General features: G+C 44.4%; 3 protein-coding genes across 6 annotated transcripts; 1 reads left to right on the plus strand and 2 right to left on the minus strand.

Annotated features, from left to right (window-relative positions):
- Positions 1–791: 791 nt before the first annotated feature.
- On the minus strand, positions 792–44,199 carry NRIP3 (nuclear receptor interacting protein 3). Of its 3 annotated transcripts, none has more exons than XM_019477211.2 (7): positions 43,815–44,198; positions 15,367–15,534; positions 14,460–14,542; positions 8,997–9,136; positions 7,428–7,480; positions 7,248–7,345; positions 792–3,487 (listed from the first exon to the last, which is right to left on the minus strand). In XM_019477211.2, the coding sequence occupies exons 1-7, from the start codon at positions 43,986–43,988 to the stop codon at positions 3,472–3,474; spliced, it is 732 nt and encodes a 243-aa protein (XP_019332756.1). In that variant the 5' UTR covers positions 43,989–44,198; the 3' UTR covers positions 792–3,471. The 3 variants fall into 3 exon arrangements, with proteins under 3 accessions (XP_019332756.1, XP_006268283.1, XP_059578650.1); XM_006268221.4 differs by having other exon boundaries at positions 15,355–15,534; positions 43,815–44,196; XM_059722667.1 differs by lacking the exon at positions 7,248–7,345 and having other exon boundaries at positions 15,355–15,534; positions 43,815–44,199.
- LOC132248696 (uncharacterized) lies at positions 19,154–27,829 on the plus strand. Of its 2 annotated transcripts, none has more exons than XM_059722665.1 (2): positions 19,154–19,940; positions 25,238–27,829. In XM_059722665.1, exon 2 carries the CDS (start codon positions 25,585–25,587, stop codon positions 26,515–26,517), a length of 933 nt encoding a protein of 310 aa, XP_059578648.1. In that variant the 5' UTR covers positions 19,154–19,940; positions 25,238–25,584; the 3' UTR covers positions 26,518–27,829. The 2 variants fall into 2 exon arrangements, with proteins under 2 accessions (XP_059578648.1, XP_059578649.1); XM_059722666.1 differs by having other exon boundaries at positions 25,261–27,829.
- On the minus strand, positions 40,306–41,770 carry LOC102566777 (cilia- and flagella-associated protein 77-like). The gene has a single exon (XM_059721382.1). It carries the CDS (start codon positions 41,692–41,694, stop codon positions 40,861–40,863), a length of 834 nt encoding a protein of 277 aa, XP_059577365.1. The 5' UTR covers positions 41,695–41,770; the 3' UTR covers positions 40,306–40,860.
- Positions 44,200–64,456: the final 20,257 nt, after the last annotated feature.

A 64,456-nucleotide genomic window follows, 5' to 3' on the forward strand; every position in this document is an offset into this window, starting at 1 on the left:
CCCTGCAGGCTGTCTTGGAAAGAGCTCTGCACTGAGGGGACTATGGATGAAAGGCTGCCTGGGATCTGCCTACCCTTATGGCTGGTAAAGAGTTCAGCTATAGTATGTAGCTTAGTAGTTTTATTTATAAGCTTGGGGGCTTCCTTTTAGTTATGGTCCATACTGGTGAACTGATTGGGACCAGTAAGGGGTGGCAGAGATTCTAGTAGTGCCAGGAAGCCACAAGGAGGCTTGAGCCTGTCCAGACAGGCACAAGCTACTGTTTTATCCCATGAGATACAGAGGCTGAAGAGGGCCACATGCTGAACAGGGTCTGTGAGCCCACTAGAGCTCTTCAAGACAGAGGCTGGAGAGGACCATACACTAGATTGGCGCCAAGAGCCTACTGAGATGCTTAAAGACACAGAGGCCAAAGATGGACATATATTGACTCAGGGCCCATTGAACTGTAACAGTTAACACCTACAAGGCATGGGCCTGGTAAGAGGGGAGGTCAGAGGCCAAGAAATTGACCCACAAGGCTAACATTGCTAGCGCACTGACTAACACAGGACCAGAAGTCCTGGGGGCCTGGGCAACCTCCCTTGTCCCAAGCTAAATAATTCCAGCAAGATGTGGCAAGCGAGAGAGCAGAGGGAGATTAAGGAAACAGAGGAACCGGAGCCACTTGGTTGACAAGGGGCACCATCACCATGCCTGAGGACATAGCCTGTTACAGAACTCTGTTCTCAATAGGTGCAAATTCAAAGTTTATAAAAACATATCACCAGAGTACTTGGAACTTAAACAAATAGATTGTAACAGGAGATAACCTTTATTTAGACTTTAATAGAACATCCAGCACAGTAATAAGCACAGAGAGAAGTACCAAAATACCAAACTCAGGGCATATAAATTTAATCAAATATATTTTGTATTTAATGAAGTACATTTCTACAACACACTGGCAGGATTACACAGTGCAGTCCACCCTGAATATACACAGAGCTGTGTTGTATAAAATACTGTCTACAGGAGAGAACTGATCCATAGAAACTATCCCAAAACACTGATACTCCCAACTTGATGGCAATATCCAATAATAAAAACTGAGTGTTTCAAATCCACTGCAAGAGACAAAGCTCTAAGCTGTTAAAATACAGGCACACATTTGGTAAGTCTAGATCTGCAATTGTAATCCTGACAGCCATGAAATATAGCTATCAATCCTATTGTACACAAATCAGAAAAAATCAGGAAGAGCCCTTAACCAGGATCACACACTGTGGGCCATATTCTGGACCACATCTCCCTTTGAAGTCAATGAGAATTATTGGTAAAATTCCCACTGAGTCAATTCCTGAGGCCCATTAACTTCAATGGAAGGTATAGGTGCTAAGCCTATCAGAATCTCACCAAATGAAGCCCTAATCCAGCAGCACATGTAAGCACATACATATCTTTAAGTACAGAAGCAGTCCTGTTGATTTCAAGAGGAATACATGTGCTTAAGTGCACTGCTAAATTTAGGACCTAAAAGCACTTTTGCTGCAGGGTTAGCACTCAAGGTTATACAGCATAAGATGCAAGACAGAGAGACTCTGTGAAAATCTGGCTTTGTTGCTAGCCGTGATGGCTGGATAATCAGGTACAAGAATGTAGAAAGGATACTAGCTTACATGCCTGATTTTCAAATTTCTTAGACTTGAAATTGGCCTCCCAGCTGGTGATTGTCAATAATTCCTATTGGCCTTTAGAAACATGGAGAACAGCTTTTGTGAAATGTCAGACTCCCAAGCGGTACAATGAATTTGTTCTGCCAGTATGTGAGGCAGTAATATTGTTTCTAAAAGAGGCTTGTGAGGAAGAACCAAATGTTGGTCCCCATGAAAACTCTCAAGTGATTGCAGGGGGATCAGGGTTAGTGTTGTACTTGAGGTCCTGAGGAATTTGTAAATAGATATAAAAATAGTGCATTGAAGGGAGTGATGGTTAAGTTCAGGAGTTCAAATCCAACCTAGTCAGTTAGCTTTCTGGCTGTTCCAGGTGTAGTTGGTTTTGAGCTGTGGTGTTGGCAGAGGCTGAGGAAGTAGTCCCCGTGCTGAGAGAAAAGTCAGGGTTTGGTTCACAGCTGAGTCTAGTTGGCCAAGTAGTCTCTAAACACCACTGCTGCTCTTTGGATGGTAAAAGTCTGTCCCTGTTTTTTCCCTTTTGGACTCAGCCTGGTGGTGAATTTTCCTGAACTGCTATTCTTGATCAGTGAATATAATACAGTGTTGCCAAATCCCATTATTTTTGGTATGGATTTTGAAGTCTAGACTTCAGGAATGTGGAAAAAAATGTAGCTCTTTCATCTATATTTATATATAGAGATAAAAGAAAGAGCTGTTTTTCACATTCCTGAAGTGTAGACTTTAAGAAAAATACCAAAAATCTTGAGGGTTGGCAATACAATGATAGTTCCGAAGACAAATGTGATTAGTAACTAGTTATATAACTATTCTCATAGATTCAGCAGTTGCATCCCTAATTACATAGCAACAATATTATGGGTAATAATATCTCTCACCGCTTGGTGAGAGGGCAGCAGGACAGGCCCTACGAGGAGAGACTGAAGGACCTGAACCTGTTCAGCCTCAGCAAGAAGAGGCTGAGGGGGGACCTGGTGGCTGCCTACAAGCTCATCAGGGGGGATCAACAGCAAATAGGCAGAGCTCTTTTCTCCCCAGCACCACCTGGGGTGACGAGGAATAATGGTCATAAGCTGCTGGAGAATAGGTTTAGGTTGGAGATCAGAAGGCAATATTTTACAGTTAGGGTGGCCAAAATCTGGAACCAACTTCCCAGGGAAGTGGTCCTCGCCCCTACCTTGGGCAAATTCAGGAGGAGGTTGGACGATCACCTGTCTGGGGTCTTGTGAACCCAGCATTCATTCCTGTCTGTGGCAGGGGGTCAGGCTAGATGATCTGTTCAGGTCCCTCCTGACCCTAGCTACTATGAAACTACTATTAGGATGACCTTTGACCAATGTATAAGATTTAGGTTGATATTTCAATATGACTAGTGTCCTGGTTTGAACCTGGTGATGTCAATTTATTGTATATAAATACTTAACAGCTGAAAAAATCATTGTTAAAAAAAATCTAATTCTGGCAGCCTATACTCAGCATGAAAGAAAATTATTTCATATGAGGCTTCTATAAAAATGACTCTTCTCATCATTAGAATAAATTCATAAGGTTTGTCTTACCAGTCAAAAGTAAGTGGGGCACAGTAGGAAAGTCCAGAAAAAAGCACGTTTGTATCTCAAAAAACATAGATCTACAAGACAAGATCTCAAAAGTTACTGGCTATACAGATTAAGTGTACTTAAATGAAGCCTAGTTTAGGTGTTACCAATGTATTATGTTGCTATTTCATCTAGAAAAGCTGCACAGTTTTTCTTTGATGTTAGGGTTTCCTGTCAGGGGAAGGGGAGGTTTCAGTCTTTCTTCATGCCTCAGATGTGCTGAAACAGGAAAGGAAAGGTATTTAGTTCAATAAGAAATTGAACCTTACAATCTCCTTACAATTACACCTTACAATTTATAAGGTGTAAATGTTACAAAAGAAAATTGCAAGTCTGGGCTTCAGATGTGGCAGTAAAAAGTGACTATTCAGCAGTGGAAGCACCTCCTACAGTTTCCTATTCTAGTAGACTACAGCATTAACTTGTTACAGACAGATCTACCTGTAAGGAAATGGGAAAGGAACACTGTATTTTCACTTGCAGGTTGATGATGTTACCAACCTCCAGTTTCCATCCTAGCCCAGCTATGGCATGAGGCAGCAGAATATACCCTCAGCGAAGCCACTGCTAATAAATTTCTTTCAATCAACAGGAGGGTTGAATTTGCAAGGGATGTAGTACCAGTCAGTCTGTCTGGTACCATCCTGGTAAAACACATGGTAATGCAACCAATCATCTCATATTTTCAAGGACAGTCCCCAATTTCAGGGCTGTTTCCTGGTATCTTCAAAAAGTCCCTGAAATGGGCCTTTTATTCTGCATTTGGAAAATCAGCCCTGCATTGACAACCTCATTCCTGAAGTTTCTCATAACACTGACTAACCTTCTGCTTCATGCCAAGCACCCAGTGTCATAACAATGCAGATATATTGCTTCTAGCTTGAGTGGTGGCCAGGCTACTCCCTGCATCCCTCTTTCCCTAGCACTGTACTCAGGTGGCTACAACAAAGAATGGAAAGTATACTGAAATAGAAGTGAACTAAATAGAAGAATTGAAGTGAACTAAAAATTCTTCCTAAGTAGACTACTTCCTGTTCCAGAAGTCTGTGGAGAGTCAAGGACCATGGCACAGATTTTACTACCCAAAAGCTGGTCAACAAGGAATGGTCATGAAGGATCTCTAAGAAATGTTACAGATAGAGATGTTGCTATTCAGAAGTCAGCAAGTACCAACAGTCACCACACGCTTGGTTCTGGGAAACCTCAGTATTTCCCTTTTCCTGGAGTGGGCTGTCATTTTGACATCTGCAAGGGTGTTGCATGGCAGCTGCTGGTAAGTACTGGCTTTCAAGGGTGACCGCTGTACTTGTGGCCTGACTCCTTAATCTATTTGTCAGCCCATGTGCCTACCTACATTCCATACATTCCCTTATGAAAGTAACAAAAGTAGTCCAGGGTCTATTTATTTCCCATATGACTCAGAAAGGATCCAGTGTGTTTAGATGGTACAATCCCAATCCTACTAGGGTCTTGAACTGATGGGAGGCACTGGTGTAAACAAATAATGAGCCACAATGATAATAGGCTACCAGAGCAATACCTGCACAAATCTATAAAAACCTGTAGTACTAACATGGCAGGGGTTAGCACAGGGGTGGGCAAAATGCGGCCTGCAGGCTGGATGCAGCCTGCCAGGCCATTCTATCTGGCCCACGGGTCCCCTAAAAAATTTAGAAAATTAATATTTATCTGCCCTGGGCTGCCTGTCATGCGGCACTCAATGGCTTGCCAAAATTCAGTAAGCGACCCTCCGCCCAAAATAATTGCCTGCCCCTGGGTTAGCAGGTGACACAGTTACATACAGAATATGTCTACACCAGGGGCGGGCAATTATTTTGGGCAGAGGGCTGCTTACCCAGTTCTGGCAGGCTGTTGAGGGCCGCATGGGTAGCCCTACCCCTTGATAGGCGCCCCACCCCTTGACAGGTGCCCCACCCCCTGGTCACCATCTTGGGACCAATGTCCTAATGTCTTGGGACCAATGTCCCTGGGCCAGCACCAGTGGGGCCCAAAGCGGGGCGCAGGCTGACAGTGGTCTGTGGAGCTGGGCTGGGCTGCACCAGCAGGGAGAGGGGGGAGCTGGCCCAGCTCCATAGAGCCCCTGCCAGCTGGGACCCCGCGCTCCTGCCACCCTGCTCTGGGCCCCGCCGGCACTGGCCCTGGGACACCGGTGTGGGCCCCGTTCTCCCGCTGGCTCCCCGCCCCCTCACTCCAAGTGCTCCCTAGCCCTGTGGTACAGGCGGGAAACAGCACACAGCCCTGACCCCCTGCTCATTGGCAGGGAAGAAGCTGGTGCTGAGCGTGGGGAAAAGCGGCCCCTCGGCCACCCCATGGCCAGCGCTCCCTGCTGCAGTTGCTTGCAGCCCACACAGGGCTGTCTGGAGCAGGCAGCCCCACGTGGACAGCAAGCAGCTACAGTGCGGGATGCTGGCCATGGGGTGAGTGAGGGAGGGGCCACTTTTCCCTGTGCTCAGCACCAGCTTGTAACCTGCCCCTGCTGCCAGCCTGGGCTCTGCGCCGGCTCCAAGCTCACCCATTGGGCTGTGTGCAGCAGCAGCCACTGAGGCCCCCCCATGTGCTGCACTGGGCAGTGTTGGCTGCTGCTGCCTGCCTGGAGTGCATGCTGGGCAGCCCACAGGTGGTGGTGGCAAACACTGCCCGGTGCGGCAGGAGGGGGACCACAGCTGCTGTCACCACAGGCAGCCCCAACAGGCGAGCCCAGAGCTGTGCAGGGCCCAGGCTGGCATTGGGGCTGGGTTACAAGGTGGTGCTGAACGCAGCAGTGGAAAAGTGGCCCCTTGCCCACCCCGTGCTCAATGCCCTGCACTGTATACACTCACAGCCTGTGCGGGGCTGTCCGGAGCAGGCACAGGCAACCCCAGGCGGGCTGTAAGTGGCTGCAGCAGGGAGCGCCAGCCATGGGGTGGGGGAGGGGCTGCTTCCCCCCACCTCTCCCCCATACTCAGCTTTTCCCCAGGCCACTTTTTCCCAGGCCCCTTCCCTGCCCTTCCCCGCCCCTCTTCCTCCTTACCTGCGGTTCTGGCACAGGGAAGCCATGTGGTCCCAGGCCAGAAGCCCCCACTGGGGCTTCCAGCTGGGGGGGCAGGGCCAGGCAGGCCCTGCTGTTGTGGGAGCCTGCTGGGGCTTCCCCTGGGTCCTACTGCCCTTGGTTCCTGTCATTTTTGACAGGAACCAAGGGCAAAGAAATGTTAATTTTCTAAATTTTTTAGGGGCCCCGCGGGCTGGATAGAATGGCCTTGTGGGCCAAATCCGGCCTGCAGGCCCTATTTTCCCCACCCCTGGTCTACACCATGGCCCTGGTGAATGCCAGTAGACCTGTCCTGCCCACCTGTTTCAGCTTGCATGTGCCAAACCCAGACATGCAGCACAGAGGCCACTCTGGAGGTATCCCTAAAGGCTGCTCTCAAGCATACCAGAGACAGTAGTCTTATGAGTTAATCTATACATACATAAAACAAGTTACAGTTAGAACATACCTAGAATCCCTATTACTGATCTCTCTTTAAAATGTCAGGACCCAGACATCAGCTATGGTTGTCAGAGGGGCAACAGTACTGTCGGTACAAGAAAAAGGGGTAACCCCAATCTTTTGAAGGGTATCCCATAATACTGCTGCTCTATGGTGCACTCTTGCAGCAGGGTGGGAGGAGTCAGCCAGACTGCTGCTCCGTTCATCTCCAAAAGGATCAAGTGGGTCAAAACTCTCCCCTTTCTTTGAAAATGTCCCTTCTACCATTTGATGGTTGCTAGGAAAAAACATGGCCAGCATCTGCCAAAAAGCAATCCAGGAGTCCTGTTGCAAAGCTCCCTGATGTCAATGAAAATATTTTCTTCTATTATCCAAGAGCTCTGGTTCAGGCCCAGGGATTCTATGACTTTCTGTTTGATCACTGTTTTAGCAAGGTCTGCCTATGAGCGCACACACAATTTCAGACCAATTTGAGAACAACACACTTACTTTCCTCCATTTGCAGAGATATTATTATCAACAAATGGGATTTCTTCCCTGTCTGCCTTCCCCAGTACAAGATGATGCTTTTCCATATTTATGACACACTGAAAGAATAATAAAAACTGCTGTGATCATCTCCTTCAACAACAGCAATAGGATAAGACAGCTCATACAGAAAACTCCTACCTTCAGAGATTTCAAAGTCTGCAGCCCAAGGGAGAAGGTTTTCTCATTGTCTTCTGTAAAAAATAAATATTTGGATTCAAAATTCATAGTGGACTACTGTGTTGTTAGCAAATAACTTAGCCAGATATTGGATTGTGTTCAACTAAGTACAGATCAGTCTCTAGAGGGACTGAATGATTCTAGATGGATTGGTAATAGACTGCATAGATTTCAATGCCGGGTCATCATTCAGACCTTCAGGAGACCAGAGTCTGTCATCTGGTGTAAAATTGGGTTAATTGAGTTTAGACCAGATGAACAGATTCCCACATTGCCTCCCTCCGCTCCCCCTCACAAAAAAACCCAACGTATTTCTTGGCAGACTGGACAGAACAGCCAAGGATAGAACATGCCATGGAAATCTGACATGACCACTGTTTTAAACGGCTGCTGAGCAGATGTAGGTTAAACTTGAGGAAAAACCTTTTAATTGCAAGAGTAGAAATAGCAGTGAGACAAGGAAATGCTCTTCCTCAAGAAGCTGTGAAATCACCTTCATTGGTGGTTTTCATGGAAAGGCTGGACAGGCATCTGGATTGATTAAGGTATAGCAAATCCTACATTTGTGCAGGGGACCAGACTAGATGACCTATGAGCTCCCTGAGACTCAAAGACCAGGTCCAGATCAGCAGGGGTGTGCCCTCACATAGCAGTGGCACAAATCTGTGCTGCTACTTTGTGCTGCAGTGCATGCCCCTGCCCGTGTACTTTGCAGCAGGACCCATTGGCCTGCTGCCCCACATGCTGCAGGGGGAAGGAGGAGGAGGGGGGTTGGTTTCCTATCTGTTGAGACAAATATAAGATGGTTTAAGTTAGTGGAGACATGGTAAATTTTATGCTCTAAAATAATGATACACCTGGAAGTAAATACTGGGCATGGCTACATGAGACAGGGCTGCCTGCTCCCCTCGAGGCACCCTGAGCCCCAGCCAGCCACAAGGTGCCTCAACACGGGGGCTCCAGCCCTGGGCAGTCTACTCCCCCATCTCGGCATTCATCCCAGCACTTGCCACTTTGGCATGGTTGCACTTCTTTTTTTCCAGGATTTTTTTTTGCTACGGGAAAATCCTAGTGCAGCACTGCTAATACAAATTAGCAGCACTGCAAACTGATTAATGTGCAACTTGTGTGTTTTGTGGCACTGCAAAGAGTTTTGCAGCGCCACAAACCACACGTGCCTGCACATCTGGATCCAGGCTAGGATTCTACTGAACCCTATATTTTTGTGAACTGCTCAAGATCAGGAGTGAGGCAGTATCATAGGTGGGACAGCACATCAAATCTGACATGTTGGTGCCTTGGCTGTACCCAGATAAAGTGATGAGTTGAACTGCTGACCTAGCAATACATTCGCTTTGAAACAATAGTAGGAAAAATGAATTTCCCCACTCTTATATTAAAGGCCTCTGTGTTTAAAATGCTCAAACCTTTCAGATTTGTTGATGATTTAACAAACTGTCTACCTGTTACCACACTTCACTAGACTGACTTACATTAGATATGCTGGACATGAAATACTAAACAACTTACCTATGACGACTGCAAAACAGTCCACATGGATGGTTCCCATTGTTACTGTTAAATGTTCAACCTGACCAATCACCCTTACGTTCCATGGTAGCAAAATTTTCTCATCTTCATTATTGTACATTTTGATATGCTGCTTCATCCTACACATTGAAAACAATTCTCACATTCAATGGAGGTTTATTCATGTGGGATACAAATACATTAAGTACTCCAGAGTCTAAGAATTTTTAGTTCACTTCTATTAAGTTAATATTATCTGAAGTGCTTTCTTATCAGCCTATCTATGATGATCTTGTATATGTCTAATACCCAAATGCTATTTAATTTAATGACAGAAGTCCCAATGGCTTCAGTGGAGTAGGATCAAGCCCTATGTGAAGCAATTATGTTGGGCTGTACTCCCCAAGCTGTTTTTTCTGTTGGAAACTGTTTCTTGGAGTTCTTTCTATGTTTCCTCAGGACAGAAATATCTGCTCTGCTGAGGCTGTTATTTAGGAAAAATGACCTAAATCTAGTTCCAGTGCAAGTACATGCTACTACTCCACTCTGAATTCCATCAATTGAACTCTACCATTACAGATTTCATTTGGCTCCTAACTTCTCCTGGATACCTTACAAGTAGCAAAGCATGTTTATTTGCAGTTAGTACCACAGAAAGTGGGGATATATAAATAAACTACCCCCTGGAGAAAAAAAAAAGGTTGTAAAGTATGTATCTGCCACACAGTGCTTTCTCCTATCTGACTATGTTACATAGTCTATTCTGGTAATGTTTATAGATGATTTAAATCTAATTTATTCATGTTTTAATGTAAACTGGAATTAAAGGACACCAATAATTTCTCCTTGGAGAAAAGCTTATCTTTTACCATTCTTTTCTACATACTGTAAGAGTAATATTCCTGTGAAGAAACAACTGGGAGTAAGCACTTGGAAACTAGATTTATTAGCCATTTTCCTGGCCCTTCAAAATGCTGTCCAGCTCAGCTATGGAACCAACGAGTTTTAATTTTTAAATGCTGCTGACTTTCATTATTTTTATTGGTCTTTCCACTTGTTCGTGTTTACATTCAAGATAGGAAAATAGAATCTCTTCTCCTTTAGCTTCCCATTACAGTAGTTAACCTGAAAGGAAGGTCAAGACCTCTTCAGCTGATTTCATTGCTTTCTAACATTTTGATTAATTACTTTCATTATTTAGAGGAAGCAAATGAGTTCCAGCATTATTGCTAACAAATGAGCATGGCTGAGCACCATAGCATAATGACCTCACAATCTAAATTGAAAATCACTCCAGAGAAATATATAAAAATATAACACACACACTTTTTTCCCATTAATACTCACTTGATGGAAAACATGTTCTGCCTGGCTGCAGCAGGAAACAGTAGAGAATGTAGCACATTCAGCAGTGAAAGAATTACCTTCAAAGAAGAGTACTGTCCAGGTTCCATCATTAAGTATAATCTTATGTGTTAATTGGCATTTCATCAACTTGTTCACCCCTGGGATGCTTTGTGCGAGGTATCGGCATTCAGGTACTAACTAAAAAGTGTAGTGTAAAAATCTAGACAGAAAGTTTTTGTCAAATCTGAGGCAAACTGATGCATTGAGAGTTACCCTATGATCTTGGCTGTGGATGCAGAGTTCTTTTTTCTAGGAGTTGGGAAACTCCATGCTTCTCCAGTGTATAATTACCTTGCCTGGCTGAATTAGGACCAAATGATTCATCACCACCTGGTCAGCACTGTAGTGTGGGAGTGATGTTGTAGCTGTGAAACCTGGAGAAGGGTACACTGATATCCCAAAGCTCATCTAAGTCTATCCCAATCATGAAGTTGGTTCAATAAAAGATATCAACCACAAAAATTCTTGACTTAGAGGAATTCAGTAGACTCAGTGGGCTGACCCTGCCAGGCCCACTGCTAGCCTGGGCTTGCTCCACCCAGGCTCAAATTGTTGCTGTCCCAGGCACACGTGTAGATGCTGCTCCTGGGAGCAATTTACTGTGGCTCAAACTGCTGCGGAGTTTATTGCTTCACATTAACTGCATGTGTATTAGATGCACCATCTAAGCTCATTTACACTTGCATATTAATGCAAAGGAATAAACTTAATTGTATATTGCTGAATATGCCACATTTATGTGTGTGGCTGGGACCACAGCACGTTGAGCTAGGTTGGAGCAGCCATGGCTGGGAGGAGACCCAGGGGATCAGCCTGCCAGTCTGGGGCTGCTCTGGCCCAGCTCAGCATGCTGCAGAGGGGCTGGCTGGGGCACAAAGGTGCTTCTGTGTGGGGCTAGCTGGCAGGCAGCCCCTCACTAAAGCACCCTTGTGTCCCACCCAGCTGCATCAGTGTCTATACTTGTGTTGCTGCACTCAAATTCCACAGCAGGATGGTACTTGTATTTACAGCTAACCTGCAGTGGAGTTTATTAGTTTTTTGCAGCCTAATAGGGTCACACATGTAGACATCAAGACATTTACTGAGGAGCTAATTAGGTAACTGCAGTATACGTCTCGTGTAGGTGTGCCCACTGAGTCTACTTTAAACTGCGTCGCTGTAAATAACACTCCAGAACCTAGCTACCAGCAGAGAGTAAGAGGAATGCAGCCCTGGTTAGCCACACTCGCTATATTCTCCTTCCTGCCCCTGAAATGCCCTTTACTTTGGGGTTTACAAAAGGGGAAGGCTGTAGTTATGCTGGGTCTATATCTACAGGAGAGATGCAATGGGTTTATGTTCCCTAGAACAGCATATGGGGAGCAGAGCAGGAGCCAAGGTCTGGTCTAGTGTGTCAAATTTATCCCTGTTTTAGCACCAGGTCCTAGAAGATCTGGATGACCTTTTCCTCCCCTTAACTTCAGCAGGGTTCCCAGGGCAGAACATGGTCCTTTTCATGTAGGGCAGAGGAGGAGAGAGGAGAGCATGGGGACTTTGGCCTGCTGTGAATTGCTTTTTTTTTTTTTTATTTTGCAAGTCAAAACTGAACTCCATCAAGAAAAGCAAAGATGTGAATGGAGCGTGCCAGGCAGCCAGGAGCAAGATGGATGTCAGGTGACAGCTGCTTGAAGAGCTGGATTCAGCAATGTGTAATCAAGTGGAATGTCACCTTCAAGCCAAGCAAGAAAAATGGAAACTGTCCCAACAGTTACGCAGTAATAAGAGCTGCTTAAACAGTGATGATGTATCACCCTTATCATTCTCTCTGCAGCGCCATCTCACTAAGATCCATCACCCCTATGCCTGCAGAGTTTGTCTGCACTGAGCTCAGGCTTCTAATCGCTATCCTCCCAAAAACATAAGACTGGCACACAGTCTAGGTGTGCAAGAATGACAAAAAGAAAAAGAAGTCAGTCTGTACACCAACAACATCCTAATGGTGAAGTCTCAGGAGCAGTAAAGGAGTTACCTGGCAGAAGGAGGAGATCCATACCTCCAGTGGGGACCCAGTAATGCTAGACAATGTACTGTAAGGACCTGCCTGTGCCAACAAAAAGGTGGCAAACTTCTCTTATTAGGCCTCCTTCCCATCCAATGTCAATGGCTGCAATGGAATTCAAAGCCTGTATTTAAAAACTAGTGAGTCTTCCACGTTGATTCATGTACCAGGCATGTTGTTCTGGAGTGAAAGGCATAGCTGCTCTTTGTTGCAACCCAGGAGCTTCCAGGAAGGTCAAAAGAAAAGGGTTCAAATGGCTGATTTAATTTAACCAAAAACCACACTGTTGGTCTCCTGGGATGACAGCCTGACCTTTTTTTTTGTCTCGGAAAACAGCACTGAAATGGGCTCCAGAGGCTGACAAAAAGAAGAAATAGCCTTTGGTTCAGGCCCTAGCATGGAGCTCAAATTCAGGCCCAATTCCCAGCTTTTCCACCAACTCCCCAGATAACCACAGCCCCATCCTTCAACTCCTCTGTGCCTCAGTTTCCCACCTGTAAAATGGAGATGATAATAGTCTAACAGTTTTATCTACTCTCTATCCTGTCAGTGGTTCAGGCAGGGATTATTGTTCATCATGTGCCACAGAGTCTAGCACAACAGGGCCCATTTACTCTCTCAAGGGACACTGCAGTACACGTGATAAACAGCAGCATGTAAGTCTGTTCTTTAAGCAATCTCTTTGAAGTGAAGGGTTTTTTGAAGGGGCCTGGGGAACAAAAACTGGACAAGAATCAAGACATGGACAAGAAAACCAGGAAACATTAAGTTCCATTGCGTACAGACTCATTGCTGAGATAAGCCAACCACCCACAACCAGTGCTGGCTTCAGCGGGAACTAAGAAGTTGAGAGTGCTCCTTTCTTCTTCAGAGAGTTCAATACTTCACAGGATCGGACCCTACCCATGCAATTTTGGTTGGTAAACATCAAAGGCACCTGATTTGCTTAGCAGTTTGTAGCAGGTACAGCTACTTTGCAGCTACTAAAGGCTATTATGTAAATTAGTAATTGCAGGCTTCACAGAAAATAGGCATTATTTGTCCAGTGGCATGTAATGGGACTTGGGGTGCAACTGTAATTGTTTGCATAATCATTGTAAAGCTGGTGCTGAAACTGATATTTCTAGAGAAAAACTGCAAACAGACATTTGCAGTATTATGAACCACTCTCCTGCTCCACTGAAGTCAGGGGGAGCTTTGCCATACACACTGGTTAAATCAGTTCTCAAACATTTATGTAAATACACTTCGTTTCTCCTTAAGGGGGAGAAATGTGTTATTGATGTCAATGGGAGTAACAGCAGGCCCTTAATCACCATATTAGAGTACAAGCCTACAAATACTCAGGACTGGCCTGTACCTACTACTCCAACTACCTCCTGCTGGGGTAATCTACCTTTGCTGTCAGGAGGATTGCTCACATAGTCAGCACTTTGCATACTCTGCAGTGATATTTGGAGGGTTGAGTGCTTAATTGGAGATTATTTTTAACTTCTTTTATACAGCATGGCCCCATAGGGTGTCAAAGCTCCCTTCACCACTGAGAACGTACAAATGAAGAGAGATTTCATTTAAATGTAATTGCAAACATATGAAAACAAAGACAAACATCTACAGTAAAAAAAATATGAATGAGTCTATTGGGGGCTTATTTGGATGTTAAGTTCTGTGTAGGGTGACTCCTTTTTACTTCTGTTTCTGATAAGCCTATTAAAAAAAGTAATTTTCTTGTTTAATAGATTTCAATATGAGGTTGGCCTGAGTGTGTCCTAAAATAACTTTCTTTTTCAGAATTATTTTTGCTGAAGCCTCAGACCTCTTGAGAGAATGACTGCACTTAGTGACGTCGCTGTTCCCTACATGACCATGGGTTCTGCTCTAAAGCTCTCAAGGGAACTCAGTGAAATATGTTCAGCTGTTTCCCATCACATGCGCACACACTCCGTCCAACCATTCATTTGAGGGGGAAAAAAAAAGAAAAGAAAAATGTCCATCCAAATGCAGCAGATATTATTTACCCGAGTCTATCCAAACAAGCAGATGATATGAGATTATGTTGACAACCGGTGTCAACCACAGCTCGCAAGTCCTTTCCAGCACACTGCAAAAAGAAAGCAGAGTTTGAAAAGGAGCAACCAAACATAAGAAAGAAATGCTGTATTAGAAGCATCTTTGCTAGGGTACCATGTTAATAGCCCTCCTACAGTTGCTTTGCACAACAGCTACTTTGCTACTGAAGGGCCAGTGTTCTCTTTCTGTTTTCACTGACATTTCCACCAAGATACGCTTGTTCCTGCCTAGAAAGGGAGAGTTGCCTCTAAGTGACAGGTCAGCAAAGTTGTCCAGTGACAGGCTAAAAAGATCCATTTTGGGCTGAAGGCAGGCCAGTGCTACAGCCCAGCTGCCACTGCCGCTTCTCCCTACTGCCCAGCTGTGGCAGCATGGTTGAAGTGCCCGCCATGGCATGGTGTGATGCAGGTGAAGCCTAAACACCACAACCCAGATCTGCAATGTCTCTGTAGTACAGATCCAGACCACAGGCAGTAGGTTGCCCACTGCTGCTGTAAATGCAGTAGCCAAAGGGAAGAAAACATGACAATGGGGGAAAAAAGAATAAGCTGGGCACACACTGGAACTCCAAAGCCCACAAAGACTTAGATTTGGGTCATCATTCAGAACAGCTGTGGGTTTTAAACTACTGTAGTCTTTATATTTCTATTATATTCATTGCATTAAGGGAGTAGCTGGCAAGCAACACTGCATTTTTATAGGGCCATTAAAATTGACCTTTTCCTTGTCTGAAGGAAAGCAGACACTTCTCAAAAATAATATCCTATGAAAGAAACATCAGGTTTCTTTTATGCCTTTGCTACAAGAGTGGATTGGCTTTAGGAAAAGACAAGGAAGCATTACCTGGCAGCTCACCAATATAAGTTCTTCTTCCTCTGTTTTCTTTGGGGTATCTGGTTTGGCTTGATTCAGCTTATTGGTCTGTGCTGAAATGTCATTCTTGGGAGTCCATGTGCCATGGTAGTTTCGTAATTTGGATAAGTTTGTCTCCATTAAGCGTCTTTGCAGAATGTTATGTGGTTGCTTTAAAACAAAAAATGAAGAGAGAAAAATACAGATCTACTAGCAGAAAACTGCAAAGCTTCTTATGTACATGCTTATATACATATATACATCCATTGGTCAGCGGTTTGCAGCCTTCAAAACAAATGGTCATTCACATAGAGAGCAAATGCCCAGGATAAAGACTGGAAGGGAATTCCTGGGTCACCACGCTCTGCCCAGTGATATCATAGGCAATCATGTGTGTTAAACCTTTTTCTTATAAATATATCAAGCTCTGTCTAAAACTACTTCTATTGGAAGGCTACTCCAGAACCTCACGCCGATGGTAAGAAACTTCAATTACATACCGTAGCAAGTTCTAGACCAGAAGTAGATAGGATGGTTTAGCTGGGGAAAGAAATGATATCCAGACAGCATTTGGAGGGAAGTGTTTCCTCTTCCAAAAGGGTAACCAACTGGAGAGGGTGACTTCAATGGAAAATAGAAAGGGCTTAAGGTGATCTTTCAGCTGGAATTGTCCCAGTTTGCTAACCAAAGTATCCGAATCTGCAACTGTTTGGAAGTTTAACTGCACCCAATTCATCCCTTTTTTACTAACTGCCTTATTTCATGTATGGAAGACTATTTGACCTTTGGAATTAAAGAGATGCTTTATCTCAAGTTTGGTATAGGTCACAGATGCAACATATGTAGTACTGTTATAGCAGCCTTCTGGATTTTTTTTTTCACATGGCACATTTTTCACATTTTTTTCAATTTTTATTGGTCTACTTAAGCCCAATGTCCTGTGCCTCTTTCTTCTGATTCTTCCTTCCTCCCTTTGTGCTGTTCCTTGCCTCCCACAAACTTTAAACAGTTTTCTATTTCCTGTGCAGCAAGCGTCCTTCCTCTCTTAGTGTGATAGTCCACTGACTTCACAAAGCCTTTGTTTAATTCAACAGGTGTTTTGGGCACCTACCACCCTTCACCTTGGACTATCTCAATTTGCAGTGTTTTGGGCCAGCCTATACATGCTGTCAAGCAGGGTCTCAAACCTGGTAGGTATTCTCTGCAGCACACCAGATAACAGCAGCTGCAAGAAATTAATGTGGCATGGCAGAGGGGAAATGGTCTCCTTAAAATAAACTAACACTTGCCATTTCAAATTCTGTTATGGGCATAACATTTATGGTGGAACTGACACTACATTAGACTGATCAGAATCCCATAGACACAGTAAATACCAGTTATCACTGAAATATGTTATCTCCCTCCTTCCTCCAGTCTTTCTTATTTTTGTATGTGTAGTTTAGGTTAAATTGTCACTTCAAAGTAAAATAAAATTTCATAATTATAATCTGTTGCAGATGTTCTGTTTGATTGGCAGTCATAATGGCATATACTATATAATTAGACAGCATATGTGATTCTGCCACAGACAATTGGTAACAGTGAAAGATTAGAATTCTAATTATTCAGCCTACATTATAGTCAGAAAAGGAATAGGGCTAATTCTGCCACCCTTATTTGTGTTGAAATCTACTTTACTCTCAATATAATCTGTAGGGCTAATTACAGGGGAATTTATTACTCAGCATGACTAAAACTGGCAGAGCTGATTTCCCTATTAACTGTACAGATATTCCAGTGTGCCATGAAGAAACCAATTAAGAAGCCAGTCTTCTTTCACTGAAGCCAGAAGTGTTAGGTACAGAACTGCCACAATGATCACAATGAAGGCAAAACATTTTTTTTTTTATAATAATGGAAGCAGAAGAGAAGAATGTGCTATTCCTCACACAGGCAGAGAGAAGTGGTTCACTGCAGTCTACATGACTTCTTATTTGACTTTTGCTAAAGTTGAAATGCTTAATTTTTATGAGAATTGAATTTTCACTTGAGTCAGTAAAAAAAATTAAAAATGAGGCATTAGATAGTTTATGCTACAGGTGCCAGAATAGGGAGCCAATCACCTTCAGGACATCAGCTCACAGCTGGTGTGTCTGCACTTGCGCTTTAATGCACATTAGCCTATTTTAATGCACATTAAAGTGTCACTAAAAAAGTGCTACTTAGTTAGTGCTCATTGAAATAGGCTAACGCACATTAAGCGTCACTTAAAAACTATGGTGCCTGCACATGAGCACGGAGGCTGCTCCAATGCACTGTAATTACAGCACATCAGAGTAGACTTGATTAAGTAATTACCACGGTCTTTCAATGAGCTTTTGTTCAAGAGCCCCCACTGCCATTTTTAAGTGTGGGGACACTGATACATGAGATGATGTGGCACTTTAATTAGAGCAGCTCTCAGAGCCATTCTAATTAAAGTATCACCTAACCCACTCCCAGAGAATGTGTAAAATTGCCCTGTGCTCTTTAGTTAATGTGCATTAAGACAGGCTAATACACAGTTTCCTAGTACCTCACAGTGGAGGTACTAGATTTAACATGCATTAATTAAAGCACATTAATGCATGTGTAGATGCGCCCATCAAGTCTAGATCACTAGTGCTGAAACGTTATAAATAAATTACAAAAGGTCAGATCTTATTTCATCTCTTAGCTGCCTGCACAAGATGGCTAAGTAGCTAAATGCAATCCTCTTCTCTGCTTCTCAAATTCCTTGAAAGCCATTAGCACAAAAGGTGGGTGGGGTCCTCCTTCCCATTCATTTGTTGAGACTTAGTCTTAAGGCTAAGAGGGAGGCCTCCTACAAAAGTGGTTTGTCAAGGAGTTGAGCAGGGTGGAATAGGATCTGCTCAACCCATTAAAAGTTTGGAATCAATCTGAGTGCCTTTCCCATATCTCAGGTCCCAAATACACTTACCAGCACTAGGGAACCCTTCTGTCACTGCAGCCTCGACAGACACCCAACCTAACATATCTAACTACAAGCTTCATTGCAGATCAGTATCAGAGCCCAAACCTGGGGCATCTCAAAATAAAAACACAAGCTTCTATTATGTGTCTGGCAAACTAATCTCCCTGACTGGCAGCTGTATCAGACACATGAATCTCTTGTAGAAATCAAGCACTAGAGGAACAAAGACATGGCTAGTGCTGAACTATGTTGCAAGAGCTAACGGAACCATCTTTTATTGATGTGAGTTCTTCTGAAGTCTGAGGTTAATACTAGCTTCAGTGGGCCAAGCAGAGCTTACTGTATGCTCCAGTGTATAAAATATCTAACACAACAACATTAAAAAAGCTCCTTTTGGCATCATTTTGTCAGAGGCTATTACTAACTTATTATTAGTTTAAACATTTATTCCCCTTGCCTTTCCTGGGGAACACAGAGCAAAGAGCATTAGTCACAGGATTGATTCAAATGACGGAAAGAGGAATTGGAAATAAAATTAACGATTTAGGGAAGTTGCAAAAATCCTGATGGAAATGGCAGCCAGACCATTTAAGGAATGAAAAGAAGGAAAGATCTTATCCAGCACTGAGTTATCCTCAGCAGTGTCCTCCTTTTAGTACAACTCTGGCAGTTCATCCAGGTCAAACATATAAAAGACTTCAGCCTAAAAAAAGGCTTGATTATGCATGTTGCCTCCCCACCCATCATACAAAACTACAGAGGATTTCAGTCTGGACTGAAACATTATGTTGTGAAACAAATACATTGTTTCCTAATGTGGTCCTATGTGTAGTAAAAAGACGTTAGCCCCCATAATTTTGCAGTAATGCTTGAGCAACAACCATATGATAGAAGTGTCTTATGACCATCTTATGACCCTTTTGTGTAAAGATCAGGAGGTCTAAAGTCCAAGCTGTGGTTCTTACTGCTTGCCTTGCATTTTGAAATCATCTCTGTCCAGTGCCTTAAGGTTACGTTAAGATAAGAAGTTACTAAAGTTTAACTAACTTTGTTGAAATTGCTCTTTTCTTCTGAGCATGCTGCAATTCTACCTTTGAGTGCACACGTACTAACCCTGATAAGTCACATTAACCAATAACTAGTTAAGTACAGCCTACAAGATAAGACGTCACAATTAGGAACTGGTACTGCAGCCAATAAACTTCTAGTACGTCAAGACTCTGTTGAATGTAAGCTATAAAAATGTGATTCCAGGCCGGACTCATCGTCGGCCCTGATTTGAGCTCTCTGCTCCTCGGTCGAACTGTTTGCAAACAATAAACCTAGATGGACCCAGCCTGTATGTGTGACTCTTTCCTTGAGGGTAATTGAACAAGCCTCCAGGGGAACGAAACTAGCCGTTTTGGCAACAATTTGGCGAGCCAGGAAGGAGCCCTCTGGACTACTTCAGGGCACGACGAGATCGGCAAAGGGGAGTCGTGAAGTGGCCACCGGACTGATCTTGGAGTCCATCATGACCCCTGGGTCCGTGAGTCGGGCACCTGAAAGGTCAAAGGCACTCCTTTGAACAAGTCATCCAGGCTGAGTGGGTCCGAAGAGACGGCGCCAGGGGTCCAGCAGAGTGAGTATTCGCTTTCCTTGTGTCAATTGAATGGTCTCTAAGGGAATTTGGGGAGCCCTGAGGATTTAAGTGTTGGTTTTGGTATCCAGCATATTGGTCTGGATTTTGGATCCGGGGAATCCCTTTAGAAAAATGAGCCGCTGACCAAGTCTGAGACTATAGCTGAGCCTAGCCGCACCGATTCTGCCCAACGAGGTAGAGTCGAACGCAAGGGGGCTCAGCTGGAACCTCGTGACTCAGTGGACAGGGACCTGAGTGCATTTGTATATTGGTAGACATAATGGGTTCGGGTAGCTCCCGAGAAGAAGATTCTGCTTCCCCATTAGGATGCATGCTGAGGAATTTTGGTAAATTTAAGGGAGACTATGGAATAGAAATGACAAAGGATGACTTGATTATATTTTGTCAGAAGGAATGGCCCACTTTCGGGGTTGGATGGCCAGAAGTTGGTTCTTACAATGTAAAATTAGCTAATGCAGTTTCAAATGTGATAACCCGGGACAGCCACTGGGATCAGTGGCCGTATATAGATTGTTGGATAAGTGCTATAATGAATCCTGTTCCCCCATGGGTTCAGAAGTGTAAAAAGAAAATGTGTAAGATGTTATTGACAAAAGACACTGGGAGAACAGCCCAAGTCCTTCCTGATTCTGGTAGTGAGGGAGATCTGATTCAGGGACCAGGACACAGAGTTAGAACACAGTCACCTGTCAGCCCCAGTTCCAGGAGTCAGGAGTCACCATCATCATCTCAGATGGACTCTAGCCCCAGCTCCAGGAGCCAGGAATCATCACCATCATCCTCATCATTCCGAGAGGATCCTGACTTTTTGGGCAGGGAGAGGTCAGAAAGTCCCTCAGTAGTACCCCTAACTGGCCTCGGGGTTTCAGGAGAAAAGAAGGGAAAAGACCCAGAGAATCTCCCACCAACAGCTCCCCCTTATGAGGAAATGGACAGCTTCCCAGAGGGGTTGGCTCAAGCTCAAATCAGCGTTAAAGCTCGTGGAATCCTGGCATGATAAAATCCCCTGGAGTTCCCGTAACAAGAACCCCAATTACAATTGTCCCATGAGACAAGTAGTGACTCCAGGAGAAGGGGGGGGAACAACCTTCGTTTACGTATCCTTTCACACGTCAGATTTGTTTAATTGGAAGAATCAAAATCCTTCTTTTAGAGAAGACCCCGATAAGATGCAAAATCTGTTTCGGTCAGTAGGGCAAACCCACTGTCCTACCTGGGCTGATGTTCAAATGATGCTGCATACCCTCCTGACCTCTGAGGAAAGGCGGATGGTACAGGGAGTAGCGGATAAGATAGCTGAGGAGCGGGTAGTAGCCCCTGGAGGGGACCTGCGTGCTGTATGTCCTATTGAGAGTCCCAATTGGGATAACGACTCAGAGGAAGGGAGAGATCTGAATCGTCAATATCTGGGGATTATAGTAGAAGCTCTGGGTAAGGCAGTACCATGGGTACCAAACCTCTCCAGGATATGCGAGGTCCGCCAAGAAAAGGATGAATCTCCCTCAGCCTTCCTCGAGCGGTTGTATGATGCCTTTAAGAAATTTAGTGAAATAAACCCTGAGGCTTCAGAAAATCACCGCATGGTGAATATGCTGTTTATTGGGCAGGCGGCCCCAGATATAAGGAAGAAGTTGCAAAAAGTTGAAGGAGGACCAGGGAAACCCCTTTCAGAGCTAGTGGAAATTGCGTATAAAGTCTATGGGAACCGGGATCAAATAGCAGAAAAGAAGGAGGAGAAGCGTGGACAGAAGCAAATGGCCATGCTAGCAGCCGCCTTAAGCAAGAGTACTAATGGCAATGGAGGATGGAAAGGGCAACCAGAGGGGGGGGCAGAAGAAAGGAAGAGGTCGGCCGCAGCCGGATGAATGTGCATATTGCCGGGAAAAAGGACATTGGAAAAAAGATTGTCCTAAGCTACGGGATAAAAAGAGGGAAACCCAACGAGGGGACCGCCAGATGCTAGCGGAATCCTCGGGAGAAGATTCTAGCTGAAGGGTCCAGGGATTCAAGGCCACCGCCCTACGGGCAAACGCCCGGAAGGATCCCATGGTACAGATTAGGGTAGGTGGCAGAGATTATGAGGCCCTAGTGGATACTGGGGCCACCTTTTCAATGATTCCTGTGAAACCCCCTTTAGCTAAAGGAAGCGGAAAGTATGTAACGATAGAAGGGATAGAGGGAAGATGGCTCAGATTGCCTGTATATAAGCCCCTCCTCACGAAGATTGGGAATAATAAGCTGGAGCATGCATTTGTAGTATCACCTGCCTGCCCAGTAGCACTATTGGGACGGGATTTGCTAACAAAACTGCAAGCGGAAATCTTCTTCCGTGAAGATCAAATCGTAGTGCAATGACTGGTAAAGCAAGGCTCAAACTACCAGATGGCTTTACGGACAGTTGAGACAAGATCAGAACCCAAAGGGATTGAGATTTTAGAAAATGTGGATCCCTGTGTATGGGCAGACGGAACTCCTGCCCGAGCAAAATATGTACACCCTGTAAAAATTCCCCTGAGGGAAGGAGAAGGTCCTGTGTGTGTCAAACAATATCCTCTGAAGAAAGCCACTCGAATAGGCTTGAAGCCACTAATTGAAAAATTTAAGAGGTATGGGTGGTTAATAGAGGGATCATCCCCCTTTAACACCCCAATCTTGGGTGTACCCAAAGCAGATGGAATCTCTTTTAGGCTGGTACAAGACTTAAGGGCCATAAACAAAAAGATTTTAGTGGACCACCATACAGTCCCAAATCCCCACACCATCTTAACCCAGGTTCCAGCGGATGCTGAGGTATTCTCTGTGCTAGATTTAAAAGATGCTTTCTTCTCTATTCCACTACATAAAGATAGTCAGAAATTGTTTGCCTTTGAATGGGAAGATCCAGATACATACTATAAGACCCAATTGTTGTGGACGGTATTACCTCAGGGATTTGCTTCATCTCCTCATATTTTCAGAACAGCTTTGCAAAAAGATTTGGAGCACTGGAAAGAGAGACACCATGAAGTGGCACTATTGCAATATGTTGATGATTTATTAATAGCAAGTCCCGACTTACAGACAGGGAAAAAGGCGACAGAATCCTTACTGAATACCCTGGGACAGAGAGGGTATAAGGTGTCTAGAGAAAAAGCTCAAATTTGCCAACCAAAGGTTACCTTTTTGGGATATGAGATTAAGAAGGGGATTCGGGCTCTGAGCAAGGATCGAATTCAAGCAATTCAGGATATGCATGCTCCCAGGAACCCTAAAGAGCTGCGAGCTTTCTTGGGTTTAACCGGGTTTTGTAGACTGTGGATTCCTGATTATGGGGGAAAAGCCAAACCCCTATATGAGTCCCTCACGAAGGAGGGTCTCACAAATTGGAAATGGACAAAGGAAAAACAACATGCATTTGAATTACTGAAAGCTGCCCTCTTGTGACCCCCAGCATTAATGATCCCAAATGGGCACAAGCCCTATAGACTATATGTGCATGAAAACAAAGGGGTAGCTTCAGGAGTTTTAACTCAGCCAGTTGGTCCAACTTGGAAACCAGTGGGATACTACTCCAAGGTCTTAGACCCGGTGGCAAAGGGGTGGCCTGCATGTTTGAGGGCTGTCACCACCACTGCTACCCTCGTGGAAGAGACCCAAAAGATTGTTATGCGAGCTGACATGGAGATACACACTCCACATGGGGTTCCCCAGATTCTCGGAGGAGAAGGAGGGAAATTTTTTAACCCCTCCAGACAATCGAGATATGAAATCTTCCTTTTATCTAATCCAGGTCTTACCTTTAAGCACACCACTGCCTTAAATCCAGCAACTCTACTGCCGGAGCCGGGGCCTCCGGGTCATGACTGTTTAGAAGTATTGACACAGACAGTACTAATTCACCCTGATTTGAACGATGACCCAATTGAGAACCCAGAGGAGGAATTCTTTGTAGATGGTTTGAGCAGTGTGATACAGGGTGTGCGATATACCGGATGTGCTGTGGTGACATTGACAGAAACGGTATGGAAAGAAAAGCTCCCTGCAACATGGTCAGCACAGGCAGCGGAGCTCGTGGCCCTAACTCGTGCACTAGAATTGGGAAAAGATAAAAGGGTAAACATTTTTACAGACTCACGTTATGCCTTTGCCACTGTTCATGCCCATGGGTTGTTGTGGAAAGAGCGGGGATTCATCACGGCCTCTGGACAAAAGATTGCCAATGGCCCACAAATAATAATGTTATTGGAAGCCCTCCGGCTACCAAAGGAGGTGGCCGTGGTACATGTAAGAGCCCATGGCAAGGCTGCAGATGAACGCCAGAAAAGGGGAAATGCAAAGGCTGACATGGCAGCTAAAGAGGCAGCACAAACAGGAGGAGAGGCAGCGTTCCAGGGCACGGCCCATGAAGTGTCTTCCTATTTAGAAAATTGTGAAGTAAAATATGGTCCAGGGTCAGATAAGCTAGCCGCTGAACTCAAGGCTAGTAAAAATTCACAGGGATGGTGGATCGTACCAGGAGGGAAAGTGTTGATACCTCGAGCCCTGCTGGGAGAGATACTCCACCGATTGCATTCTTCCACTCACATGGGAAGCACAGCAATGGGAGATTTGTTGACTCATCAAATGGTAGCCCCCGGACTTTATTTGGATGCCCAGAGAGTGGTCTCTCAGTGTCCGACTTGCCAGAAGGTGAATCCAAAATCTGCCAGACCACCAGCTCCCATGGGAGGAAGACCGTGGGCTCAATATCCTGGACAAGCTTGGCAGATTGATTTTGCTGAACTTCCTAGATCCGGCCGATACCATTACCTATTGGTACTAGTTGACCAGTTAACTGGTGGGTGGAAGCGTACCCCACGAGAACAGCTACCGCATCTACAGTAGCACGGGTGCTACTCCACGAGATAATACCCAGATTTCTGTTACCTGAGTCTATTGAGTCAGATCAAGGCAGTCATTTCGTGGGGAAAATAGTACAGGAAGTGTCCAAAGCTTTAGATATCACTTGGAAACTCCATGCTCCATGGAGACCCCAGAGTTCAGGCCAGGTGGAACGCATGAATAGGACACTGAAGGCTATGTTGACAAAAATTTGTATTGAGGCTCATTTGAAATGGCCACAGGCACTCCCACTGGCTTTAACTCGTATTCGTAGTACACCACATAGGGGAATTAAATTATCACCTTTTGAATTGATGTTTGGTATGCCTCCCAGGGTCTCGCCAGCAGGATGGAGGGAACTAGTTACTGTAGAACTTAGTAAATCTGAAATTTGGAAACACGTTATTGCCTTGCAGTCTGTTTTGTCTTCTCTACACAGGTTTGCTGCATCCTTCCAGAGCCTTCCGCTTGATGCACCAGCCCACAACTTCAAACCGGGTGACCAGGTCCTGGTACAGAAGTGGAAAAAAGATCCTCTTGCGGAAAAGTGGGAAGGACCCTATCAGGTGTTGCTGACTACGCACACGGCTGTCCGCTTATCAAACAGCTACAAGTGGACCCACTATTCAGGAGTGAAGCCTTTTCATCTGGAGGACACCAACTCCCAGGGTGTGGTCACTCCGGAAGCTGACAATACCCGGGAACAAGAAGCCGACAAGTGGACAAGTGAACCAGTAGGAGATCTGAAGTTACGCTTACACAAATGTGGACTCTAATCTATTTTTTTGGACTCATGTCCCTTTTAGGTATAGCAAACCCAAAAGGATATCACCCAGACTGTTGCAAATGTCCCTTTGACATAAAGCTTAAGCCCCTAAATAAGACTAGCTATGAGGCTTCAAAGTCTACTATAATCAATGCCTCTATGCATACCCTCTCCAAATGCTGCTTGAGTCGAGAAATTATAATACCGTATGCACTCCGTGCTGGTCCAACACCGGTATGTATACAGCCAGAACCAGAACTCTGGTCGGCAATCCTCAGAGATTGGCCTTCAAATCCTCCCTTCGAGGTTGAGCCCCAGGGAATCCGCATAGGAGATTATTATTACGCCATGAATAAAACTGTAAGACCTAAAGGTCCACCTGCAAACCCATGGGTGGGAAATGTATGGGTGGCCCTTCTCAAAGAGTCAGCCCGCGCTCTAACTAACCACAGTTGTCTTCTGTGTGCACTTACTCCTGTTTCTAGTGATGAGGGAGTCCCTTTCCTGCCTATTCCCCTCAATAGGACAGGCCTAATCTCTGACTGGGGCTTTAATCGTGATTTTAATCTCTCCTCACGATTTAATGGTTCTGGGAGACTCTTGGTAGCGAAGATTAAAGGATCTATTTGTATTTCCCAACAGGGAGGGGGATTTAGGGTGGGACAGTCACGATGCCAAGAGACATGGATATCTAAGGAGGTTGCCCCTCGCCAAGGTGCTTGGACACATGCAAACGCTTCATATGATACGTTTGAAAGCCTCCCTTGTCTCCTGGGTGAGGAACAAATTTTAGTTTGGGGCCACAATTGCACTCATTATCAAAACGGTACGAAAAACTCTTTAAAAAGGGGTTCACTGACCTTGGCTTTAATGTTTTCCCGTTCTAGCATCGTAAATGAAACCTGTGGGCTGTGGTGGATTTGCGGGTGATGGGCATATAGGCAGCTTCCCCCCAGTTGGGCTGGGACCTGTTATCTAGGGGCTTTGATTCCTGGCATTTGGCTAGTGCAGCCAACACCTCATGATACTCAAACCATCCACCCTGGGCTTTATCGTGCTAAGCATGGTACTGATACCTCCCTTGAAAAGATAGCCGCAGGAGGGAGTCAACGGTGGGGCGATAATGAATGGCCAGCCAAAAGAATCATTCAATATTATGACCCGGCAACTTCGGAACCAGTTGTGGTTGGAAGGGAGCCCACCTATCTGACTAACCGCATTATCAGACTCCAGGCCATAGTAGAGATAGTCACTAACAAGACTGCCACAGCCCTCCGCTTAATTGGAAGTCAACTCACCCAGATACGCACCACGGTGCTGCAGAATCGTTTAGCTCTTGACTATTTACTTGCCAGCGAAGGAGGGGTGTGTAAAAAGTTAAACCTGTCCAATTGTTGTGTTGAAATTGATGATAATGGTGAATTGATAAAAGACCTAGCAAATGATATGGAGAAGGTAGCACATGTTCCAGTCCAGACATGGAACGGATGGAACCTTGACTGGTTCACATCCTGGCTTCCCCAGACTGGCTGGATAAAGGGAGTGTTGATGGCCTTATGCTTGTTAGTATCAATCCTTTCCTTGCTTCCCTGTATGCTACCATGCATCATGACCCTTCTGAGACGGACTGTTCGATCAGTTGTTAACCGTGAAATGTTTGTACACTATCAGAAATTGGCTATCGCAGACACTTATTAAAAATTTAGAGTAAGAAAGCATCTGAGGGGGGGAGTTGTAGTAAAAAGACGTTAGCCCCCATAATTTTGCAGTAATGCTTGAGCAACAACCATATGATAGAAGTGTCTTATGACCATCTTATGACCCTTTTGTGTAAAGATCAGGAGATCTAAAGTCCAAGCTGTGGTTCTTACTGCTTGCCTTGCATTTTGAAATCATCTCTGTCCAGTGCCTTAAGGTTACGTTAAGATAAGAAGTTACTAAAGTTTAACTAACTTTGTTGAAATTGCTCTTTTCTTCTGAGCATGCTGCAATTCTACCTTTGAGTGCGCACGTACTAACCCTGATAAGTCACATTAACCAATAACTAGTCAAGTACAGCCTACAAGATAAGACGTCACAATTAGGAACTGGTACTGCAGCCAATAAACTTCTAGTACGTCAAGACTCTGTTGAATGTAAGCTATAAAAATGTGATTCCAGGCCGGACTCATCGTCGGCCCTGATTTGAGCTCTCTGCTCCTCGGTCGAACTGTTTGCAAACAATAAACCTAGATGGACCCAGCCTGTATGTGTGACTCTTTCCTTGAGGGTAATTGAACAAGCCTCCAGGGGAACGAAACTAGCCGTTTTGGCAACATATGTATTAGTAGTAGGGGAATAGAAATGATTTGTGTAAAACATTGCAAGAAAATGATTTATCTTTCCAAGATCAACTAGGGGTTAAAAGAAAAAAATGAAAGAACAGGTGGAGAACTTCAAGGTCCTATTCTCTAACTTCCCAGTGCTCAGGAGTTTAAAGAACTGGTTCCAGTTTTGGCCCCTCTAATTTTTGTGCAGACAAAAAGATGCAGTTTAACAATATGCATTGAGGATTTCCTGACTTGTTTGCCTTCTGGCTCCTAAAATATCAGAAAACCCCAAAAGAAGGGCATGATGGAAAGTTCAGGTACTCTGATTGCTGTATAGACCCTGTGGTCCTACCTAGATCAGTGGGATTTTCATGAATGCCAGGCAATGTTGGCACTGTTATGCATGCAAGCCTGATTTATAAAATAAGCCCAGAGATTTAAAATAGGAATCCATAGTCTCAAAAATATTCTGACATATTGTGGCCTGAGTTCTTGGCAGTAGAAGAATTGCTCTATTATTTTTCTGTAGTCAAAAAATGGGTGAAAACTAAGGGCTGGTATTTTCCAAGGGGTGCCTCAAGTCTATCAAGTGGGCTTTGAGTCTAACAAGACTGAGAACCACTGACTTAGAACCATTCCACTTTGTGCTGGAGTTTCTTGCTCCTGGGCAAAATGATTACATGTGTGGTCAGGACCACAGCACGATGAGCCAGGGCAGCACAGCTCTGGCTGACAGGTGTCCCAGGGGGTCAACCTCCAGCCCAGAGCTGATCCTGCCTGGCTCAACGTGCTGCAGAGGGACTGGCTGGGGCACAAAGGTGCTACAGTGCACGGCTAGCTGGCAGTAGTACTGTGCGCTAGCCAGCCCTGGTCACTGTCTACATGTGAATTGCAGCAGAGTAAATAACTCCACTGTAGAACAGTACTTGTGTCGGGCATGACTATCCTATAACATAGTTAATTCATTTACTCCAACTTAATACTCCATTCTATTAAGTCAGAGTAGATGGTGTAGATGGTGATGCTTTGCTGCAGAGCAAATTAAGCAACTCTGCACTAAGCGTCTCATGTAGATGCACCCTCTATGTGGCAAACAACATCTTTCGCTCTTGCAAATCAGTTGTCAAAACCCACTTCTTTCAGCTGATCATTTATCCACAATCAGTAAATCTCTAAATTGCATCATCACTGAAGAGAGGGAAAATGTGATTCAGGATCAAAATTAATTATCTGAGTTTCCTTGACATATAGCTTTTTCTCACCTCTCATTTCTGTGCACTCCTCTCTTCCATTCATGCTCATCCTCTTGGGCCCATTGCTATTTCTCATGTTATCTGACTAATGTTGATGGGAAGCTCCTGGGAGCAAAGACTTTGCCTTCTATTTGCCTATAATATGGCAGGTAAATATCTATAACATTAAATTACTAAAAATATAGAATATATTTAGCTAGCTATGAACAGAAGTTTGACATGCATATAGAACTCAGTACTGGAATATCAGTGACTGTTATTAAATTGTAAGGCTTTGAAGATTCAGGTGACAGTGGAATTGAGACAGCATCACCTCTATGGGAATAACTAAGAACAAAAATGTGTGGTTCAAATTTCCAAACATCCTGTTGCCTTTCCTAATGGAGAGAGTGTTCGTTATCTGTACAGTTAGGCTTTAGAAGAAACAAAACACCTAATGGCTCAGGGCTAAGAAAGACCAAGCTTTAACTCATGACTTGACTCCATGAATGCCCTTAACTCTTTGTGGTTTGGGAACTGACTGTCCTTGTTGGAGAGGTAAACCCGTAACTGCTATAGGAGGCTTTTCTGCACCCTGTTTTTTAAACAACTACGTGTATGTCTACACCGATGTGACTACAGCATACTATGGACATAGTAGAGTTAGCTTTAAACTATTAGCTTGGCTACTGATAGCTATCTAGCTGCAACAGCATGAGAGAGTGAATAAATACCATGCCATGGAAGTTGGCTGGCTGCCAGTACCGGAGTGGCCTCATCAAAAGCTAGCACAGATGTGTCTATGATGCAGTGCAGGCATACCCGAAATCCTGCCCACCTTGAGAGATGGGGCACTGGACTGGATAGACCCAATTGGGCCAGGTCATAATAACAGTATCTATGCTCTTGGTTGTCAACCCATATTGCTGAAGAATTTTAAAAAATGGCAATGGATGTACGGAGAATAAACAAGAACAGCAAACTCTGTAAGGCGAGCACTAGAATCTGAATGATCTGCTAACAGCCAGTGTCTTTTAAATGCACTGGGCCAGATGGTATGTGAACTGGTATAGTCTGTCTGAAGTCAAACAACTGATGTGGCTTTGCACTGCATTACCAGATGCAGGTCTGGCCTTCTGTGTTCCCAGCAGAACAAAAAAAGAGAAGCTGACATAGCTTTCTAGTTTCCCCATGAATAGCACTTCTCTTTCATGCTACTGCAACACCAGCTGCCATTCTTGGACTGCCATGTTGAGCAGTATAGTGAATATGATGGCAACTGTAAGTAATCTAATTAGTATGACAGTCAAGATGGGGTAGCAAGTGCTGTAGCATGTCATAGCTAGTCCCACCAGCTAGAATACAAACTTGCTAAGGCTCCTGGGCTCCTGGTTGTTAGCATGTCTCTAATTCATGCTATTATCACATTTTTACTTTTCTGAGTAGATATAACCTGGTGTAAGCAGAGCTATCATGATTGGGTAGATAATTGGGTAGATAATCTGCATGGGTAAAAACAAAACCTGTAAACATGTGAAGTTTGGCTTGACTCCATGAGTGTCCACTCAAACTGCTCCCAACCTGTGGAAAGCTGAAAACGTGTTAACTCACATCCAGTTACCTCACTTCCCTGATAACACTGCATTATCCTGCTATAAAAATACCATATTTATTCACATACCACACACACTTTTCTTCACAAATCAGAGCTCCCATATTTGAGTGAGTGTTTGAAGCAAGGAAGCGGATTTTCTTTGCTGGAATAGAAGCATGAAGATGCTGGCAGCCATTTTGCAACACCAGCTCTCCATGAAAAAGCCAGCGACTCCAGAAGAATCTTTTTTCCTGCATTCTGCCTTCCAAAAACAAGGTATGCCTTATTTGAGGGCATATCGTATGCAGGAAAATCCAGTACTTCACTGGGTTTTCTAGCTAGCAAAAAAGCCAGTGGTGCTGAAGTCAAGGAGTCCTGAGGCACATCATGCTCAAGTTGGCTGATCTGGGAGCTCTTCTCAGTCCTAATCCAAGAACAAGTCATGGGGAATGGATGTTAGCTGTGTTGTTTTATGCACTATTGGAAGAAGCTCAGCAAAGGATCTATAGGGAACAGATTAGACACTTCCTGGGTGCTTCCTCAGGGTCATGTGCTAGCCCCCATTTTTCCAATCTAGCTTCTTGCTAAGCTTCTATAAATGGCGTCTCAAAAGTACATACTTAGTCTGCTGCTTCCCATGTGAATGCACTTCTAGCACACGTGCACAGAACAGGGATGGGCAAAGTCCAGCCCATGGGCTGGAGTGGGCCCACAGTGGACTCCATTTCCCAGCAGGCCCTGCCTGCATCGCTGCAGCCAGTTTCCACGGAGACCCCAGGAGTGGCATGACCATGACAGCGCAGTGTCAGGATTTCCATGGAGACTGGTTCCAGCAGTGCTGACAGGGCACCCAGCTGGATGGAGAGCTGCTCCAGGGCTGGGATCTTGTGGCAGTGACTGCATGGCCCAGAGCTGGAACAGAGGCATGCAGGCAGGAGATCGCAGCTCTGCCCTGGCTCTGGACCACACTTTCACTGCTATAGGCCCTGGCCCCAGAGCAGTTCTCTGCCTAGCTATATACCCTGCCAGCATTGCTGGGGCCTGTCTCCATGGGAACCCTGGCCCCACTCTGTCACAGCCCTGCCACTCCTGGGGTCTCCATGGAAACCAGCCACAGCAACATGGGCAGGGGCTGCTGGGAAATGGAGTTTGGCCACTGGCTAGATCTGCCATTTTGCCCACCCCTAGCCTAGAAGGATAATGGATCTCTTCCTCCATCAGCAAGTTTGTAAGGAAAAGCAATTGAATCCAGTTTGTGTTCCTGGTGTTCTCTCTTCCTCTGTGCACCAGTTTCTTCTTGGAAAGCCCAAGCAATCAAGAGGAAAGAGGCTCTCAATTCCAAGGAGAGAGTTGGGAATTTAGGTGTAGTGGTGGAAAAGGAACCACTCTCTTAACAACTGCATCAAGAGCGGATCTGCTATATACATGCTGCAACATCAACTATTTTTAATAAGTCTAGGACAAGGGGAGAGAGGTAAGACAGGCAGGAGTTCAGGGAAGGATGCTCAACATGTTAGAACAGAAATTGTGGAGAAAGTCTTCTTCCATTCCAGGTAACAAGCTTCACACTGTGCCTTGGGATTTCCTTGGAAATAACTAAAAGCTTCAGCATACAATTAAAAATGCCAGGCTCCTATAGGGCAGAACCTGAGAGGCCTTCTACATTACAAATGCAATTACAATTCTCTAGCCAAGCCAAAGGAAAGAGTAAAGGGTTTGTGTCTCTCAACTCATGAGAGATTCGGGAATCTAGTCCTAAACTTTAGAGAAAACATGATCTTGTGTTTGGAAACCAAACTGGCTCAACCCCTGGCTCTGACACAGATTTTCTATGAGAAGACATTTCATTTCACTGCACATCAGTTCTCCTTTTATAAATGGAAATAACAATTATTTTGCTTTTTGATTGCAGGCCCTTTGGGGCACAAACTGTCTCTGACTGAGCATCATGGCATGCTTGTAGCTTGAGAGCTTAACTCATCCTGGCTGGGGCCTCTGGACACTACTCAAGTAAGTGACAATAAATATGATTAAAGGAAATATCACAAAGCTGGTTGACTTGCCTTCCCATCTTTTGATTTGACAAGACACAGATGGCCTATTCCAAATGAACATTTCCTGACTTTAACTGCTAGACAGGACTGACAAAGCACTATAATTTATAGTTCTGACACAGTACAAGGCACAGAATGGCCAGTTCTACTCAACAGGCTGTTCAGAGAATCAGCCTAGCTTGTCAAAGTGTGATTTGTTTTTCGTATAACTGAACAGGGGGAAGTGTATAAAAGAACTATCAAGCAAAAATGCAACAAATAAATAGCAGTGAAATTAATCTACTAACCATCATCTATAGTCAGGTTGGAACAGCTGCAAGAAGTTGAACGGGCACAAGTTGGAGAAGCTAAAACAAACAAAACCCTCGGGCTTCGAAAGCTAATAGGAAAATTATGACCTGGGCCCTAAAATGACTCTTCAGTCATAGAACATTTTTTGCATCCTGGCCATTTGAGCTTGTTTCTGGACTGCCTTTCCTTTTTGATCTTTAGAGGGTATTCAGTCAGGGTCCCTTCACCTCCCTGCTGCTGGATTTGAGGCTTGGCAGAATGTTAGCTCAATGGTATTATCTTCTACTTACAGCATTTCCATGGAAACTCCTCCATATATCACAACAGGAATAAGGTCTTTGAGAAATACAAGGGGGCAGGCCAGGAAGGGAAGATACTATAGCTACACCCTAGAGAAAGCCTACCTGGGGACTGCTTATTTGGATTATTGAGTAGGCATTAACTGGGTTCACACTCAGCTGTGTACAGGGCACTTGTGGGCAGTAGGCATGAAGTCCATGAGCATTCATCTCTGGAGAAAACAAGATAGGGATCAGGATCCACCATGCAGACATTTGTCCTCTGTATGTGAATGGCTATGGCCTCAAATATGAAAGTTTATGAACCCCTTTGGGGAAAAATTTGAAGGTAAATCTACAGATTCTTCGGTGTGCATTGCTCCTTATACAAGGGGGAGAAAACACTTACAGGAGGGAAATGGTCACAAGTATAACTCTGGTGAGGTGGCAGAGGAGCCAGTTTTATTTCTTCCCTTTTCTCCTTCACTTTTTATTTAGCATCCATCTTTACAATGCTGTCACATCCACCTGTAGCTACTTGTGGACTTGACACTCTCTGGGACAGCTACCAAACTTATTTCTGAGCTACAGGCAGTCCTGTCAGTATTTCTTCAGCGCTCCCTTTCCATTGCTTGAAAATAATGAGGCTGTCCATCTCGCCCACCATCCTAGCTTACTTTCAATTTCTGCTCTCTTCCTCCTTTTCCTCAGGCCTACACTTCCACTTTGTATCCTTCTAGCAAGCTCATCTTCACACATTTTCTCTGCATGATTAAACCCTTGTTCTCTTCCACTTACTTCTCTTTCTCAAGGCCATTTCAGGACAGCAACCGCAACATTCCATCCTTTTTCCACTCCTCCTCGCTGCACTATCAGCCAGCATATTATATCTGTTTGAATTGTTTTGCCCTTGCTCCAGGCCACGATCTCCTTGAGGCAGGGTCTGTGTGTCCTTGTACATTTTTGCAGAGCTGAGCACACTGAAGTGCTCAAACAAAAAGAACCAGGGAAATATTTTTAATGCTCTTCTACCCTTCAGAAGATACGGTAAGGGAAAGATGGAAGCACTGTAATGCTTCTTTCCACCTTCTCCCAGCATTTTGTTTATTCAAAATGCCCAAACTTCACCTTACATAACAGCAATGATGTTTCAGGTGTTGAGAGACAAGGATTTTTTGGCGGGGGTAGTGCGGGGTGCTGTTAAACCCTTTATAGCACCAGCTGCACGGTTGGGAGTGATTTTAGACACTCTTTGGGTAGGGACAAACATTACACATAAACCAGTTTAAGTGATCCGAAACTGGTTTAAACCTGTAACAGAACAGATGTTCGGTGCACATAAACCAGTTTGAAAATGGCTGAAACCGATTTGAGATAAACCTGGTTGAATGTAGTATCAGAGTTAACTGATTTGGCTCAAACCAGTTTATGCAATGTCTGTCCCAGGCCCCATGCTGGTTTAAGATAAGAGTCCCCCAGCATCCCACAATGATCTTGGGGGGGGCAGGGTTCTCTGCTCCACAGTAGGGCTGGCCCTTCCCCTCTGCATCTGCCTGACTTCTCCATGCTAATCAGGCATTATTCCCTCCCACCTCTCTGCTTTACACAGACACCTTGGCATTAGCTAGCAGAACACATATTGGCTACAGGCCATGCTGTGGGAGAGACAAAGGCAGACAGGCTTTTTGGAGCTAATCAACAGGTTAATGTCCTTCCTTGGAAACACTGTTTGGGAAGAGCTGTTTGCTCCCTTCCCTCCCCCTCACCACTCTCTGCTAAGCACAAATCCCCCCCTCCCCTCTGCCATGCTGGGTCTGTGCTAATCAACAGATAGCTGGTAAAGTCTCTCTGTTTTCTTAATGGGGCAATAAACACTGAGATAAGGATGACAAACACTGTTATCATCTTCCCCCTTCCCCTCCCTCCCCCCCACGCTTCCATGCCTGTCAGTTTGCTGCAGGCTCGGACAGTATAAAGAAGCAGGGACAGGGAGATTGAAAAGCTTCGTATCATCAACAGATGCATGCACTGCACACACCCACCTTGCCTCAGAGTGCTAGCCCAGGGATGCAGGCTGGCAACACTCCTGCCCCTTGAGCAGCAAGCAGGGAAAAGCCTGGGACTCCAGGCAGGGTGGGGGTTCAGACCGCTCCCTAATCAGAGCGCTGCTGGGACCTGGCCATACCCCCCTCAGTTTAGCTCTGTGGAAGGGCAGGTAGGGCTGTTCTAGCGCCCCTCACTTTCAGCCTGAACCACGGGAAGCATGTGCCTGTGTTTCCTCAGACCAGAGGGATTGTCTGTATGGTTGGAAACCTGTTCAGCCTAGCCAGGTTAGACTAACCTGCAAAGGTTGAATCAATTCAGACTCAGGCTTTTTGAATGTCTGTCCCTAGCCTTTGGGGCACACAAGTACCCTTCCTCAGATCTGAGAAAGAAGCAGATACAACTTGAGATTTACTTCTTAGACCTGAGGAAGGGTACTTTTGTGCCCCAAAGCCCATCTAAAATCTCTTCCAGCTATGCAGTTGGTTCAGTAAAATATATCCTCCTATCCCACCCTCACCCCACACATACACACAAAAAATCTTTGCATCTTATGTATTCCTGGACCGTAATGGCTACAACATCACTCCACCACTACCACTCATTTCAGAGGATGAGCAGTGGTAATATGAGCCTCTCACCCACTGTTTGAAAGCCCCAAGCCATTGGCCTCTATATTTTCAGCTGCTCTAAGAATCTATCATTCATGCATCATGAGTTCTATTGACACAAACATATGTAGTATCACTCAGTTATCTACAATCACAATTCTAGAACTGTATCACCTGCTTACACACTTAGGAGGTCCCTGCCCTAAAGACCATATCCACTTAGAGTAAATTAAGATAGGGAGGAAGCAGAACAAGTATATCAGAATCAGCCAATTTTGCCTCCTTCCCTCCACACCCCTACCACTTGCATCCCCATTATTGTTAGAGAATACAAATAATGTTTGTAAATGAGCACAGAGCCTACGCAAAGCAACTTGCCTTTGAGCTACGCCTCAGTTTATTCTACTCATACATAATTTGATTTTTTTCACACCAAGGGAAATTAATCATACATAGAAAGCATGGTTTTTCATTCTAAAAATAAAGTGTAAATCTTAATCACATTCCCAGGATTTACTCCTACAGCACACTGCACCATTATTTTAATAGAGTTTAAAAAAAGAACACTCACCCACCCACCCACCCCAAGGAAAGTGGTCCCAGTCCCCCCAGACACCACATTTCTGAACCAAGAAGTGAAGTAGAGCACTGACATGCTGGTCAGGGCTGTCTCATTCTTTAGCGGTACTTCAGAATAGTCTGCTCCATACCAGCTGAGGACAGCTGAAGTGATCTTGTCACATTCTTATCCTACTCCTCAGAGTCAGCAAGCAGCACAGGAATCAGATGCACCGGTTCTGCCCAGCTCTCCAGAGTGGAGACATTCTCAGCTGGTCTGATTTAGTTGCCTTCTTGTCCCTTTGCACCACTGGAGCAATAAGGCTTGGTTATGTAAGAATACTGATGTCACGGTTTTAACGCTACAGCAAGCACTCTCCTGTAAAAACAGTCTTAACTTATATTGTGCAACATGACTGGTAAGCAGTAGAACCAATTCCAGACAAATTGTCTGGCACAGTAGAGGATAAAGGATCTTCCAGGCTGTTATGTCTCCTGGGTGGAAATATGGTGGAAGTAAATCATTTCAGCTACTCGTGACTCAGAAATGAAAATGCTTTTTACATGGAGAAAGTGTTTCTGCTAAAACTTTAAATTTTTCCCTTTTCTGAATCTATGCAGCCTGGTAGTCTGCTTTGAGAGTTTTCTTCCCAGGCTGTCTTCAGTCTTTTCCCCCATTATGCCCAGTTATGCTGTGGTCACATACCAGCTTGTTGGGCAACTTTCACAGGTGGATTTTTGGTGCAGGTGGGGATATTTGCTATTTTCGCATAAGAAGCAAGAAAGAAGTGTGAAAATTATGACTGGAAAACTGAACATGTGGCGCATGATATCTTTAAGATTTTGAGTCACAATTAAGCTTTCCAAGAGAACAACCCAGTTCATGAGAATTCTCAGGCCTTTAATCAAAATAACATTTACAAGATATAAGGACAAATACATTAATGCTTCCAACTTCACATTTCATAGAATCCTAGAAAATTAGGGTTGAAAGGGACTTCAGGGGGTCACCTCGTCCAATCTCCTGCTCAAGGCAGGACAAAGCCAAAGCTTTCTCTAGCTGGGTCTTAAAAACCTCCAAGGATGGAGATTCCACCACCGCTCTGGGTAACCTGTTCCAGTACTTTATTACCTTCCTAGTGAGGAAGTTTTTTTCTAACATCTAACCTAAACTTCCCTCACTGCAGCTTGAGTCTGTTGCTCCTTGTTCTGCCATCTGCCACCGCTGAGAACAGTCTTGACCCATCCTCTTTGGAACCCCCCTCCAGGTGGATGAAGGCTGCTATTAAATCCCCCCTCAGTCTTCTTCTCCAGGCTAAATAAGCCCAGTTCCCTCCGCCTCTCCTCATATGTAGGGACCTACTCAAATTGCAATTCCACTATTTTTGCGGAAACCATGAAAAAGGCAGTTTCCACAATTTTGCACAGAATTGCCAAAAAAAATTACTAAAAATAAAATTCTGGATTCCCGGTGGGAGCCAGCAGCCACTTGCAGCCCAGCCTAACAGCCTGCCGTCGGGGTGGTGGAGGGAAGCCAGTGACACAAAGGGTTAGCAGCTCAGATGGTGGCTGGTGCCCTCCTCCCTCCACTGGTGATTGGCTGAGAAGACTACCTTTTGTGTGGCCCCATCTCTTGCTGCCAATTAGTAACCAGGGGTGGGGCCACATGAAGGGTAGCCATCTATGCCAATCAGTGGTAAGGGGCGGGGCTGCACAAAAAGCAGCCCTCTTGGCCAATCAGTGTTGACGGACGGGGTCACCAGGGCCCCTTGGTCTGTCAGTGGTGTGGGGGGATCTCACTGCAAAAAACCCCCACAAAAATGGTAACTGGCACGATTAGCAACTGACAAAATCACCTGTCTGCTGCCTCGATTTGGGTAGGTCCTTATTCATAAGTCATAAGCCCAAGTCCCCTAACCATTTTCATTTCCCTCCACTAGACTCTCTCCAATTTGTCTACATCATTTCTGTAGTGGGGGTCCCAAACCTGGACACAGTACTCCAGATGTGACCTCACCAGTGCTGAATAGAGGAGAAGACTCACTTCTCTCAATCTGCTGATAACACTTACTAATGCAGTCCAGTATGCCCTTAGCCTTCTTTGCAACAAAGGCACTCTGTTGGCTCACATTCAGTGTAACCTCCAGGTCCTTTTCTGCAGATCTGCTGCTTAGCCAGTCAGCCCCCAGCCTATACTAGTGCATGGGATTGCTCTGTCCTAATTGCAGGACTTTCTACTTTTCCTAACTGAACCTCATGAGATTTCTTTTGGTCCAGTCCTCCAATTTGCCAAGGTCTCTCTGAATCCTATCCCTACCCTCTGGTGTATCTACTATTCCCCCCAGTTTGTGTCATCTACAAACTTGCTGATGGTGCACTCCATCCCATCTTCCAGGTTGTTGAAGAGATTGAACAACACCAGTCCCAGGACTGACCACTGGGGCACTCCACTTGATATCAGCTGGCTGCCAACTAGACATCAAGCCACTGATTGCTACCCTTTGAGCCCAATGATCCATCCAGTTTTCTATCCACCTTTCAGTCCTTTCATCCAACCCAGACTTCCTTAGCTTGCTTGTGAGAATGTTGCGGGAGACTTGCCATTGGTAAATCCATGTTGTTTCTAATCACCTTCTTCTCCTCAAAGTGCTTAGGAATAGATTCCTTGAGAACCTGCTTCATGATTTTATAGTTTCAGTTTCATAGATGTTAGGGTCGGAAGGGACCTATTAGATCATCAAGTCCAGCCCCCTGCCCTGGGCAGGAATGAGTACTGGGGTCAGATGACCCCAGCCAGGTCTCTGTCCAATCTCCTTTTAAACATCTCCAAGGAAGGGGACAGCACCACCTCCCTTGGAAGCTTATTTCATATTTTGGCAACCCTCACTGTAAATAATTTTTTCCTGATGTCCAATCTGAATTTGCTCTCTTACAGTTTGTGGCCATTATTTCTAGTTACCCCGACAAGCACCCTGGTAAGCTTTGTATCCCCTATTTCTTGCTGGTCCCTCCGATGAGTTTGTAGGCGGCCACAAGATCACCTCTCAGCCTCCTCTTGCAGAGGCTGAAGAGGTTCAGATCTCCCAATCGGTCCACATAGTGTTTTTTCTGTAGGTCTTTAACCAGACGAGTGGCCCTCCTCTGAACCCTCTCCAGGCCACCCACATCCCTCCCAAAGTGTGGTGCCCAAAAATGGATGCAGTTCTCCCGCTGCGGCCTCACCAATGCCACATAGAGGGGAAGGGACTGAGGTGGGACTGACTGATCTTATGTTTCCCTGGATCCTACTTCTTCTCTTTCTTAAAGATGGGCACTATATTTGCCCTTTTCCAATTGTCCAGGACCTCTTCCAGTCATCACAATTTTTCAAAGATAATGGCCAGTGGCTCTGTATTCATATCAGTCAATTCCCTCAGCACCCTTGGGTGCATCACGTCTGGCCCCTTGGTTTTGTACACATCCAGATTTCTAAATAGTCCCTAGCTTGTTTTTTCACCACTGTTGGCTGCTCATCTTCTCCCCAAACTGTGCTGCCAAGTGTAGTAGTCTGGAAGCTGACCCTGACTGTGAAGACCAAGGTAAAAAACAAACTAAAAAACATTAAAATTAAAAAATTAAACATATCTACCACAAATCCAACAGATACTAAGACACAGTCAGTTACGAGATAAATTAGTTAATTAAAATACGTTTTTTTCAACATATTAAAAATATACAATGTAGAATACAATTGTGGATTTCAATGCATGACACTTATTGACAAAGGAAGAAAAATGTTGTGACATCATCAGTGTAACCCCACGCTACAACACAGTAACAGATAATATATACGGCAGGAAATGTTTTTGGACAACTGTCAAAATTAGAATGGAAACACACTATTGGTCTGAGTTTCACATGTGCTCAGCATCTCTGGACATCAGGCTAAGTATTATCAAAATTAAGGAGGGGAGAATCAAGCTATAATCTCAGTCTAAGAGAATTTAGCAGCACATTTGATGCAACTAGAGCATGGAAAATTCTGAGCTGTGATTGGAAATGTTCACCAGTTTACTAGTGGACATAACGTCAAGTCCCAAGCTCACTCCCTCTTTTCCTCTAAGATGCAGTTCACCTCTTGTTCCCTGTTGTCAGTGCTAGTGAAAAACCCTTTCAAAGAAGTCTATATTAATATAGGTATTTACAGTAAAAACCAATTAAGTATTTCCCTGTCTGACCACTGCAACTCTTCCTGTTCAGACACAAATTGAAAATAGTCTATTTTATTTGAAAATGGATAATAATTTAAGATATATGGAATTTTTCAATATTTTGTATAAATGCCCTGAGCAAGTATTCCACATCTTGTTGCAGCTTCTGACTGATAGACCTTGAAGGCTTTTGCTTTAGCATCTTGGCTGCGAAAGGTACTGAGATGAGGGTCAACTTTCTCCAAAGAGGGCAAATGACAAAGTGGAGCTGATTTCACAGGCCGTTGGTGTTCTCTCAGCATGCTGCAGTATGTCTTGTATACTTTCCCATGGGGCATTATCCTCTTTTTTTGTTCCTTTTGAATGTAGGTGTTTTCCCGTTGTTCCTCCACCCAGATATCCTGGAACCGATGCTCGAGAACATCTGTGATAGGGGTATGGCGGCGAGGTGGCATTCCATATGTCATGGCATCTGGTAGGCGTGGTGGGTCCTTTTTAAAGTGACGTTCGTCATCTTCGGGGAGACGGATATCATGGGTTTGGCGGTACCTATAGTGTTCCTTTGCTGTGATAAGGCCAGCCTTGACTGCTTTGTGGTTCATAGAAATAAAATCACGTGGCATCTTCTTTGGTGGTTTTGGTGCAACTTTCATTACATTCCAGTGGCCTATCGCTTCAGGAACTCCCCCCTCATTGGGAAGACGTAGTCCATACACAAAATCAGACCCTGGCAAGCGTGCACAAATTTGGCGTGGCCTTCCCAGCTCTGGCTTAAGGATGAGGTGGTTCTGGAACATGGTGTCTCTCAGCACCCCAACTCTCTCATTTTCCATCCCCAATTGGATATCAGCTGCGATCAGGGGGATCAAGGGCGGGGGACAGATGTCACTAACGCTGCATCTTCTTTTCTTTTTCTGAGGGAATCTGTGATCCTTGGATGCTTCCATTGCCAATCAGTGAGAAGCGAGCAGAGATTATCACTCCCAGCTCTCTTGTCCAACGTGGGCAACTGAACTTGTTAGCCCTACAAGCCTAACTCTAGATTCTTGTGACATCACAAACCACACAACCTTCTTCCTGATGTCTTCATGATGTCATCAAAACTGAACATATTCATTGGTTGTCATCCAGTCACTATTGGCAACAGTAAGGTGCAGGTGACCGTGGTTCTTCCTGACAAGAGGGAGTGATAGCGCCTCCCGGAGCCAGTACAACAAATAGAGGGAGGAGGGTTTAGCTTGAAGGGATGGAAGATCCCTGAACAACTGGTGCCTCCCGTGACTGGGGGGCACCATGGTGGCAAGTGGGGACTGCCTGCAGCTGCTGCTGCAGATGCCACAGAGGCTGCTGACCGTGTCAGCAGTGGGGGGTACAGGTGCAAGTGGCGACCGCCCGCAGAAGCCGGCAGCAGCTTTGGCGGTGGCCAATCTCAGGGGGGGCATGTGCCCTCCCGTGCCCCCCCTGCACATCATCTATGGGAAGATCCATGTGTCTAAGGCAGCTCAACCCCACAGGAATGTTACTAAACCATCCCTGTTTTAATGGCAATGACCTGTAATCAGTGAAAAAAAATATTTCTGAAAAGCAATTTTAAAAATTAAATGTCAAGTTAAAAGACCGTTGTTACAGCATGTCTAAGAGAGAATTTCAGACCAGGGTACCACAAATGCCACTTCCACCAATCATGCAGTTCAAACACAAAGCCAGACAGCTAATGTTTCAGCACTGAACTGTGAGGAGACCCAGGTTTTTTCAACAGCTCTGCTACTAACTTGTGCATATAAAATGAAGTAAATCATTTAATCCCTCAGTACCTCTGTTTTCCCTCCTATCTGTTGTCTCTTGCCTATTTAGATTCTCTATATCAGGGACACTCTCTCAGAGCCAACAATGCCCTAAGCTGAGATGGACTCTCCAAGACTACAGATAATAATATCTCAGTGGGAGGAACTTTATGATTGTCCAAAAGAGATAATACAATTTAGGGCTTGACTGGGAAAATTCCTTCCAAGCTAGGACTCAGGTCTCCCCCTAAGCATGAATTTCTAGTCACCCTAAGTTGTGCCTAATATTTGTAATTACTCATACAATGTTCAAAAAAACCTCTTCTACTCACAATGCAGAAAACATCAAATTAATTTCCTTACTATATTTGCATTGATAGAGCTAAACAAACATTTCCAGAACAAGAAGGCAACATTAGAACAAATCTAACCTGAAAACAGAAAGTTAAGCTTTGACAATTAACTTACTCTTAGATATGCAAGTACATTGCAGAAGTCAAACGTAAGTTATATACTGCAAAATATGAACTTGAAAAAGAAATCAGAATTGAAACTTTATATTATTTTTATTTTTACAAGGACTTCAAATTTTGCATTTACTCTATATTTCTCTTTAGAGAAAGCTAGGAAATGTTTACATATTAGCTTTCAGAGGGTTCTCTTAGTAACACCAATTGCCAGATAGCATGTACTATGACATATTTCTGGAGCCTAATTACAAAATCTTTGCAAAGGGAAAGTGAATGTGCAGAAACCATTTACCAAATTTAATCTCAGAAACTTTTTATTTTAAAATATTAAAAGTGATTGCGTTTTATCAGACTTCAAAGTGAATGCACCCGCAGATGCCCTCATATTGCATAACACACATACACACACATGTGCAAATGACGTGTGTGAATATGTATATATGTACTATGTGCATGCGTGTGAAGCCATTTTGATTTACTTCAATGCAAAGAAAGCTGTTTTGTACAAGTAAAATTGTATCTAGGTGGTGAGACTAGTTCAGTGAGGAAAAATATATATTTTTTTTAGGTCTGAGTGATAGACCCCTGAATGCCATGTGCAGTAACAGAATAGCAATCTCACCAAGGTCATATTTCTACTTCTTTTTTATATACAAAAGCTATATTATTATTCCCTCTGCTTCCAAAAGCAACCACGTTCATTATCCTTTTAACATTAAAACAGGTCACTAAGAAAAAGAAGAAAAAAAGAAACACCCCATGCCAGCGTTTTAAATGTTCCCCCACATCAAATTAAAAAAAAAAAAATCTTACAGTATCTTTTGAAGTTCCCAGTTTCTTCAGCCCATCCAGAGGCAGCAGGTCTGCTGAATCCTTGTGAATAAACTGAACTGCCTGTTTCATTCTCCTCTGCTGTCGGAGAGATGCAGCTTCCCTCATTTCCACCTCCTTCCTACTAGGCTCAGTGAGGATACCCGAATAAAACATCTTCTTGTCTGTGCACGTCTCACTCTCACTAAGGAGATGCTACACTCCCTTACAGAAATGAGCAACAAAATGATTTATTGTCTGCACTTGATAAGGGAAGCCTCATGACGTTTCAAGGTCAGCAGGTACTCCAGCCAGTGCAGCATGGTAAAGGAGGGGTTAGGCACATTGCAACGTGCTGCAAACAACCCGCGTGAATTCAGACTCAGTCTAGAGGAATAATCAGCACTGTTTCATCTCACTGGCTCCTCTGAAAAGAAGAGTTGGAATGACTAAATAACATTAGCCTTGGGCACCACCCTGTCTTTTACATTACACCAGCACATGTGCCTTTGAGTTGGTTCTAGGAAAATAAATGTTTCAGAAGATGAGCTTTTGCAAACAAAACCAGTTTGTTCTCTAATGAAATAGATGTGATCTTAAAAAAAGAGAGAGAGAGACAGAAACATGTGTAATATGAAAATACAGTGGTAGCTCTACAGAGAGAAGGCAAGACAGAATGGCACCACATAGTCTAGCTTTATAAAGAGTTCATTTGCTGCCTTGTAGAACTCGGGGATAGATAATCTGTGTCTTTTTAGTACTTCCAGAACCAAAAGGTGTGTCTACACATGTACTTTAATGCACATTAGTCTATTTTAATGTGCATTAAAGCTTCACAAAAAAGTGCTCTTTAGCTAATGTGTATTAAAACAGGCAAATGCATGTTTTTCTACTATCTCACAATGGAGGGCACCTATACATGAGCATGGAGGCTGCTCCGATGCACTGTAGTTACAACGCATTGGAGCAGACTCGATTAATCAAGTCTGCTGGAGCATGGCAGTTACTGCGCTCCAGCAGCCTCCTACATGTTGTGTGTCAGCGTCCCTGCACTTAAAAATGGGGGTGGGATGCTTGAACTAAAGCTTGTTGAACAAGCTTTAGTTCAAGTGTTTGAACATGTGAGAAGGCTTTCTAGATTGGATTGTACCTGTACAATAACAATATATAGATTTGTATGACTGATCGGAGGACACTTTTTACATAGTAATACCATCCAGGAACATAAAAATAGCAAGAGCCAGGGTGGAGGTTTATGTCAAGCATGCTTTTGTGCGTGTGTCTAAATACTTAGAAGAGTCTGACTTGTACATACACTATTGTAGACAGGGATTATACTGTTGTGTCCTCCTCTACATCTGTGGAGCCTTACTTGCTTTGAGTCACACAAGGAGCTTCATTTTCTCCACATGTATGCAGCTCATAACTCAGATTTTAGGTTTTATATACAGCTCAGGCAGGCTTTTGAGGCATTTTGCAAGTTTCATGGAACTGGCCCTGTGTCTTAATACTTAGCAATGGAAAAAAATGAGGGAGGAAAGGAAAATAGTGTAAATAGTGATCAAAACTAATTGGGGTGGGAGTAAGGACAGGAAAAAAGCATAGCAACGAGGGAAAGACAAGCTTCTCTCTTATTCAAGAAACTAAGACTGAAAGCACAGGTAGACAAACAAGCTCTACATTACACAGGAGAGATTTCCATTCATTCCCTTACTCCTCCTGAAGAGTATCTTACTCCATGTCCCACTGACATCAATAAAGTAAAGTGCACAAGAGAAAGGGAATTGGTATAGATCATTTTGCAACCAGGAGCTCGCTTAATGCCTATCTTTTACAGATCAGTCTAGTGGTAGCAAAGTTTATTTAATAATATACTCATTTATCCCCATATATTTTAAACTTAAAAACACTTCTGGTGATAAGAAGGCACTGAAGGCCATTCGTCCAAGATGGCTATCTTGGCAGATGATGCCAGGAAGGCTAACGATGACTAAATTAGAGTGAAAAATTATTCAAATACATACATCACCATAAACCATGTAAATCAGACAGCATACAGATAGGTTTCAAAGACATCTCTCTTCCAAGACAGACTATTACACTGACGTTGAGAGCCTCCTAGAGGTGTGCAGACGTCAGTATACACCACTGTTCTGTGGTGATGATCAGGAAGCACAGTTCTGTGAATCAGCTGACATATTTGATCTCTATAAGCAAATCAGGACTGAAGACAACTGCACATTCAACATATCGAAAGCACTAAGTCACAGACTAAACAAAATTAAGCTCGGAATACAGAATGCACTGAAGTGCAGGGCAGTGCCTTCCTAGTCTTGACGTCAAAGGCCGTTAAAGTATAAACTGGCTTACACGTTCAGAAAAGCTGTGTCTGTGCTCAAAGATAATGAGTAGAACACGCCCAATGAATGATGCATAAGTGTTGATAGATGGGGGGCACAACCCCATGCTGCTGCCACTACCTCTGCCCTCAAGGTGCTGGCTCTGGCCAGGCTGCATCTCCAAGCCCTGCCACTGGCACAGAAATATGGGGGGGGGGCACTTGCCCCTTCTACCCCCACACATGTTGCCTATGCCTAACAGACAGTGTGAACATAGACAGGATTTTTATTTTCCTAGCATACTTGGAACAGGGGCCTACTGTATAATGAGCCATTAGAAGCAAATTTGCCTTAGAGCAAGGGTTTTCAACCATTTTTAATAAGGGTACCCCCAGTGGCCCCCTTTTTAATATGTGTACCCCTGGAGGGGGGGTGGTGAGCGGACAGATGCAGTGCGTGGCGGGGGAGGGTAGCAAGTGGTGGCAGCGCAACATCTGTGCAGCCCTGCTCTCGTCCCAACCCAGCCCTGCTCCTGTGAGGCAGCAGCGCAGGGTGGCAGTGCTCCATCCCCACCTGCCCCCACATACCCCCTCGGACCTTTCAAAGTACCCCAGGGGTACACATATCCCTGGTTGACAACTCCTGCCTTAGAGGATAAAGACATCTTATTTTTCACCTTAGAAACTATTTGGCATGACTACATTTGATGAAGAAATACCATAAAAGTTCATACTAAAATTGGTAGGTGACATTGATATAAAAAGGATCCACGAGGCAGAAATGTTCTGTTTTGCTGTATTAGTAAATACCCAGTTAGTTCTGACTTATGGCAATAGAAGCATGTACATCCAACCGAGATAGCAGGTAGAGTGCTAAATTAAACCTTCATGTTACAGTTCTAAGATGTAGCCTTTGTTTTAACTTAGTAAACAAGAGTTTAATGGTCCCACAATTTCACTTTTACCATTTGTTATAAATTTTCCTGATGTTAATAGAGGAGCATAAAATCTGCCCAGTGGTATTAAATCTTTGTGCTTTCTGGCAATGTAAAGAATAAGAAATGCTTGGACTCATCTCCATCTTAATATTCAGCAGTCAAATACAAAACAGCAAATCAGCTGCTCATAATGTGCAGCATTTGCAGCACTGCCTCAGTTTTATTCTGTGTTTTTTTTAATGCATCGATTAGCTTCTGTTGCAAACAAATGACTAACTCATGTTAGCCAACTGTATTCCTTCCTCCAAGAGTGGTATGCTTACGTCAGAAAATACATTAGCAAAGCTCTTGTTCTGCTGCACAAAGGAAGTTTCCATGTATAAACTGCCCTTTATGGGAGTAAAGCTAAAAAGGTCAATGAAATATTTTTCATTGCTGTCTGACTTCAAAGGGGGTTGCACATTTTCTTTGAGTAGAATGAAATCACAGCTGCCATCTGGGGGACTTCAATAAGCTATCAAGCTTTTTTCTAATTCTGGAGGAGTTAGCCCTGTTTTCTATTAAATTACCCCAAAATCAGGCCAACATGCTTGTGCCTCTTTGTGGTACAGATATTGACAATTGACTTTTGGGGTGTTTTATGAGGGGATATGAAAGGATCCTTGTAATCCCCCAATGAAGTATTTTTCTCCATTTGCAAACCTGATTCTAAATGTACTGCACAGCGCTGTGGACCCAGTTCCTGCACTTGCAGCACACTCTTCTTGTGCAGGGATGGTTGCTGCCTGTGGTGTTTCCATTGCTTGGCAATGATCACACGATGCTCCTTCATTTCCATGGCTGCGGGGTTCTGAATAGGAGTTGCTGGATGTGTAGTAACAGAAGGCTCGGGCCTGACATCCTAATTTTCCTCAAGTAATGGCAGCTGTAAGAAAACATAAAGCCATTTCCTATCACAGACTAGCTAATTTTGCTGGAAATCTGAGTGATTCATAGTTGCAGGCACACAGACAGGCTGCATATGCTGAGGACAAAAGACGGATGGCTGCTGATACTTCAAATAGCAGCAGCTCAGATCTGAGGGGTGAAGTGGAGAGAAGTACCTATTGCCCTCTACCATGTCTCAGACGTCTGCCAGACCTGCAAAGACAAGAACAAACTCTTCTCTCTCCAGTTCCCAAGCCAGCCCCAGGAGGAACGCTGGGAGAAGCACAGCTTGCTCTGTACCTTTCAATGTTGCCTTCAGTGCCATGCTTCCAAGGATGAAGTCCTGAAACTGCTTTTGGGCAGTCCTAAGTGCTGTTGTCAGATGGGACTGTGGATGGCCCAGCTGTCTGCTCGCAGTCTTTGCTGCAAAAGGAACTTATAGATTCATAGATTCATAGATGTTAGGGTCGGAAGGGACCTCAATAGATCATCGAGTCCGACCCCCTGCATAAGCAAGAAAGAGTGCTGGGTCTAGATGACCCCAGCTAGATACTCATCTAACCTCCTCTTGAAGACCCCCAGGGTAGGGGAGAGCACCACCTCCCTTGGGAGCCTGTTCCAGACCTTGGCCATTCTAACTGTGAAGAAGTTCTTCCTAATGTCCAATCTAAATCTGCTCTCTGCTAGCTTGTGGCCATTGTTTCTTGTAACCCCCGGGGGCGCCTTGGTGAATAAATACTCACCAATTCCCTTCTGTGCCCCCGTGATGAATTTATAGGCAGCAACAAAGTCGCCTCTCAACCTTCTCTTGCGGAGGCTGAAAAGGTCCAGTTTCTCTAGTCTCTCCTCGTAGGACTTAAACCAGCTTAAGTGATTTTCCCAACAGGCTTGTCTAAACATATGTTAAATCACAATGTTAAATCACTTCAGGTAAGGTGCTACAATTGTGTGCATCAAGTTAAAGTCAGCTTACACTGGTTTAGCTTTGCAACCATAATTTATAGTCACTGTAGTGGTAGAAAGGCTGGCAAACGTCTTTCAGGGCAATTTCATCCTTCCTGATGGTGGACAGCAAAAATAAAACTAGTCTTTTTTTTAAGAGTCCTCTCTCTCTTTTACAAAGTGAATGTTAATGACACCTCCTGCATCTTAAACGGGATCCCTTTCAAAATGAAATGCCTAGGAACCCAAATGAATGCAGGCACCGTGGCAAGGCAGAGCGGGACGGTGCTGCTACAGATCACCTTCAACCATTCTACATCGATGCAGTGTTCGGCTGTGTTAAAGTTAGAACAGTTTCAGGGCAGTCACAGGTTAAAGCTTAGTCATCTCTAACCTGCACGACTCTGACTTGCCACTAGAGGACCCGGAGAGCAGGGGCATGGCCAGGAGCCAGGACTCCACCCCTTCTCTGGGAGCAGAGCCCCAGGGCTCGGTGCAGTGCATGCCCCCCTTGGCTCCGTGCTCTTACCACGCTTGGCAACCCCTCCCTGCCTCTCACCTAAGAACATAAGAGGCTAAGGAGGGAAAACTATGCCCCCACCCCCTCAAAGGGTGCAGGAGGGAAAAAGTACATGAGGCAAAGGCCAAAGGGTCACTTTACCACCACCCCCGGGTTGCAGGGGATTCAAGACAACCCTCCGACACTTAGATTCTGTACCTAGAAAACTATAACAGATTTATAGATTTTCCATATATAGAATCTAATCATGGGGGGGGGGGGGTGACTTATATTGAGGGTCATCTTAAATTTGAGTAAATATGATTACTCCCATCCCGCCTTCCATCTCCCATCTCCTTCTGTAGATTCACTTGTGCACTGAATACTTCCCCCCTCCTTGATATTTGGGGGAGTCTTCCTTATAGATTCACAGTCAGTGCAAGAAAAATACAGGATAGTCCCCGTTACATTTCAAGGCAAAACCTTTGCAAGCCATTTCACACTGTACTCTCTCTGCTTCATCACCCTTCTTCCAGTCTCACCACAAAATGAAGTTAAACAGGAACCTTACCAACTCACAGCAGCAGAAAGTTTTGGGGGGGAAAGATCCAGTGCAGGTGAGTGAGGTGTCTGGATTTCCAAGCCCTAGAGAGGGGGCAGCAGAGCTAACATTTTATTCTCTACATCACTGTTGTTATGGTCATTCAGTAACTCCCTGAAACAAACCCTTACTACCGGTTTCTGGTCCTGTTTTCTTTTTCCCTTGTTGCTGCTGAGGATGGAAGAGGTAGGAGGATAACATCACACTCTTTAGGGTTTGCTGTGGCTGAGGAAATGAAGAAGAAATGGTGGGTGGGTAGCAGCAGCCTCTCTAAAGATCTCCACACCCATAGAAACCTATTGCCTCTACTAGCTGCTAACGGACCCCTCTAAGCAGGGCCAGATTAACCCTTTAGTGGGTGCTAGGCAAACAAACTTGTGGGCCCCTACTTTTTTCACTCAATGATTATAATATGTAAGATAAGCACAACTGGGCCCCTTCTTCACATACGGCTCTAGGCATGTGCCTAGTTTGCCTATGCGTTAATCTGGCCTTGCCTCTATGTTTCTACTGGCCCTTGCTGTGGGGCCTGATAAGTGGGACCTGACTTACAGCACTCAGAAGGGGAAAGAGCATCAGGATTCATGAGAAGTAGCCAGGAGCTGGACTCTTAATTTCCAAACCTGTAGCATGCAGTATATTTACAGCCATCAGGGAAAAGTTTGGGCTCTCCTGACTCAACCAAGAGTTGATAAAAACAGGTCACAAAATGGCTAGAGCAAGAAGGCAGTTCAGCACAGCTACATAAGACATGGCCTGAGTGCTGTTGCTGGCAATCCCTCAATTCAAGGATGATCTCTACCATGGCCCATTGATGGGTCTACTTTTGTCCACCATGATTGTAGCAATACAGATGGCACAAATGTGTGGATGTAAAGTTTTAGTAGCACTACATGTGCATCTATAGCACCACAAACATAAAGTGTGACCAAAGCCTATGTTTGAGGCATCACTATGCAGACACTTGCAGTGTAGATGTGTGTATATTGATATTTAGGAGACTGATGAGATAGGTATTTGCTTTTAGAGCTACATGACTAATAATAATAAGTCATAAGACACAGAGCCAAGTTTATCCTTGGGACAACTCGTTTAACTTCACTGGAGTTATACAATGCATAACAGAGTTATACATTTAATTAAGAACGTTTGCCCATTTCTCATCATTATTTTTATACATGTTAGTTGGTGTGGTTAATTAAACTAAATTGGCAGCAAACAGCAGTAGATATTTATAGGCTGCTGTAAACATATAACTATAGGTCATAGCTTCCTCCCTCTTATTTTCTTTTCACATTAAATAAAATATTCTAAACTGCCAATATATTCCAAATAGACTTCCAAATATATTTCCACCTAGCCCATAACATTCCATGTAATAGTTACTTAGTGAAAGGACAATAAACAAGGTACAAAATTGCAACACTTTTACCATTTTTACTATGAAGCAGACGCTGGGCAGAACTTACAGAAAAACACCAGAAAGACTTAGAACAGTGATTCTCAATCAGGGATGAATCCAGGGGATGGTACACTGGTGCAGTTGCACCCCCCTCTGATTTCTCCTCCACCCAAACATTGAAACCTATTGCCTGGGAGTTGGCAGTGGCATTTCTATTCAAGCAGTGCTGAGTCAATGGACTTCTTGGCTCATTATCATCTCCCTGGTTCCTGCTATTCTCTCTCCACTCCGTGGGTGTTAATCTCTATCCTTTTCAATACTATTAATTTTCTATGATTCTATGTTCCACTATTCAAACTATCCTTTATTTTGCAATTTTGATGTCTGTTAGCCATTCCTGGTAATGTCTCTGTCTCCTATTTCACAGCCCTGCAGACTGTTTTTAGCTCTAGATAAAAACCTTAGCTCAGATGTGGTACTATTAACTCAGGTGTAGGAATGACTGGCAAAGAAGCACTGACAGCATTCACAAGATGCTCAAGAAGGCTGGTTTTTCTTTTATGAATCTGAACGAGAGACATACATTTATGACTGTAATGACTACAGGACTAATGACACATCTGTTGAGTGTTTTGACTATATTTTGCCTAGTTGTGTTTCTTTTTTTAAAAAACTTTATATATAATATAGCAGATCAGTGCATATTCCAACAGTCGTATTTGATAGGTGTTTGATCTTAAACTGAATAATATATGGCTAGCCTCCTAGCATATTCAAAGATTCATAGACTGTAAGGCTGGAAGGGACCTTGGAAGATCATCGGGCCCAGCCCCCTGCACCAAGCAGGAAAGACAACTGGGGTCAAGTGACCCCAGCAAGGTGACTGTCTAGTCTCCTCTTGAAGATTTCCAGGGTAGGCGATTGCACCACTTCTGGAGGGAGCTTATTCCACAGTCTGGACACCCTGGCTGTGAAGAAGTTTTTCCTAATGTTGAGCCTGAAGTGGTCTTCCGCGAGTTTGTGAACATTGCTCCTGGTTTTCCCCGAGGGTGCCCTGGTGAACAGTTGTTCACCAAGTCCTTGATGTAGGCCCCTGATGTATCAGTAAGCTGCTACCAAGTCCCCTCTCAGCCTTCTCTTCTTCAAGCTGAAGGGTCCCAGGTCCCTCAACCTTACCTCGTATGGCTTGACTTGCAAGTCTCGGATCATACGGGTGGACTCTCTTGAGCTTTTCCACATCCTTGTTGAAGTGCAGCACCCAGAACTGGATGCAGTACTCCATCTGTGGACTCACCAATGCTGAGTAGAGCAGAAGAATTACTTCCTTGGTGCTGCTGGAGATGCATAAATTGATGCATGCCAGAGCATTACTTGCCCTTGCTGGCTACAGTGCCACACTGCCGGCTCACATTCATACTGTGGTCAATTATTACCCCCAGGTCTCTTTCATTTGCAGTACTAACCAGATTGGCATTGCCAAGCTTGTAGGTGCACAGGGGATTGTTCGTCCCCAGGTGGAGCATTATTAGTAAAGCATCTAGTTTTGTTTTAACTGGAGAAAAATGTGTGCTGTGTTATGTATGATGTGCACACCATCTGCACCCCACTTTTCAAAATCTTAGGTCCACCCATGTTCTCAACTTTTTTAGACTCAAGATATCCTCCGTAGACTCGTGGCACCCCTTGGAAGATGCCAGCTCTTAGTTTTCACTCGTTTTCTAACTATGGAAAAATATTAGAGCAATTCTTTTGTTGTAAAGAACTCAGAAAGATCACAACAGATCAGAATGTTTTCGACATGATGGATTCCTATTTGAAATCATGTGTTGGTGTTTGCACACCTAACAGGGCTAATGTTCTGCAGTGCCCTCGGTACCCTTAAAAGGCTCTCATGGCACTCTAGGGTGTCATGAAACCCTGTTTGAGAATCACTGAGTGAAAAGCAAAAAGGAATTTACTTATGAGATTAATAGTCCTGAGTCTTTCACACTAAAAAGAAGTGTAGGCCCTGTTCCTGTAATTCTGCATCATTTTATTACCAAGATAAAGACAAGTACATGCATGTATAGAGTAGTCAAAGAAAGGTAGCTAAAACTGTGGAGTACAGTGTACAGGCTGATCATCTTTAACTATCTTTCTTCCATTACAAGTGGACTCTGAAAAAAGGTATAGAACAGTAAATCTAGAATAAGAGAAGATGAAACTTTATCTCGACTGGATAATGAAAATGTAGAAAATCACTATTAGATGATAAACACTATGACTTAATAAAAAAATTATTATGTACAATATATTTTATTTATTTGAAAATGCTGGATGCTTCAGCCTCACAAGGTGGGACTGAGCTGCAACCATAATTTCAAATGTTACAGAAGTACTTCTATATGTTTGGTTAAGCCAAATCTTTTGTAAAAAAACAGCAACTAGCTACCACAAGGAATATGTGTGATGTGAAACAGAGATATATATGATTTATTATGTCACTGAGGCTACAAACATATGTTATATTTATTCTGGGATAAATTGTTTTACCATGGCAAAAAGTACAATCATTCAGACATCTATGCTGATGACACCAAACTTTGGGGTAAAGCATCCATACCTGAAGACAGGATAGTAATCCAGACCAAGCTTGACAGGCTTGGAAAATGGGTGGATGAAAACCTGATGGCCTTCAATGCCAAAAAATGCAAGGAACTCCACCTTGGGAAGAAAAACCCGCAGCATGCTTATAGGCTCAGCAGTGCTACACTTGCTAGCACCATGGCCGAAAGGGACTTGGGGGTCATAATTGGGGGTCATGATTGACCACAAGATGAATATGAGCCTGCAATGTGATGCTGCAGCTGGCAGAGAGCAAAACTCTGGCTTGCATCCATAGATGCTTCTCTAGCAAATCCCAGGATGTCATTCTCCCCTTGTACTCAGCCTTGGTGAGGCCGCAGCTGGAGTACTGCATCCAATTCTGGGCTCCACAATTCAAAAAGGATGTGGAGAAGCTTGAGAGAGTCCAGAGGAGAGCCACGCATATGATCAGAGGGCAGGAAAACAGACCTTATGATGAGAAGCTGAGAGCTATGGGACTCTTCAGCCTGGAAAAGCGCAGGCTCAGGGGGGACCTGGTGGCTGCCTCTAAGTATATAAGGGGTGTGCATCAGGATCTGGGGGAACGCCTGTTCACCAGAGTGCCACATGGGATGACATTGTCAAATGGTCACAAACTTCTCCAAGACCGTTTCAGGCTGTACATAAGGAAGAACTTCTTTACAGTCCGAGCCCCCAAGGCCTGGTACAGACTGCCTGCAGAGGTGGTGCAAGCACCTACTCTGGACTCCTTTAAGAGTCAACTGGACATTTATCTTGCTGGGATCCTGTGACCCCAGCTGACTTCCTGCCCCTGGGGCAGGGGGCTGGACTCAATGATCTTCCAAGGTCCCTTCCAGCCCTAATGTCTATGAATCTATGTCTGTTGTCCCAAGATAAAACCTAAAAATGTTCACAGAATTAGAAGTACTAACAGTTTATCCTGGGACATCACACACGGTGCATCTGAACAGTTATCCCAGGATTGCATCATTGAAGCAATGGCAGAAAAGCAAGAATGCATTTAGCAAATCACTAAATCCTGATTGGTCCTGGGTATGACTGACTGTAAACTGCATCTGACTGGAAGGCCTGGTGGCAATGTGGTGGGGCTGCTTGTGGCAGGGTAGCTCCCTTAAAATACCACAATGTTGAAACCTCCTCAGTAAGGTGAGTACAAGGTGCCTCAAAACTCTAGCTCCTACTGCCTTGTGGGTACTCCTTAATTGGAGAAATGCTAAGGGACATTACCCTAATAGAAATGCACCTTCATTAAGGTGTTAGGGGGTCAGCGGCAGTTCTTATCTGTTGCTCTCTGGTAGAAGCTACAACCATCGAGGCACTCAACATCTGGACTCAATCTGGCCTTTGGATTCTGTTTGAATGGTCTAAAAGGGGGGTGGTAGCTCTTGGGCAGCCTCCACTCCGCCATACTCTAGCCTAGGCATACACATTGAAAGGCTTGGCATGATGATTGCAGGACTCCATACAGGAAGATTCATCAGGCCCCTGACTAGACCTCTTACGTGTACACCATGATCCAGAGGATCAATAGTTGCTTACTAAAACCCTGATTAGAAAAGCAGTGTGTGCCCATGCCAATCCCAGGATATTTTTGTTCCAGGATAAACACAGGCACAACCTGTACAGGGACAAATGCTGTGTTTATTCCTACCCCAAATCCATCTTCTGGCAATTTCAGATTTGTTCCCAATCACCCATTTCCTTGGTCTTTGTCCAGTCTAAACTTTAAGATCACTCTTTCCTTTTAAAGCCTGTTCCACAATCTAATATGGCTTTCACTGTAATAAAATTTTCCTGAGTTTTTTGACAGAAGTGACTGTTTTAAAAAAAATAACGAATAAAAAGCTATCAGCCCATTCTTTTTAATGGGGATCTTCTTTTTAATGGGGACTCCGATACACACAAAACCAAGGAAAAAATGGAAATAGCATCATTAGCTTAGCACAGTGGACAGTTAGCAACCATGCTTCTTCCACAACACTCTGCTAATGCACTTCAACCATCAAGACTGCTAATCAAACCCAACTGTGTAATTATTCTATGATTTGGCAGATGCTCGTGACAGACTAGGGAAAGATGACCAAAAACATTCTTTGTGATCCAAAGGTACTCTGTCTTTAGGAACATTTCTCCCAGCTGTGCTCCTTTATTGGCTTGACTCTGAAGTAAAGTCAATTCTAAATCTATGAAATAAGAATGCTGGAAGTGACTGACATCACCAAATCAGCATTATGATTTCTCTGCAAAAACTATAAAAGAAGCTTAGGGAAGATGAGACAATCCCCTAGTCAAACATGAATTGGTCATTAAAGATACTCAGAAGCACTATAGCAGGGGTGTCCGACCTTTTCGAATGTGGGGCTGGATCACGAACTTTTTATCACCCAGTGGGCTGGTGAGCCATATTCAAAGACCTCACAGGAAGTGGTATCACATCAGGAAGTGATGTCACGTGACCTTTGACACCAATGAAGTTGCAGGAAGTGACAATGGAATGGGTCTGGAAATGTGGTTTAAAATCCAAAATAAAAACAATATAAAAGCAAGAATGAAATAATACCAAACACTTGACTAAAATAAACACTTTTGCTTCTACACACTTCTCAATGAACGAAAGAAGCATAATGCAAGTCGACAGATCACATGTGGAAAAGATATCAGCCAGAGTGGAAACTAATCAAAGCAACAAAATATGGGCATTTTTGAGAATAATCTTCAAGAAGATTTACTTTTATTGAATTAATAATTTGTTAATAACACATTTTTAACAAGTAGTAACAAGTTGAACCCCCAATCCCGCACAAAGAGAAACAGAAGCAAACACAATCCAAACACTGGACAGTATTTTTACAAAGATTTTTACCTGCTCCAAGTTTACGTTGGAGCCCAGATCATTCATGCTCTATTCTTGAGCATATTGTTCAGTCTTAAAGGAGCATACAGCACAGCTGCAGGGGGCTCAGCCACAGCTTTCCCTCCCTGGTGCAGCCCGGCCAGCCCATCCTGTCCCCTATCAAGCAGTGGCTTCCCCACGTGCTGCTGCACTTTCCCCCTACCTGTGCCAGCTGGTCCCAAAAGGCAGGAGGCTCCACCGCCACTTCTGCTGGCCAGTGCTGACCCAGTTGGGCACCCCCAGCAGCACGTGAGAAGCCAGTTTCAGCTGCATGCCACTTTTCATTGCCAGTGCTGACCCGACTGGGTCTGTCCCATCTGGAGCAGCATGCGGCTGAAGTCGGCTTCCCATGTGCTGCTGGGGACAGGAGGAGGTGGGCTGGGTCTGCATCAGCCAGCAGAAGTGGCGGCGGAGCCAGGTGCCACTCAGGACGGGACGAGCCCGGCCGGAGCGGCAGGGGCTCAGCTGCATTTTCCCCCTGCCTGCACCGGTCAGTCCCAAGCAGCCCATGGCTCCGCTGCCGCAGCCTCTGCTGGCCGGTGCTGACCTGGCCAGGCTCCTCCCATCCCCAGTAGCACGTGGGAAGCCAGCTTCAGCTGCATGCTACTCTGGATGGGACAGACCTGCCTGGGTCAGCACCAGCCAGCAGAGGCGTCGGCGGAGCCGTGTGCCGCTCAGGACTGACCAGTGCAGGTAGGGGAAAAGTGCAGCTGAGCCTCCTGCTGCTCCGGCTGGGCTCATCCTGTCCCGAGCGGTACATGGCTATTCCTCTTCCCACACGCACCGCGTCGGCAACGTCAAGCTGACACAGTGCGTGTGGGAACCTTGTCCCTTCCCCAGCCCTTCAGCAGCCATTAGGAAGCTGCTAAGGGGCCAGGGGAGGGACAACGGGTGGGAACGAAAGTAAACCGTGTTTACTTTCGTTTCCCATTGCAGCACCGCAGGCCACAGAAAATGCCTTGGCAGGCCGCATGGCGGCCCGTGGGCCATATGTTGGACGAGCCTGCACTATAGCAAACGTATCTATGTGAAGAAAACATGGAGTTCAGGGCTGCTGCATCAGAAGCTGTAATTTGACTTGATATCATACCAGCTTACAGAGGCCCAAATATTTTCAAGGCCTATATGTCTGAAGGTTTCTCACAGTACAAAAGACCCCCTCTTTTTAAAGGAACTCCATATACTTTACAGTTTTACCCTATTTACCATTTCTTACATTCCATCCAGGGTTGGTATGAGATTTATAATATGAAAAATTGTCTCCTACCCAAGCATAAATCTGAACAGTGTTGAGTGCTAGTGGTATGATTTCTGAATAGGAATGAGTGGAGCACTTCAGGTAAAAATGAGGAAGCTTTATGGCCTGAAGGACAAAAATAACATTATGAAATTAAAAAGTGCAAAAAATGGCAAGTAAGTTGCCTAGGGTCACATAATAATTGAGTGGCTCACAGCCAGAATTAGAATCCAAAAACTTCTCAGTTTCTCTCCGAAATGCTGCAACCAGATCTTTACTTCACCTAATGCCTACATGGAATCCACCAAGGAAAAGCACCTTTACTTACATTGGTGGTACAGGCAAAACTAAAATAGTCTACATTCCAATACCAGTTAAAGAGACTTTTGTTAGGGAAAATTTTCTTCTTATTACTAGCTTCATAGCTGCTACAGCTTATGTCTTTTCTTCAGCGAGAGCTGAAAGGGTGAACAGATCTTATCCTTCACAAACTTCAGGTTTTTTCACATTTTCCAGTAGGAAAAAACCTCAAACCTTTAGTAGTTGGATTCTGACATTTCCCCAATATTTTTATGGTTAATCAACATTTGAGCTTGAGTTACTGTGCAGTATCATTTAAGATAAAGGTACAATTCATATCAGTGGAAAAGGGAACACCACAGTACTAAACAAACACAGGATCTGTCACCTATATGGCGCTGTTATATTTACTTTAGGAGGCCAAACATCCATAACTCTCCAGTGCTGCAAGTGAGTTCATACAGTATTCTCCATACATACAGAAAAGTGCCAACTCATAACTGGTAAGATTTAGTGAGACACACTGCTGCATATTCAGAGCTAATATTTGTAAAAGCACAATCATCAACCGTGCTTCTAGTGCACAAATGGAATGTACCTTTCCGTTGTGGTTTTAGTTATTCGTTAAATATCCTCACCTTCATGTCGGCTGAATTGTGGGGGATTTTAGCTTGCGTTAAACCTGTAAGTTAGCCTACAGACCCAGCTAAATTTAGGTCTGCTCAACACTTGATAAGAATTGTTATAAACAATACACTACTGATTACCTGCATTTCTGGAGCTTTCTGCTCCACTCTAGGGACTAAACTGTCACAAGACAGCCTGCACAGTCATTGGATATTAGTCAATGAGCATCCTCATCTGAAAAAGACGAGGAAAGAAAATCATTGCTAGTTATACAGACTGGGTATTTTATTTTCAAAGAGAAACTTTCAGACGACATTACTGACAACTCCAAGAACTGGATAGCTATAAGGATGCATTTACACAGAATGTCAAAAATGTTGACGGGCTCAAAAGTCATTCACATTCATTGTGTTTATTGTCTTACCCAGGCAGGATCCATTTTCCCTATCATGCATTGGGGTGTATTTGCTCTGTAAAAAAACTACATGCAACCAGCATATTTCTGCACTGGTAATTCAAAAGTAGAGATGACAGTCATGATGGGTGTGAAGAGTTTATTTCTGAAAAGGGTCTCCTTCCACTGTAGTCTGAAAAGCTGGAGAATTAATGTGTCCCAGCTTTGTAACTCCTTCCAGATTTAATTTCTGTGCCTTTTGAAATACATTTTTGGATCTTAAATAATGCAAGTGATGTTTGTTTACACTCAATGCAAGGCCATCCTTTTTATTCAAATAAGCTATAGCGATTGTAATGGTGGTATCTGCACACACCATACGTGGAGTAGCACGATTTTATATTATCAGTCAACCTGGTGTTTTATCAGGAATGCCCTGGGTAGAGCTGGTTGAATGAAGGCCACCAACATTTTCAATATTTATAGGAATGTTTTCTCTGCTTAGATCAAGGTACAGGTTTCCAAAGGGCCAAACAGAAGCAGTTTCTTAATTCAGATTTAATCAGTAAAAGCATTGCTGCATAACAAGAGATTTTTCAGGAGTAGATCTATGAATCAAGTAACAAATGAACATGTAATGAGACCCCCAGTTCCAGTGGACCTCTTTATAATGAAGCCCTCTGCTCCAGGGGACCTAGGACACAACACAAGTTGTTTGGCAACATGCATTTGAACAATTAGTTTCTTGGGGCCACATGCCGCCCTCTTGTGGAAAGCCATATGGTAGAAGACGCATGGAAGCTAAACACAATGATAAAACAACATGATGAAGAGTGTAACCCACAATCCATTTGCAAGGAGGCACTCAAAGCAAGGAAAGCATGGTTAGGATGGTCATCACAGAAGGCCAAGACCTGTGACCACTCTGGAGGAGCAGCTACACAGGAGAGGGCACATCTGTCCATGCCTCCTGTAAGAAGGGAATGATACTATAAACACCCACTTAACATATATGCAGGTGATTCCTTTGGAGTCCATGAAGACTCCCCATGGACTCTGCACCAGGAAGGAACAGTTTCTATAAGCTCCTAAGTATGAACATGGTTCTGTCAGATGCGACACAACATAGGCCACATGCATCGCTGTCTGCAGGACTGCTTTACCACTGCAGTATTTAATGTGATAATACATTCAAGGCAGATGAAGGCCACATTTCCATAAATCCAGCCCTTCTTTGTGTGTTCTCTGGCTGATTTACGTTCCATTCTGGGACACGTCTGCAAGCCATACACAGAAAACATCTGTTCCCGCAGCAACTGGCAAAGATAGGAAGATTTCTAAAAGGATAACAAATATTTTTTATTTTACTTATTGCAAAATCTTGTCAGGCTCATGCTGCAAACTCCTGACCTTTATTAAACAGGATCTAAAAGAAGCAGTGTTTGTTGGCTTTAGCTTCCAGTTACTCATACTAAGGCAAGCTTTTTCACTGAATGAAGCTGCTCTTCTCCATGTGGCTATGCCTTCTCACAATTGTGCATGTGGGTTTGCTGAGAGACTTAGCACCTCTGACAGTGAAGGTATAATAATAAATGTGGCTTGAGGCAGGGAGGCCCCCCAACCAAATGTGTATCAACAATTTTTGAACTTATCTGCAACACCCTGGTCTACCACTCCCCACAAAAATCATCAATCCCTGCTGCCTTAACGAATTCACTAGAGCAATCTGTGTGCAATGATCACGTTTCAGCCAGGCAAATGCACTGCTTTATTCTGGTGAGCACATGGAAGATATTGTGCATGGGCATGCCAGACTTCTAGAGGCTTTGGAAAGCAGGTTTCCTGAAGGCTTACATAACCCATGTCAAAACCAGTAGCGGCTGCTGTTCTCTCCAATGGCTGATACACATAAAGAGCTTTGTGAGCCTGTTACTGACCCAAGTGTGCCATGTACCATACTGGCCAATGCAGAGGCATGTGTCAAGGGGGCAGTACAGGGAGGCTACTACAATCAGGAGCCCTTACAGCAGAACCTGAGCCTCCAGCACCATAGGAGAAGATGAAAAATGGGGCCTTCTGCTTCCCTGTGCAGCCATAAAAAAGCCCCAATGCCCAAAGCCCTCCAGCACATCCAGTCGCAAACCCTGCTATCCCTCAGAAACATGGCAGCTGAACAGTATGGCCTACCCCAATTTGCCCCTGCCTCCCTCTGGATGGCTCTTGGCCTGAGCAAGGCTGAACAAGGAGTCTCAGAGGGCGAGGGGGAATTCAAGAGGGCAACAGAGGGAGCGCCAAGATCCCTTTTGCTCTTCCTTCCCCTTCACTGCACAGCACCATGGCTCTACCCAAGCCCTAGCAGTGAACCCACAGGCTTGTAGCCAAAGGTCTGCCCTGACCCCATCCCCAGCTATGTCCAGCACCTCCCACCTGCCCATCTCCCACCCACCCAACAAATCCCTCATGCTTTTAGTCTTAGCCCCTCCCACCTGTAGCCCCCGCATTAGCTAAATTCTCCCCACCCCTGAGACACTCTTTGGTCCCTGAGTCAGGACACTCACCTCCTGCTGGGCATGTGGGGCCAGGTAGACAGGACCAGGACAGTCAGTCAGCCCCACATGCCAGGTTCCAGCACTGCAGCAGGGCAGGGATGAGCAGCGGGAAGCAGAGGGAGGTTGCAGCACAGCCCTGCAGCTGAGAAAACACGGCTCAGACCCTGTGAGAATTTCCCCAGGGACGGCTCAGGGGAAGGGGCTGGGACAGCACTGCACCTCTCCCTGTGGACAGCACTCAGCAACAGCATGTCCCTGTCCCAGGGCAGACACAGGACAGTATCCTCCCCACCTCTCGTGCAGTTCAACACCCTCAGCTGCCTCTTCGGCTGTGGTGCTCCAAGTTCTCCGAGCTTGCAGTGGGGCTCCTGGAGCAGACTCAAACCCCGTTGGGAAAAGGATGCAGCTGTTGCTATAGAGGCTGCACATGAGCTGCCATCCCAGGGAAGCTGGGGGACAGCCTTGACAACTGCATGCTCTGACACTTCCTTGGAGGCCAGATCCTGCTTCTCTCCTATCCCCAGCTGATCTTGGCCTTGCAGGGGGCTGCAAAGTCTGGATGGAATTGTCCTCATCCTTTTATGCAACTGAATCACTTTAATTAATATTAAACATGAACTGCAAGCCAACACTAAGTCCTTAGGCTGGTTTTCATTCTCCTTCATCTTGCTCCAGAACAGCATCCAGGAGCCACAAGCATAGTCAGCAGTAAACAGAGACACAACAAGCACCCATCTCAGTGAACTGCTGCAAATGCTCTCCACTTCAAAAGAAAAAAAAATAGTTAACTATAACTAGTAACAAACAGCAGTGGCAGAACATGGACAGGGCCTTCCCCTCACCTGCTTTACTGGGACAGGTTAGGGTGTTCTTAGTGTCTGGGGGCAATGTGCCTGGTAGCTGTGTGAGGGGGCTGTTTATGCAGTTTTAAGGCTAGGTTTGTCTAAACACTTGTCTAGGATGGTTGAGTCAGGGATGACCCTGCCTCAAGGAGGGAGTTGGACTAGGTGACCTCTTGAGGGCCCTGCCAGCCCTACTTTCCTCTGATAGTTGCTGTTAGGTAGTATGTGTTACATTATTCATGTAACGCAGGAAAGACATCTCTGTTACTTGCAGTAAAAGAAAAAGGTATATTTTTCTACACAGAAGCACAAGTCATAAGTTAAAGAGCCACAGTCTGAGTATCCTGTGTTCCTGACATGTGTCATGCTGGCCACTGCAGAGACCTCAGCAGACGCATGTACAAAACTTTGTATGCAGTTTGTTGCGTATTTCACACTGATTAGAGTTTTCTTCACCACCACTAGGTGGAGCGAAGAGTCATATAATGTTAGCTAAAACTATTAGAAAGAAGCTTCTGTTCTACTTTTGACATCCAGCCGTATAGCTGTGGGTGATGATGAAGTCTCCTGCATGATATTAAAATGGACAAACAGCATTATCATAAACACACGAAATACCTCTAACCTCTTGGTGGCCATATGAATATGAACAATATTCAAAGGATACTCCTAAATATAATTATTTTTGCAACTATTTAGGTGGTCTATTAAAAGATATCACCTCCTCAAGTGTTCTGATTACTTCTGCCTGCGGACCAACACGGCTACAACCAGTATCCCTAATACTCTGGTTACACTTCACACCATCAAAGGGCTTCACAACATGCAATAACTGGGAATTAGTACAGTTTTGTTCAGCTTGTAAACCCAGTGAAAACACAATCTAAACACGGCAGTGTATTTTTTTCAGGTCATGTTTTCCCTTAGGAGATTCTGACACTACTTATGTCATCCATCCTTCCATAGCACTGAATCTGAGCGGCTTTTATGTGGTAATATTTGAGGTTGTGTTTCCTGGCGTGGTGAGTTTGCACAAGCCAGCTGTTCAAAAATGCAGCTGTCTCCTTGTCACGAGTTCACAGACATTCCAGAGATCCCGAGTGAGTTTTCACTCGTTCCTCTTATGCTGAATGACAATTGTGTCTATACAGGCATTTTCACAATAGCAGTCTCACACATCACCTTGATATCCCCATGACAGTTACAAAACGCTGACCAACATTTTCCCTCGTAATATTACCCATCGTTTTTATTCAGTGCCAGATATGGATCCCTTGACCAATCACATCTCTAATGGATTAGCCCTACACTTTATATTAAGAACACTATCTTCTACTACAGCCCTCAAAAAAGGACAAGGGCAAACTGTCATTGTCATGTAGAACCAAACAAAGTGTGAGGGAAATCTTGTTTCTGTGGACCAAGACACGCAGTTTTTCTGTATGCAAAATTCTTGTTGACATCTGTAGCAAACATTCACGAGTAAAAATACTTCTACTAAGAACTACCGCCAACAATCACACTTCTGTCTTAAGTGATCACACTAGAA

The sequence above is a fragment of the Alligator mississippiensis genome, chromosome 2, assembly GCF_030867095.1.
Source record: "Alligator mississippiensis isolate rAllMis1 chromosome 2, rAllMis1, whole genome shotgun sequence".
NCBI lineage: Eukaryota > Metazoa > Chordata > Crocodylia > Alligatoridae > Alligator > Alligator mississippiensis.

Bases quoted from the DNA above. Each gene is read 5' to 3' on its own strand.
- LOC102566777 (XM_059721382.1), bottom strand. From the start codon at position 41,694: ATGGAAGCATCCAAGGATCACAGATTCCCTCAGAAAAAGAAAAGAAGA.
- LOC132248696 (XM_059722665.1), top strand. From the start codon at position 25,585: ATGTGGACTCTAATCTATTTTTTTGGACTCATGTCCCTTTTAGGTATA.
- NRIP3 (XM_006268221.4), bottom strand. From the start codon at position 43,988: ATGTTTTATTCGGGTATCCTCACTGAGCCTAGTAGGAAGGAGGTGGAA. The intron at 15,535-43,814 runs GTAAGATTTTTT...TTTGTTTTAAAG, and splicing joins TGGGAACTTCAAAAGATACT to CAACCACATAACATTCTGCA. The intron at 7,481-8,996 runs GTAAGTTGTTTA...TATTTTTTACAG, and splicing joins CTGTTTTGCAGTCGTCATAG to AAGACAATGAGAAAACCTTC.